This window comes from Pinus tabuliformis, chromosome 6 (assembly GCF_031772625.1).
Source record: "Pinus tabuliformis cultivar Carrire ecotype Pingquan chromosome 6, CPIR1, whole genome shotgun sequence".
Lineage (NCBI taxonomy): Eukaryota > Viridiplantae > Streptophyta > Pinopsida > Pinales > Pinaceae > Pinus > Pinus tabuliformis.
This window is the reverse complement of record NC_142292.1, coordinates 667,778,022-667,850,110: the sequence shown is the minus strand read 5'-3', so window position 1 is coordinate 667,850,110 and position 72,089 is coordinate 667,778,022. Positions and strand designations below refer to the sequence as shown.

The window sequence follows — 72,089 nt, the reverse complement described above, 5'->3', positions numbered from 1 at the left end:
AGCTAACAAGAGCTGAGAAAGCCAGCTGCTGAGCGATCTCCTTCAGTGGAGCCTTCGGAGGGGCCATCTGGAAAGAGAGGGGCACAAACCAGAGTTCTGATGGCGGCCAAGGAAGTGCGCTCACGCGCTAGGGTTCTCAGGAGCGCGAGATCAGTCCGATCGCCTTTAATTTATTATTATTATAGATTTAAAAGTATAATATTATTTTTATAAAAATATAATAATATTCTTATAAGAAAAGAAAATCTTATAAATATTAGATAATAAATATAATGATATAAAAGTATAATAATATTTTTAAAATAAGAGAATGGTTAGATGATGAATTTTTCCATTAGATATGGGTATGTGAGGAAATATGAATAGATGTGGTTAGGTTGTAAATAAACGTGAGTAAGTGTTTGATAGTGAGTCTATTTTAAATTAAGTGATTGTTTTAGTTAGTAGTAATAAAAATATGTATTTTTATAAATTACTAATTAACAATGAGATAGTGTGGTTTTTTTTATTATTAATAATAATTTAGCTTTTATTTTTATTAATGTAACGGTCAACATTTAAGTTATAATCAATCTTGTTATTTTCAATTAGATAGTGTGGTTTTTTTATTATTAATAATAATTTAGCTTTTATTTTTATTAATGTAACGGTCAACATTTAAGTTATAATCAATCTTGTTATTTTTAAAATGGAATATTTTTTTTAAATGTTGTATTTTAATGAAAAAATATTCATTCCAAAATACTAATTTTTTTTACAACATATAAAAAAGTTTATAATACTCAAAGTTATCATACTATTATTTTTTACAAAATATGAAAAAGTTTATAATACTCAAAGTTATCTTAATGTTTTATTTTGCAACTAGATTATATTTCACATATAAAACTTGGCCACTTAGATAATCAAATTGTGATTCGTAAGTAAATAAATTTCTAGTCATCATCTTGAATGGTCTTTAATATTTTTTTTAATAATACTAAAAGGATGAGCTCAAATTATACCTTAAACCCCAAAATTAATTTGATCACATTATTAATATTTATAAAAAAATCCCACATCATGATCACTTTAGAATACCTAGTAAATACTAAACATAAATTGTAATTGATAATCATTTAAAGATTTAATAATAAAACAAAAAAATTAAAGTCCATTCTCATGATATTTCATTAATAATTATTTAAAAACTTGTCAAAGGATCTTAGTTGTAATAGTTTGGTGAACAATTCATTTTTCTACATGTGTGGGTTCAAGCTTTGCTTTTGTGGCATTTATGAAATAGTTGTAGTTGGTGTAATACTAATTCTCCAAAAATTGTGATAAGCTTATTCTTCTAGATCTATCACATAAAACATGAGTAGTTTGAGCGTTGATCACAATTCAACTCACAAAGCCTCAATTCTCTGTAAATTCTTGTTCCAATTAAAAATATAATAACATTATTATTTTAAAAATTAATCATCAAATAAAAAAATTGAATAAATTTGATAATCTGGAAAAAAAAGTAGTAAAAAGTAAAAAAATCCATAAATTTAATGTTAGGCTCTTATAATACTAGTATATTCCCCTTATTGTTATTATTAGTGTAGCCGCTATTGTTATTGTTTTGCCCTTACATTATTATTGATATGTAGGCTCTGATTATATAGTGACACCTTAGACCCTTATATATACAAATGAGGTCTTATCATTTGTATCATCCAAGAATTATTCATTTATGTAATGTAAAGGAGGTTTCCCCCTCAAATAGGATAAATTTTAAGTCGTTGATCTAGCTTTTCCTCTATTTTATGAGTTGGTTGCATGACATTTGGTAACATAGTTTTGGATTCTAGGGTTTTGCTACTTCAAACAAGCCATCTTGACATTTTCGCAATAACATATTTTCTACAAAGCTGCAGAAGTTGAAATTGGAACCACGTGGAGTCGAAATCTTGATGAACTTCGTGCAAAAATTTTAGATCTTGGTTCGCTATATTTTTGGAGATATGGGCCGAAGAAGTTAGGGTTTATGCATGCTCCAGAATTCAATCCTAAACAAGTGACCAATAAAAACAATCATAACTTTCTCTTCAAACATCGAATTTGAATTTTGTAAAAAGTGATAGAAAGAGAGTGGAACGTAGTTTTTCTTGTATAAATTTTAGATTTGAAAGTCAAAACAATGACACTTGACACTTCATACAAGTTTGATCTACTGAGCCAGTCCATAATCAGGTCATCGTGGGATATTGGGCATAACTTTATCTTGAACAATCCAATTTTGATCTGACTTGTGGGATTGAAAAGAAGACTCAGAGGGATACCAAATGACAGAATATCAGACATTGAAGAGTCGAAATTACAGATTTACAATCGTTTCAAGATTGAACTACTAAAAACAAGAAAAATGTGTGTATTTTTTTTTTTAAATTACATAACTTTTGTTTGAAAAATCAATGTGAAGTAATTCAAAGGCCATATTGAAGTATATATATTAGTATTGGGTTCTAAAATTCCTCCAAAAGAAAAGAATTCTACACCCATTAAGCCCTTAGAAAGCTCTACTATGACTCATCAAGAGGAAGAATTGCGACATGATATATCAAAATTACGGAACCAAGTGCAACAAATTTCACTATCACAAAGAGAAATCTAAGATGAAATTAAAAGGGGAGATGGATGGTTTAAATGAAAAAATGAAAGGTGATATGAATGGTTTAAAAGCAGACATGGAAGGGTTGACAAAGTTGTTTCAAGAAAGGCTTCCAGGTGGTGACAAGGTAATCCATGAAAATCATGATGAGGATAAAAGGAATATGAACTATGATTTTAGAGACTCCAATGTGGGGTTTAAGAACCACCACATTCCAAAGATAGATATGTGGATCTGGTAACATGAATACTACAGATGGAGCAATATTTTGATCTATAAGATGTGTGACCCTTACAAAAGGTATGTATTGCATCTATATATTTAGAACCCAATCAATTTGTATGGTATATATGGCTTTGTTCTCATAAACCAATTATCACCTGGTCAACTTTTACGGAGGAAATGATAGCACATTATGGAGATACAAAGAGAAACACCTTCTTTAGCCAATTAATTAATCTCAAACAAAAGCGTTCAATGATGGAGCATATTGAAGACTTCCAATAATTGAATATTAGGGTAACCGGTATTCCAGAGGAGAATAGGATTGATGTCTTCATAGGGACTTTAAAAGATAACATACAACATGAGGTTCGCCTTTGGGAACCTGATTCATTGGAGAATGCATTCAGGGTGGCAAGAAAAGTTGAAAGAAAAATTATGGCAACAAGGAAGTCTACCACTCACAACTATAAAGATGGAAGTGTTGATGCTCCTAGTCTTCCACAACCTACAAGGTTTACACCACAACAATTGGAGGAAAAAGGAGAAAAAGGGATTTGTTACAATTGTGATAGCAAATACACTAAAGGTCATAGGTGTTCTTAGAAGAAATTATTCTACGTATAGAAGAGGAGGAAGAAAAGGAACAAGAAACATCAAAAGAGGAGGATGTAGACCAGGAACCAACCTTAGAGAAAGAAGAAATGAATTCAACCATATCTTGTAATTCATTGGAAGGAATTACCTCTCCTCAAACTCTTAAGATAGATGGATATATCAAGAAGAAAAATGTAACAATTTTGATTGATTCAGGTAGTACCCATAATTTTATTCACCGTAAGATAGTCAAGGAATTGAATTGCTTCCTATATCCAACACCAAAGTGTCAAGTCATGGTTGTAAATGGAGAAACTATAAAGTTCTATGGAAAGTGCCATAATATTAAGCTAGCCATGGGGGAATATGTATTGAATAGTCTAATGCTTTCCATTCCAATGGGTGGTGTTGATGTTGTACTAGGAGTCCAATGGTTACAATATTTGGGGATGATAGCTTTTAATTTTCAAGAACTTTTCTTGAATTTTTTTTTGGGAAGGAAAGGAAGTTGAATTAAGGGGTATCACAGGGAAACTTGGAAAGTTAATTAGATCTAATGACATAACAAAGATTTTGAAGAAATAACAACGGGGCGTCATTGCATAATTATGCTCACAAGAGATTCAAACATTAAAATCATTTATTTCTCTAGATCTCCAAAAAGCCTTGGACAATCATTCCAAGGTTTTTTAGACTCCTAAAGGCCTCCTACCTATTCGTGATCATGATCATGCTATTCATTTGATTCCAAGAAGTGTTCCTCCAAACATCAAACCTTACAGATATCCATATGCCCAAAAGAGTGAAATTGAACGTATGATTGCATAAATTATAGAGGCGTGTATAATTCAACCTAGTCAAATTTCTTTATCTACTCCAATAGTATTGGTGCACAAGAAAGGATGGATCATGGCGTATGTTTCTGGATTATAGGGAGCTCAACAAGCTCACTATTAAAGATAAATTTATCATTCCTGTCATTGATGAATTACATGGAGCAATTTACTTCACCAAGTTGGATCTTCATTCAGGATATCATCAAATTCGAATGAAGACTGAAGACATTCTAAAAACAACATTCAGAACTCATGAGGGTCATTATGAATTTTTGGTCATGCCTTTTGGCCTTACTAATGCACCTTCCACATTTCAAGGTTTGATGAATTCCATTTTCAAACCGTTCCTTAATTTTTTTTTTTAGTATTTGTTGATGATATAGTAAGCTATAGAAAATATTGGAAGGATCATGTTTAACATGTTGACAGGGTGCTCAAACTATTGGAGGAAAAAAAATTATAAGCAAAAACCTCCAAACGTTTCTTTGGGGTATAGGAGGTGGAATATTTTGTTCATACTATATCTCATGAGGGTGTTAAGTAGACCCTAACAAAATTAAATCCATCAAGGAATGGAAAAACACCACAACCATAAAGCATCTTCGAGGATTTCTTGTGTTGACAGGGTATTATCGCAAGTTTTTTAAGAATTATGGGAGAATATCAGCGCCTCTAACAACATTAATAAAGAAAGACACATTTTTTTGGATTCCAAAAGCAACTAAGGCCTTTGAACATCTTAAAGATGAAATATACCAAGCACCCGCCTTAGCTATGTAGACTTCACAAAAACCTTTACTATGGAATGTGATGCCTCAGGAAATAGAATTAGTGTTGTTTTAATGCAAGAAGGAAGACCCATTTCTTTTGAAAGTCGTCCAATCAAAGGAAAGTATTTACACAGACCTATTTATGAGAAGGAAATGTTGGCAATACTACATGCACTAAAGCAATGGATACCTTACCTAATGGGAAGACACTTCAAGGTAAAAACAAATCATAATAGTCTTAAATACTTTTTAGAACAAATATTATCTTCAGAGGAGCAACAAAAATGGGTCACAAAGATGTTGGGTTATGAATTTGAAATCATCTACAAAAAAGGGAAGCAAAATGTTGTTGCAGATGGACTCTCAAGAAAGGAAGAGGATGTGGAAGCATTGCTTTGTGCCATTTCTATTATCCATCTTGATTGGATAACCAAAGCAAGGGATGAATGGAAGAATGACGAACAGGCGTGGACACTCATTCAAAAGTTGCAGAAAAATCCTAGTACATATGATAAATTTAGCTGGAAAAAAGATTCATTATGGTACAAAGATTGCTTATATCTTTGTAAGAATTCTCAACTCAAGCAAAATATTCTTTTGGAATTCCACACCTCCCCCTCAGGAGTGCACTCCAAATTTTTAAAAACTTACCACATGGTAAGGAAGGATTTTTTTTGGATGGCCTTAAATATGATATTCAAAAGCTTGTGGCAAAATGTTTAGTTTTCCAACAAAATATGTTTGAGACAATTAAGACCCCAGGTCTGTTAGAATCGTTAGTCATTCCAAGTCATCGTTGGGAGGAGGCCTTAATGGATTTTATCATAGGTTTACCCAAGTCTGAAGTAAAGAGTGTCATCATCGTGGTAGTTGATAGACTTAGTAAGTATGCACACTATTTTGCATTATCTCATCCTTTTAAAGCTAGTATAATTGTTATTGCATTTATGGAAACAATTCAAAAGCTACATGGAAACCCAAAGATTATTGTAAGTGACAAATATCCCATTTTCGCTGTAAATTTTTGGACGGAATTATTTTCTTGTCTTGGTACTCAATTAGCTCATAGCTCATCTTATCATCCTCAATCTAATGGAAAAATTGAGATAGTGAACAAATGTTTGGAAGGATATTTTCATTGCTTTGTATCTGATAAAAGAACACAATGGGTCAAGTGGTTACCTCTAGTTGAATGGTGGTATAACACTAATTCCTTCCATACTGCAGTAAAAATGACCCCATTTATGGCACTTTATGGATACCAACCACCATCCATCACAACATCTTTAAAATAAAATTATAGGTTCAAGCAGTGAAACATCACATCAAGCATCCACAACAAGTTCTAAAACTCCTAAAGGATAACCTCACTCTGGCGCAGAAACGAATGAAACAACAAGGAAATCAACATCGCAGTGAAATAAGTTTTGATGTAGGTGACTGGGTATTTTTACGGCTACAACCATACAAACAATTTTTCCTCAAGCAAGCTAAGAAGGATGATAAATGATCACCCAAGTACTATGGTCCTTACAAGGTGGGGCAAAAGATTGGTACTATGGCATACACATTTGAGTTGTTTGAATCTTCCCGAGTACACCTAGTTTTCCATGTTTCATGCTAAAAGAAGGTTATCGGTGACAAGCTCCCATCTCAAACAGTTTTGCCAAAACCTGACGAAGAAGGAAAAATCATATTTGAGCCTGAAGCAGTCATGGAAACAAGAACCTGACAACTACGAAATCAATTAATTCAGAGTATCTCATTAATTAGAAGAATTTACCCGCTAAATATTCCACATGGGAGGATGAGAATTTTATATAGAAGCATTCATAACTACTCAAGCGTTGAGGACAACACTTTTTTTGGAGAGAGGCATGTTAGGTCCTTATAATACTCATATTGTTATTGTTGTGCCCATGTATCCCCGATGTTGTTATTGGTGTGCCCCATAGAAGCCCACTATTGTTATTGTTGTGCCCTTACATTATTATTGATATGTAGGCTTTGATTATATTGTGACCCCTTAGACCCCTATATATAAAAGGAGGAGTCTTATCATTTGTATCATCCAAGAATTATTCATTTATGTAATGTAAAGGAGGTTTCCCCCTTGAAGAGGATAATTTTTAAGTCGTTGATCTATCTTTTCTTCTATTTTGTGAGATGGTTGCATAACATTTAATGTGATATCACTCAATTTAAATTAATTCCACAGAATGCATTAAAAATATCTAAACTAATAATTGTTAAACATTAATTAATGGACAGGTCATGTGATAAAACCTCAAATTGAGAGTGGATGGTTTGACCCAAGCTCTAAGAGATGAGGTGAACCAATATTTTGTAGGGTCAAATGGCCTCATTCCTATGGCCACCCTCTTCCTTTTTTCCCTTCGGTCCCTCACACACTTTTGCATTTTCAATATGGTGCAGGACATGCTCACGTTTTCTGAGGACCTTCTCGAGGGCCTCAACATATGGAAGAGCCCATATCCAAACTTGCAAACACCATATCACCACATGAAGCCACAAATTTAGCCTGTCAAATTTGACATTGAAGGCAAACACATTGTATGAGGTTCAAAAGGTTGGGAAGGAGGTATAGTCACCGACAACCATCTCGCGTCTCTATATGATCACAAGAACTCTACTCAATGTGATACTCTCACCAGAGGTTAATATTTTTAACCATCCTCCCTTTCCTATTTCATCCTATTATATTTCTATGCCCTCTTCTCCCTACTCCCCGCTAGATATTTTTCTATTTGATCCTTAGATGGCGCATCATAGCTCACCTATGTCAAACCTACTCCTTTACCATCAAACATATAGCCTGCATTTAGGTTTCCTATGTAACCTACTCACCCCATAGATGCTTAGCGAAGGCAGTCAAAACCCTTGTTTCAATTTTCACTCATCTCCACATGTTGATGATCCACCAAAATAGAATTGGAATTGTTTTAAAAGAAAGGATGAAGAGCCCTCACTGGTACTTAGTAAGGAGGTGCAACCAAATGAGATTCATAGAATGGAGAAGGAAACATTAATAGGTCAATTTTACAGCAAACAAATGTCAATGAAAGTTCTTAGGAAGTGGACAAAGCAAAATTTTTAAGATTCTCTTGGTTATGCCCCAAAATCCCTGATATTGGTTAAAGGATGGATGGGCTAGTTGACAAACTCTGGAGAGGTTTTTCAAATATTTTTTTAACGATAGGTGATTTTAGGGTTCTAAATATTTATACCTAAAACCGTAGACAATATATTTCCACACCTGATTGAATAAGTAGGCTCATATGCTTATCTGTTGCCAACTCCTTGGTCTCAACCAGATATTCTAGTCAAAAGATGATTTTAAGGAAATTAAAAACACCCTAGGTATTTTTTATGAAGCAGACTACTCCTTCCAACAAATAAGATATGTGGGTATGACTATCATCCTTGTTGGCCTAAATTTCACTAAAAGGTTACGAGCGTCAATTTCTATTGGCTCAAGATCTCTGAAGCACCAACAAAGTTTAGGCTATGAGGGGGTCCCTTATAAGTGTGGAATATGCCACACCCATGGCCACTCAAGAAAGGAATATCCCATAGGGAAATCAAACAAGGGATGGATCAGGAAGGATTTGATGTATGTATTTTCCCATCCTTTCTTTCTTCTAAAGGATATTCAGGATGCTCCTACCCAAGTAAGTCCTCCAAACTCAACACAACTCAATAGGCCTTCATATCCACTAGATCTATCCTCGAAAAATGTACTCCCTCCTCCCAATGTTGGTTTTGGACAAGAACTCCACTTCCCATATTCAAAGGAGGGCTACCCTTCAAAGGTATGCCATCCAATTCATTAGTCCCTTTAACTACTATTTATGGATTGTTTTCAGATCCTTTTCCTACTTTGTACTTATCTTCCCCTCATGAAAACAATGTTTCCCTAACCTTTTTTCAAATCTCTCCCTCCCTATTTCCTCTCGCTTATTGTCCTCCTCCTACAATCCTCCCTTCATCCCCTCTTATATCCATATTTCCTCTATTTCTCTCCTCTCACCCACTGATTCCACACCCCTTCGATCCACACATTTGCTCCTCTATGTGTAATTTACTCTTTTCATCCCATCCCCCTAATCACCTCTCCTCGTATTTCTTCCCCTCTGAATTAGGAGGGATGGCTTTTCCCTTAGAGAAGTGGGTAAATTTTCAAGCAGGAGTTGAAAATCTTCCCTAACCATTACTTAGAACCAAACACACTTCAAAATTAATTCAGGTAAGAAGAAATCCATAACTCAGGCCCTTAGAGAATTTTACCCTTCATCTTCCTCCAAATGAAGCTTCTTTCCTTGAATTACATGGGATTAGCCATAACATACCCCCTACTATCCCTAGTCGCTACTAAGGGTAGGAGAAGGAAGTTTCTATGTTGACTCGATCTCCAATATCACGTTATGGAAATGTGGTCTAAATTTTCAACCTTTTCAAACTTTTTCAAAACTTAAAATGGACATCATCGTTGTGTTTGTCTTGACAAGACCTTTCTAATGATATAAAATTTACGTCAATCCAACTCTCGGATCAAAAGATATGACCGATTAAAGATTGGCCTATTAGATAGTGTCATTCCATCTTGCCTTACCATGTGGAAACTACGTGGTCACCACATGGTGCCCACATGGCTATCCAAGTCATCACCAAACCATTACAATGTGGTAGTTCTACACGACTGCTGACCTGCCCATTTTGTGTTACAATCTCCCACAACCATGTCTCATAATGCACACACACTAATATATATGTGTATGTATGTGTGTGTGTGTGTGTATGAATACGTATATGTATATGTATATGTATATGTATATGTATAATATATACATATACATATACATATATACACACACATCTTGCATGGCCCCTTCTGCCCCCACACCCAAAGATTAAAATCCCAGTAGAAATTGCACCCAACCTCAACATAAATCATTGGGGGTTAAATGTCGAGGCGATGTCACCCAACCTTACCTCCAAGGTGATGTCCCCTACCTGAGGCCACCACGTTGCCATAGAAGTGTTGAGCCTCAAACTTGCACTCATTTACCCATCCTCCCAATAGCCTTTTCCTACTCATTTCCTTCTTTTATCATCATTTCCTTCATCAACTTGTTCAATTCATTGCATTATAGGACTTTTTAACATGATTTTCTAATCGTGCTAATGATTGATTGTTGGTTTAGATTTTTGGTTTAAGTGCTACAATTTCGCAGCTTATACAGGGTTTCCGCAGCCGATCTCTGATTCCGCAGCCGATTCCAGATTCCGCAGCCATTTTCTTGTTTGCTATACTCCAGGTGTCCTCCAGAGGAAAGAGCCACATGGGCAAGTTTGTATGACTGTGTACATGGTGCGTGTGCTGTCAGCTCAGCCAAATCGGCCGTCTACACCCTTGGTCAACGCGGAGGTAACTCTGGTAAAACGGCAAGGTTGCAAATGGTGGCACGGCTCTGCGTGTTCAGTTGGAGCACAGAACTCACAGTTGGCCTCCTCTTTAGCCACGAAGACTGCAGGGGACAAGAATCCAACAACGGATTTATCATCCACGATGACCGTTTCCTAAATCCGTGCACGGTGCTGCTGAACGTGTCTTTTGCATAGCTCTTAGTTAGCTTAGTTTACGCACAGAACAGTTTATGTTCCTGCTATAAATAAAGCGTTTGCACACGCTGATTAGTTAGCTTGGAAGTTAGTCTTTTGCTGTTGTTATTCAGTTTGTAAAACTCTGTTTTAAATAGCGTTTACGCTCCCCACTGTATTTTGTTATGTGCTGATTTAATACCAAGAAGACAGTTCTGTTCCTACCTGCGTAGCTGATCTTTTTCATTGGTTGAGTGGATGGAGGGCCCCTGTCTGCTACAACCATTGTACAGTAGCTTTTAGATTTATTTTCCTGCATTTCTCTTTTCTGATTTACCATGTATATTAATGTACAGTTTGATTTCTGCAATTTCAATTCCTTTTGACATGTATATTAATGTACAGTTTGAATTATGCTGCTTTACGTTTCTGTACTTTTCATGGCTGATCAGTGTTTGTTTTTGCAGCTTTGTTAGGAGCCCGGGACAGTGTGCTTTTCCTTCTTTTTATCACTAGTGGCATTTGAAGTTGTCTTATCTAAACTGCTGACTTTTGCTTTGATTTTCATTAGTTTCCTTGCTTAGTTAGTTTCCTTGCTTAGTTACTTTACCAGGTTTTGTCAAGTTGCTAATCTCTTGATGGTTCTTCTTATCATAATTTCACTAACTTTTGTGGGACCAAAACATCATTTAATTGCAGCTTGGTTTATTTAGTTTTAGACTCATATTGCTAATTCACTCCTAACTCTTTTTCACATGATCAATTTAGCTAAGAGGCAGAATGTTAAGGGAGAATTCAGTAGTGTGATTTGTCACTTAATTTTTGCGTTTCTTTAGATTCAATAGAGGAGTTAGAGTAGTGTTCTTGCTTTCAATTGAGTTAATGTAGATGTCATTTTCATTCTTATCAGCAGTAGAGGTATTGGACTAGTGCCATTGGTCTTTTTGTTTGATGCTTTACTTTCATTTGAAGCTTTAATTTCATTTCAAGTTATTGTTCAAGTTTTCTCTTTAAATTTCAAGAAGCAATTAGAAATCGCCACATACACACACATTCACTCACTTGTTTATAACTTCATCACATCATATTAGGAAGATAAGCCACACATGAACTAAAAACGACAAAAAGAACTAGAAAAGGCCGCTTAAGTATATATTGTACACTTCACTTCATCAGCTTACAAGCCCCGGGTTGACAATTTATGATAGCAATTTAGACAACACTAAATTGACCAAACAAGAAGTAACCTTCACCTGGCTTACTAAGTGTTGCCACATTGCTCTTGGCCACGACTCTAGCCAGGCTAGCCATGGGCCCCACTGAACCATCCTCTCCTCAGTAAAATTAAATTTCTTAGTATAAATTAAACACAAGGCTCTTCACCTCTATATGCTAAGTGCCTAGCACAAGCTCTACTATGCCACTTTGTCCTGGCAGTAGGATCCCAGTGGGATTCATCTTGATCTCCCTTTTAAATCTATAGGGAAAAACCTTTAGGGTCCATTCGATGATGGAAATTCTTATGACATTAAACGCCACATATATCTAACTTGTGTGCCCCTGGTCCTATATCTATCCATATGGTTTATAGGGAGTTTGCCTCCTTCCTCCTTTGGCTAATGAAGTTTAGCCCCCGGTGGCATATGCAAATATGGTTTGGGCCTTTTTGTGTCCTCAACACTTGGTTACAGTGCTTGTACACATGGAATTATTCAAATCAAAGGCCAAGCCCTCAAAGTCTAAAGGTCCAATCCCTGCTCAACTCCATATGCGTACATACATATAGTTGTAAAGATCTTAGAGCTATTTGTACCGAACTTACAGGTTTTAAAACCAGGGCTGATAAGTTAATTCATTTCTAATTTACGTATTCATTTAATTAACAAAGAGGTTCCCTCTCTCCATGCACATGCCCTTAAGCCAAATTTCAAACCCAGAATGTACACAGGAATAAATAGACCCTTGGAAAGATGACCCATACACCTATAATACATTTCCATGCCAGATTCACAACCATGGACACTAACTTAAGAAAATTAACAGCTCCACACCAACATATAATAATCAATACATGAAAACATAGGTAAACATAGATATATCAATCTTCTAGGAATTAATCATTCCTATGCCATAACACAAAACTCAACATTACACAGGAATTCATATTCCTCAACATTTCACAAGCATAAAATTGATACATTGAACCAGTGTCAACACAAGCATTAAAACCAACACACTAAACATATGCATAGCATTCAAAGTGTAAGAGCTTGAGTAACACTTATCTTATAATAGAATTTTGGCAGCTTAGATCATTTTCAAGCTTAGAAGGAAAGATGAATAGTTTATTTCCTAAGGTAGAGTTTAGGGAACAAACATCTCACTTTCATACAATAGATAAGAAACTTATCAACACTGTGGCTAGTGTGGATAATATTCACCTCAGAGGCATATAAACAAGCATTATCATATAACCTCTATTAACAAGTATTAACATGGAAAGTTCCATTTCCAGTATTAACAAATCATTGTTGACCGGAAAATAAATACATATAAAACCCTTACAGATAATAAGGGGGATATTAAGCAAACTACCTAGCAGTATTCATTTATGGGATTCAAATCCAAGTTCAGGCTCATGAAAGGAATACCAAATCAACTCATGCTTCATATAAATACACAGAGAAAACAACAAGACCATGCTCTTACAGGAAATCCCCTTCCCATCATTAAAACATACAATAACTAGGCATAGTCAGGGCAATCAACCTCTTTTCATCATGAGAAAGAGAACACTTATCTAGAAATGAGAACTTGGAAATTGAGATTGGGACTCCAACTCTCCACCAAACCTTATACATTTTTTTTTCAAGCCTTTCTTGTAGTAGTCAACTCCCAAGCCATATTCTAGAGCTTGAGGAGGAGTGCTCAACTGGTATATTTCCCTACTCTTTGTTTCCTTCTAGCAATGTAGTGCTTCCTCTCATTAATATCCTGCACTTGGCTTCTTCCTCCTTATTTCTCTATCTTCGACTCTAACCTCCCCTTTTTTATTTGCAGAGGGTATTCTTTTATCAAACAATCAATCTCTTTGTTTTCTTTGTGGCCCTTTCCATCTTGGTCATGATGTTTCTATTTTCATGTTATTGTGGGAATGTTGTTGTGGCAATTCCCTTCACTACTTCTTAGCCTACTCTGTTAGTCTGTCGGTGTAGTCATACTTTTCATTTAATTTTTGTTCTCTTTCTTGTAATTTTCCCAAAGAGTAGTTATGGATCTTGTCCATTCCTTTCTTGGTTGTATATGCTATGAAACCAATTCATTTATAACACAGGTTCAATTCACTATATTGGCATTAATAGAAACCAAGCCTCCTTAAGAAAATCTCCAAACTCTGGAATATGCGTCCCAATAACTCATCCAGGTGCATCATGGTAGGTTCAGAATATGTTATAGCCAATGAAAAGATAGGTTGGTCTAGTTCCCTTGTTCAATGGAAGAAGCTATTAATTATGGGTATCTAGAATGGAAGCCTATTTTAGATCTCTTTGATATGATGTATGGGATTCAATCATTTCTAGAAACACATCTACAAATGAATCAATAAGGTACAATACAAAATAAATGTATGTCATTCTAATTTCTTTGCCAGGTTTTGTGAAAACCAAACTGGGTCAATTCTCATCAGCCAAACATCTTTAGGAGAAGCTTAAAAATATTTACTTAAAGAAGCATGTAGATGAAGATGAAGATGATGATAACGATTGTGATTCAAATAGAGTGCTCTTCATGGAGCCTAATGACAATGAAGAAGAAGGATAAGTGGACATGGAGGGAAAACTTATTAGTGCCTTAAGAACAAGGAAGAAAAACCATATACTCGAAGAAGAAGTTTCCCTCCTAAGACTTCAATTAGAGGAGGGAGAAAAGAGAGAAGAAATGTTGAAAAACTAGGTTTAATTATTCCTTGTGAAGGACTATATTATTCTTTCCTTTGGGCCTCATTCGTGTTTAACTCCTTCATAATAAATATGGTTAGAGCCTCTTTATAAAAAAATCTCATCATATTTGAAGTCCTTTTCTAAGTATTCAATGAGGGAATGAGGGAATAAATTCGAACAGATAATTAATCGAGGTCGTGGCTACTTCCCACACTTCAAAGATTGTATCAATTCTTTTATTAATATTATGATCAACATATTAGTGGATTCCTATTAGCAAAATTGATACCACCCTAGTCCTCAAATTACTTTTTGGGATGTCCTTTGTCACTTGGTTTGGATTGGCTGTAGATATAGGGTCAACAAATAATGGATTTAGTAGCAAATCAATCTGTGAAACATTTATTCTTTTTTTTAGTATTCCATTCTCTTATTCATATTTAGAAATTGAATATGCTAATACACTAGCTTCCTAATGGAATTCAAACAACTTGGAATGCTTTATTCCCTCAATGTCTATCTTTAAATTGGTCTTGTCAATAACTTGATCCTTTTTAACATTCATATTTTCAAATTGTAATTTCTTTGAGTTCTATTTTTTTTATAAATTGCATGGTGTGATTTCACCAACTCAATTTTAGAATCAATTCGCTCTTATTGAGCTCAGTAACTGATTGACTTTCCAATGCCTTCTTTTTGGCCCAATCTAGTATTTCTAGTGTTTCATCAATATCATCTATCTCCATAACTTGAATGTTAACATCTTTTGGTGTGTCACGGGTGTTACATGTTTTTCTCTTTGAACTAACTCCAACAATGTGATTCCTTTCCAAATTAAATTTCAAGTGATCTCCATCACCATGTTCTCCAACATAGTCACTAGCATTCTTAATTAACTCTTTCATGTGACATTGGCTCTTTGAAGTACATGTTATCTTTTGTGATTGTTTTAGAGTGGAACCATCACTTGTGGCAAAGTGTTTGTGTTGTATATGGGGCATGTTAGTTGTTTGTAGAGAACTAAGATATTCATTAAAATCTTGATGGGTATTATGAAAGACTTGATTATCTCCCCCAGCTTCGCTTGCTGGAAAAATAGAACCATATCCAATAGAATTGATATGGCTCTAAAACATAGTCTCAAGGTTGAAAATATTGACTGCTTTTAACTCACTTAACTTTAAATTATCCATGCATGTATCATATTCATCAATACCATAAATTTTCTTGACACTGAAATTTCAAAGTCTAATGGGGAGAGGTATATATTATTTTTTTCTATTCTCGAAGAAATGTGCCTAGTAGTTGTATAGCCAACACACTTATACTAAGAAGAACTTTTCATAACATAGATTAGAAGGATCAAATGCTTCCCTTCTAATCCAAAGAAGAAAATATATGAAAAATTCTTTGTGTTTGAAAAAATATCCTTCTTTCCAGGAGGAAAAGGACTTAAGAGCAAAACCTACTTGAGGAACAACCAACCAACATTTTTCTACATTTTGAAAGAACAAAGTTTTGAATCGAATAAAAATGGAGCTGAGCCTTATAACTCTAGAGGGAGGGGTACCATAATTGCATAGGGTGAACATCAAAGTTGGAGCAGCATGACCTCAAGAGGCCGTAAAAAACATTGTAGTAAACAAACGGAATACACCAGCTATGAAGTCATATTAAAACTTTTTGATTGAATAAAATTTCCGAACTTATGTGAAAATTTAACAGAGATTGTGTGAGCCCATTGAAAAACAATTCATTCATGCATAGAAAAGAGTAGAACATAAAGAAAGTACTTAGGAACAAAGTTAGTGGAATATTTCCCAAAAATTCATGAAAATAACTAGGAAAACTCCCTATAAGTATGTCTGCACATACCTCAATTTTTCTAGAGTTATGGACTCATTAATTAGATTCTTAAGTAATTTATTAAAAGGACTCTTCCCATCATTGTGGTTTGAAAGGAAGGTGTCAACCTATACTACTCTAAAAAATTAGTTGGCTTCTAGAATCCATATCATCTTTTTCATTACACCAGGGGTTAAAGGTATGGGGGTCTTAGTAGCTTCTTAAAGTTTTAGGTGTCTTTTCCTACTACCGAAGTTATTAGCACACCAGGGAACTAGTTCTAAAAAATAAAAGACTTCAAGCATGCACCTAAATTGCATAATGCCAAATTACAAGCTTTGTTATTATTATTCTCCTATGGGTTGAGACCAAAACACCATATCTAGGCCACAAACCACTAAAATTCATGATCTTGTCACTCGAGATTGTTGAGAATATCTCCACAAAATTCTTCTTATATTTTGTTTAACATTCTTGTTCACTACTTATCAGCAATTTTGGATGGACAAATGAACTAATAAGTGGCTAATTTGAAATATCTCATAGTATTAAGTATCTCATCACCCTTTATTGTGTAAATATGTGCAAGAAAGTGGTTAATAAATAGCAACTACTACATTAATTTAGAGAGATGGTCATATCTCAGCGAGAAATGTGCCTCATTTAATACCAAATAGGTCTTCAATTTTGTGAAGTATGTGTTGACCTTAATGCTTTAATATGCCTTGAAAAATGCATTGAGAAAGATGAATGTATAATGAAAAAAGCACATGGTAGGATGCAAATATGGAATGTTGTCAAAGGACATTGCCGAAATCCACTAGCAAAAGAAGGTAAGTGTAGAAATGATGAAGCATAGAGTTGTGTGAGAAGAATTGATTCAAGAAGACAAGGTAATGTGGGAGGAGGTCAACATACATGCACATGGAATGACTAAGTATAAGGATGTTGGAGATAGTCATGTGAGAGGAAAGGTGAAGAAAATGCCTCCAACAACCCACATTGAATAAAATGGCTAAGTAAAGAAAAAAGGTGTGATTTGTAAGCAGTGAAAATGCGGGTTCAAATTGCAAAATTCAAGATGCAAGATCACTTGAAGAAAAAGAGGGTTTGCAACCCACGTAGGAAAAAATGACTAAGTTTGGTGGATTTTCTGAGTTATGAGTAATGTAAGAAGGATAGGATCGAAAAGTGGTTAACAACCTGCAAATGTAAATTCCGATAAGTATCACAAAATAAGAGAGTTAAGAGTAGTATAGAAGATGAGGAGCTATGTACAAGTGATCAATGAACGTTGGTCAACAATGAGCTGAAAAGAAAACATAGTCAAGCATTGATTCTCATGTTACCAAAGTTGCAGAATCCCTTCAAAGTGGAGATCGATACAAGTAGGGATACCATGGGAGTGGTCTTGATGCAAGGAGGAAGGCCCATATGCTGTCATTATAAAGTATTTGATGGGGTAGTTCTCAACTATCATGGCTATGATAAGGAACATATGCGTAGTAAAAGCTTTCAAAAAGTGAAAACACTATTTGATGGGAAAGCAGATGATCATCCAAATAGATCACCAACCAACACAAAATCTATAGACTCATAGTAAGATAAAAGAAACTAAACACTACAAGTGGATGGGGTTCTTACAAGAATTTGATCTAGTAATCAAGTATAAGAAGGGTAGCACAAACAAGTTGGAAGACATGATTTCAAGGTCACCCAAATGAGAAATTATAGATTTGGGAAATGTGATGCACATGGATCTTTCACCCATGAGGCATACACAGAAGATGAGGACTTCAAGGAGGTGTTTCAGTAACTACAGTGCTAAAGTCATGTAGAACATGGTGACAACAAAGTTTATTATCATCTCCATAATGGGTTACTATATAGGCTATACAAGCTTTGTATTCCTAAAGGTGAGTAACTATAGCTTATTAAAGAGACTCACACCTCCAAGGTTGCAGGAAATTTTGGTGTTGGGAAGATAGTTTCCAACTTACAAAGGTATGTGTACTTGTCTAGAATGCAAAAGGATGTAGCACAATATGTTAAAGGATGTATACTTTTTTGTAATAGAAAGACTAATAATAAGAAGTAACGTCTATATAATCCCCTACCTATACCTACTTTTCCTTGGGAAAGAACTTCCATGGATTTTGTGGGAGGTTTACCAAAAACCAAGAAGGGACATGACTACTTGTTTGTGTTAGTTTGCAGGTTCAATAAGATGTGCATTCTCATGCCCTGTAAAAGGTCCACTAAATGGTAAGAAGCAAAAAACGTGTTCTTTGAATAGGTTTGGGCGAACTTCGGGATACCAAGGAGCATCATTTCAAATAGGGACACCATATTTCTTATTGAATTTTGGAATATGTTGTGGGAGAAGATGGAAACAAAGTCGAAGATGTCTACATCATTACATCCATAAACAAATGGGAAAGCATAAGTAGTTAATAGGATTTTGGTATAACTTTTGAGGGGTTATAATTAGAAGCATCCAAAGGCCCAGGATGAAAACATAATCTATATATAAAACTCTTAGAACATAGTAGCCCACACCACTACTGGTAAGTCTCCTTTTAAAACTTTCTTTGGATATTTTCCAACTTTACCCTTTGATGTTGTATATGGATAGAAAATGGGAGTGAGGAAAGATCTCACATGAGCTACATTAAGAGAAAAAAATGTTGAGAAGATTAAGTAGATCCATTTGCAAGAATAGGATATGCTAAATAATTCACAGGAAAAATGTAATGCTAGGCATGATCAACATATGATAGAGAAGTCATTCAGAGTAGGAGACAAAGTATGGTTATAATTGAACAAGAAAAGACTACTACAATATCATAATAAGAAGATTACGGCTTTGTAGTATGGTCCTTTTGAGATGTTAGAAATGGTGGAAAATAATACTTACAGACTCAGTCTAGCCCCATACATGTGCATTTAATTAGTAGTGAATATTAAGAATCTCAAATTCTATGAGCCTTCCATGCTAAATCAAAAGAAGGGGTAGGTAGTACCTTCTATAAAGGAATTGGCACCAAATGATCATGTAGAGTTGGTAGAGGACATCGTTTTTTAAAAGATGTCTAGAATTACAAGACAGAGGTATCATGACCTTTGGAAGATTGGGTTGAAAGGACAAATTCCAAGCAAAGAAAATTGGTACTCTAAGGATAAGGTAGAGTAAAATTTCCTCACCCCATTTAGTAGAGGTTTGGGGACTAAAATCCTTCATAAATGGGGAGGTATGAACCAAATTGGATCATTATATTATTTTCCAACTATCTCAATGCTTTCAGTGTGGGAAAAATTGGAGGAATCAACTTACAAGGTCATTTTAATGGTAGGTCCCAATTTGGAGAATTGGGGCCTGAAACCTTCTGGAGCCATTTTGAGGCATTAAATGATTCCTTTTGGGGTAAAAAATCTCTCACTAAAGCCAACCCCTCTAGTTTTTTTCTATGGTAATAAGCCTTACCAATAGTACAAAAATCACATCAAACAAAGTTGATATGCAAACATTATTCCTCCCACAAGTTAACCTATTATTTTGACGACGATGGTATAAGAGGATGCCATGTAAGCCTTATTTACTCATGCATATGGGACTATCCATGTGTAGACTTTCAAGAAAAATATAGAAGGTCTAAAATCATAACTCTAATTGAGGGTTGAGGGAGACAAATCTTTCCCCTAGTTAGCTATTGAGTTATGTTAAAAACTAGGCTACTAGGAAGAGTAGGGATTCCATTCGATGTTATTATATTTTGTACCATAGTTGAGCTGAGCCACTGGGAGTGGGAAGTTAGAGAGAAAAACATAAGGGGTTAAATTTATGTAGTAGCCTTATAGGTTATAAGTCTCAAGTAACTCTATAGAGAGTACATGTTCCATTGTACTTGTGTATTTCCATAGCAAAGAAAAGAGAGCAGATAAATCTCACCTCCTAGCTAGATTTATTCCCATAATGGTTTCACAAGGAAAAACTTGTTTCTATTGTGGATGGTTTACATATATATTTATATTATATATTTTTTGTATTTTAACTAAACTATTAATTTATGCATAAAAATAGTAAATAAAGGATTTGAGATCTAAAGGGAATTAACACTCATAGTAAAGGTTTCAATAATTATACTAGATGTATTGTGACAAACTATTCTAATGGAATATCAATGAAAATTTACATATCACTTACCCTAAATGAAAATTTCCCTTTGATAGAGTATACATTTTTCCTTTCAAATCAATATGTCTAGACATAAATGCACCTTTCCTTTCCAATGTTTGGTACCAAGAAGTCATATCGATTAACTTTGATAAAATATTGGATAAACTTGAGAAGCTTATGAAACCATCCATTCCTAAATATGTCAGTACCATCAATATCCTCATAACCTACATCATAAAAATCAAATATAGGCCTAAGAAGTAAAATGTTTCTCAATATAGTTTAGAGATTTCCAAATCAAGTCTACTTCATAAAGTATTTGAAATTTTCTTAACAAAATTTCCTTGACATTTTTCAATCTACCTAGAAAATCAGTGTTGGCTTTAGTATGTGAGTCTCCAACAAGGACATTGCTCCTTTCTACATCATTCTCAACTATTTCTAACTCATCATTCACATTCAAAGTTTGTTGTTTTCAATCAAAAGACTATAGTTGTCTAAATATATCAACACACATTAAACCAAAGATGTATTGTGTCTAGTTTGTATCGAGATTGGTAATAGGAATGCATTAGTATAAAAGTTCCTCTAATTTTCCCATAATTAACCAAGAATCAACATAATTTTATCCATTATATTTGTAGGTTTTAACCCCATACATAAATTACCTGCATACAAATTCTAAAAAACAGAAAATAAACAATGAAGAGAGAGTAAAACATAAAACAAATATACACAGATATTTTCCCCTGGATCCCAAAAATGGGACTACCAAATTGATTTTTCCTTATATTCCTTTCAATGTTACAATACATATATATACATGTTGAAGCATCCATAAACCCCAATCCATTAACCCTGGATTAGAACATAAATGTAATTCACTTGATCGGATCTACAAAATACAATGGATAGAAAACCATCATGCCCAAAACCATGTATGAAATTCATGCACAAAACCATAGGTAGGTCCACCGACCTAATATAGGGCCCAAAACAAAATTCTTGGGGCGCTGCCTAGGACCCCCTGCAGGGGGGATACTGCCTCCCTGCTTACCCCCCAACAAGGGGGGCATCCCCCCCCCAATGACCCCCCGACAGCACCCGACGCAACATACAGGGGGGGCTCCTGCCCCCCCTGTGACCCCCCCGCATGTGGGGTAGCCATGGAAATAATATAACACAACCCAACATTCTCCCACTTGTTGTTTTAGTTCCACAAGGTGCCAAAAGAGAACTTTGTCTTTGATTCAACCCTGCAACGCTCATTGTTTCTCTACACCAAGAGAACTTCTCAGTGCTCACAAACTTTGTCAATGCATCTGCAGTATTCTTCAAAGTGTCCACCTTTACTTGAAACACCTTTTTTTCCTCAACCACATCCCTCACAAAGTGATACTGAACATCAATGTGCTTTGTCTTTGAATGATAAGCAGGGTTCTTTTCCAAGAAAATTGCACTTTGGCTGTCACAGTCTATCCTTATAGCTCATTGTACTAACCTCATACTCGAACACAATCTCTGCAACCAAACTGCTTCCTTGCTTGCATGAGTGGTTTCCATGTATTCATCTTCTATAGTTGAAAGTGCCACTATAGACTGTCTCTTACTCATCCAACTGATTGCACCTCCAAATAGGTTAAACACATACCCACTTGTAGATCTTCTATGATCCATATCTCCACCCCAATCTACATCAACAAAGCCACGAATGTCCAAAAATTTGTCCAATCCTAGTCTTCCTTGGTAGCACAAACCATAATCACTAGTGCCACGCAAATACCTGAAAACCCGCTTCACTGCTGTCTAATGCTCCTTCCCTAGTTTTGACATAAACTTTCTCAATATTCCCACTATTTGTGCATTGTCTGGTCTAGTACAGACCATTGCATACATCAGGCTACTGACTGCACTTGCATATGGAATACGGGACATGTCCTCTTCCTCTTCTTGTGCCTTGGGACACTGTTCAACATATAACTTTACACCTACAGGAATAAGAACCTTCACCAATTTACTATCCTTCATATTAAACCTCTGCAGTATTTTCTTGACATACTTCCTCGGGTTTAACCAGAGCTTCCTCTTTGCCTGATCTTGCTTAATTTCCATGCCCAAAATATAGTTTGTAGCACCAAGATCTTTCATGTCGAATTTGGAGGACAATTGGGTCTTCAAATCCTGGATAATTTCTTTATCATTTCCAACCAGCAACATATCATCCACATAAAAGACTAGATAAATAACATTGTCACCAATTAATTTAAAATACACACAGTGATCTACTTTGCTTCTGGTAAAGTCAAGTCCCTGTATAAATGTATCAAATTTTTTACCCCAGATCCAGTTGGGTGATTGTTTTAACCCATACAGATACTTTTTTAACTGACATACTAGTTATTTCTTACCCTTCACCGCAAAGCCTTTAGTTTGCTTCATGTAGATCTCTTCTTCCAGATCCCCGTGAAGAAATGTTGTCTTCACATCCATCTGTTCTACCTCAAAATCAAAAGCAGCAGCAACAGATAAAAGTAATCTAATAGAAGCTACCTTGGCAACAAGATAAAAAATATCACCAAAATCAATTCCCGGTACCTGGGAATAACTTTTTGCTACCAACCAAGATTTGTATTTCTCCACCTTTCCTTCTGCATTCATCTTCTTCTTAAACACCTATTTGCTGCCAATGGGTTTCCTTCCAGCTGGGAACTTCACCAGATCCCAAGCCTCATTTTTGTGCAAATATGTCATTTCATTAACCATGGCCTCTTTCCAGAGTTTTCATCCTCTGAATCTATTATTTCTCTCACAGTTTTGGGATCGTCATCAGTAATAGATAGAAAATAATTTGAACAGAAAGCAGATGGACTATACCTTTTTGGCTGCCTTCTTTCTCGAACTGATCTTCTCACAACCAAAGTTTGTGGCTCTTCATCTTCTGATTCCTCTTCTTTTGTAAAGTCTGATTCTTCCTCCTTTATCTCAAACTCTATCTTCTCAGTTTCCTTTGGTAGGACTTCATGTTTAATAACATCTTTCACTTCTCTAAACACCACATCTCGGTTGTACACAACCTTCCTTGTTTCTGGATTCCAAAGCTTATAACCTTTTAAACCAACCTTATAGCCAATAAAGATGCATTTTCAGATTTACTATCCAACTTTGTTCTTTTCTCCTTTGGAACATGTACATATACATCACATCCAAATACCCTCAGATGTGAAAGAGAAGGTTTGTTACCAGTCCATACCTCTTGTTGAGTTTTATCCTCCAACGCCGATGAAGGTGATCTGTTGACCAGGTAACATGCAATCTCCACTGCCTCTGCGCAGAATTATTGTCCTAACTCAGCACCACTGAGCATGCTTCTTGTCCTTTCCATCAACATCTTGTTCATTCTTTATGTAACTCCATTTTTCTTAGGTGTGTATGGAGTAGTCTTCTGCCGTGCTATACCACACTTCTTACAAAACTCTTCAAATTCCTTCTTGCAAAACTCTCCACCGTTATCTGTCCTCAGCACCTTTATCTTATTCTTTGTCTGGTTTTCCGCCAGAGCCTTAAATTCTTTGAACCTGTCAAAGACTTCAAATTTTTTCCTGAGGAAATATATCCATGTATTCCTTGAGAAGTCATCTATAAATGATACATAGTACACATACTTACCCAATAATGGAACCGACACAGGTCCAAACACATCACTGTGCACACGCTCTAATATTTGTTTTCTTAGTACTAGAGGGGAAACTCACCCTAATCTGCTTCCCGTATACACAATTTTTACAGAAATCAAAATCCAAAGAGAAATTAGACACGCCTCCTATAATACCTTTACCATGAAGTATTCGAAGGCCCTTCTCTCCAATATGTCCAAGCCTTTGATGCCATAGCATGGCTTTTTCTCCAAAGACCACTAGAAGCTTGTACAGAGTTCCAATTTGAACTCCCTGTATCAATAAAAGTGCTCCTTGAACTATCTTCCAAGTATCTTTCTCGAATACTGTTTTTACACCTCCATCATCTAGCTTGCTTACAAAAATTAGATTTCTGGCCAATGTAGGAATATGCAGAACACTTGGAACTGTTCTAATCCTTCCACCTTGCAACTTCAACTTGAATTTTCGCGACTAACGATTCTAGCTTTCCTGTCATCCCCTAAGAAGACATCACCACCATCATATTTCTCATTCTCGCAGAACCACTCTCTATGGGGAGTGAAGTGAAAGGATGTACCTGAGTCAATCAACCATGCCTCATGATCTACATGTTTACTTCAAGAAGAATCCAAGTACACATCACCACCTTCATCTGAGGTGGTTTTCGCCTCTACAGAAGGAGCATCATCAGATCCCTTTCCTTTCTTAGGAGCTTTAGATTTACAGTCCCTTTTGAAGTTCCGTTTCTTTTCCCATTTCCAGCACACCTTTACAAGTTTTCTTGGAGATTTATTCTCCCTCTAGATTTAGATCTCCCACTCGAGGACCTATTTTTGCTTACGTTTTGGGATTGTCCTTGTACAGACAAGGCATCACCATTCTGGCCCTCCATATTTTTTTGTCTCATCTCCTCCGACAACAATGATGAGACTATTTCATCAAACTACAACACAGTTGCATTGCTACCTATTGCAACAACTAGACTATCCCATGAATCTGGTAGATAACACAAAATGATGTACTTATCTTCATCTGAAATTTTAATATCAATAGATAATAACTGGCTTACCAAAGTATTAAATGCATTCATATGCTCTGTCACTAAGTCTCCATATTTCATACTCAAGTTATACAACTTTTTCCCTAGGAATAGTTTAATAACCAAAGACTTAGATTGGTATAAAGTCCCTAACTTGTCCCACAAATCCTTCACCGAAGCTTCCCCTAATACATTCAACAATACTGGATCTGAGACACACAATCATATTGTGCTTTTTGCCTTCCAATCCAACTTCGCCTAGTCTTCAGCTGACATTGTTGTTGGTTTAGTACCCGGATCTACTGTGATCCACTGATCTTTATCCACCAGTAGATCCTCCATCTTGAGTTTCCACAACTCAAAACTCAGACCATTAAATTTCTCGATCTTTATCTTTCCACTGCTTGCCATCTTCTTTCACCACAAGAATCGATTCCACATATCTCCCACTAAATAGGGTCTACCACAGGCCTGAGCAAAAACCTCTCAACAACAAAGACATCCCCTTGATGCCAAATCAACTCTGATACCAAATGTAGGTTTTAACCCCGTAAAGAAATTACCTACATACAAATTCTCAAAAACAGAAAATAAACAATGGCGAGAGAATAAAACATAAAAGAGATATACACAGAGATTTTCCCCTAGATCCCAAAACCATGACTACCACATTGATTTTTCATTATATTCCTTTCAATGTTACAATACATCTATATATATATATATATATATATATATATATATATATATATATATCTACACACACACACACACACACACACATATATATATATATATATATACACACACACACACACACATGTTGAAGCATCCATAAACCCCAATCCATTAACCTTGGATTAGAACATAATTGTAGTTCCCTTGACCGGATCTACAAAATACCATGGACAGAAAACCATCATGCCCAAAACCATGTGCAAAATCCATGCACAAAACCATAGGTAGGTTCGCCCACCTAATATAGGGTCCCAAAAAAAATTCCCAGGGCGCTACCCTGGACCCTGTGCAGAGGGGGTAGCCCCCCCCCCCCCCCCCCTGAACGTGAGGTAGTCTTGGAAAGAATATAATAGAACCCAACAATATTAAGATAATTATCAATAAAAGATTTATAAGTTCTTCTTGCACAACTAGTTATATTTATTATATTTGATGATGGTCTTAGATTTCATTACAAAATCCTTTTGATCCATGTTCTATATTCAACTTGATAAATCTATAATCTTTTGAACATGTTAAGATCTTCCTCTTTTGGACATCAAGGAAACAAATTAGATTCCTTTAATCACTAATTCACCAGATTTCCTAGTTATGAGCCACTTTGGTCTTTAATAGTGATACAACCCAATTTCATATGGAATTAGAATATAGATGTAAAATTTACATTACATGCCCAAAAATTATAATATAAATTCAACCTAGATTCACAAGCAAACATCTTAAAAAACTTTATATTAATTAGAGTCAATACATTAATAGAATTTATAGATATTTATGAAAGAAAGATGAATATAGAAACAAGGTATACCTAGAAAAATACGAATATACAAATAATCCTTATGAAAATAAGAGAAACACTTATATTTTGTCATCAATGTGTCCACCAAACTAGTTATAAAGGAGTGATTCACCGCTTAATATTAGGGATTTGTAATATATTTCATCCTTAATTCAAACTATTACACTAGAAGGGTAAAGGATGGCCAATGGGTTTTGTTCCTCAAGCAATCCATCCCACAATATTGAAAATGTGGGTAGAATTTGATATATCTACTACCATATCCTTTAAGAAGACTCATGTAGGAACCTCACCCATCCTCCAATTAACCCTAGCCCTCTTCATCTTATCTAAACACAATATAAAAATCTATTCTTTTCATTTTTTGCTCAAGCTCAGTAATTTGTTAAGACATCCTTCCACTCCATTGCTCTAGTGAAAGCAATAGAATTTGATCTATTGATCCAAAATCTATGACTTGATATGTAGTTATTAAGTGTGGTTAGATTAATGAGTGAAATAAATATTGTACTTGAAAAATAAAGGTAGAAAAGAAATATACAAGAAGAAATCATGTTGTTAAAGAAGTTCACCTAGTTTGGGCTATGTCTTCAGGTCGACATCTAATGAGTGATTGTTTTATTAGGTGACACATAAGCAAAGTTAGAATCACCAAGTCTTCAACCTACCACAATTCTCATCCTTTATCCTACTACAGATATGGTGGTTTCAAGAAAACCACTCCTGATTCCTTCGATAGCCAAAACAAGGCTCCAAAACCACTATTCTTCAAAGTTACACAAAGTTTACACAACATAAAAATGACGCTATTCTAGAGTCTTTGCACATAAAACCTTATTGGCACAGTGGTGAAATTACTCTAGTTTTATATCATAGGTCATTGGTTTGACCGCAAATTTGATACATCTATCTGCGCTCTATTATAGAAAAGTTTAAATAATAGTAATTTGTCTTGTACCAAACAAATTTGGGCCATGGTGTGTTGGTTAAAGCATTGATTTGTAGTGAGGAAGTCGTGGGGTTTAAACCCACAGACTTTCCATGTCTGAAATTTTAGTTGCAGTAAAGTTTAAATATGTGATCTCTAACTCACCACATAAGACTGGTCGTTGGCGCAATGGTTACGTAGTTGTTGCAATAGCTTGGAGGTCATGGGGTCAAGTCCTCAGACCTCCACTTTTGGGAAAACAATCGCAACCATAAACATTATATAAAAGTCATCTCAAATAGGTGGTGATGGCACTGGTTGGTGTACTCGTTTCGTCGAGGTCATGGGTTCGAGCTTCCTCCCCAACTCGTTAACAATAATTTTGGAACCTTCTTAGCTGATTGGGGGTTGCCACATGGCGGATTTTGGTTGGCCCAAGTCATACATAGTCATCCTACCACATCATCCTTTTGAGTCAGCCTGCTACGTCAGCCCATGTCACCAATGCCATGTGTCCTACTCTAGTACTACCACATGTTGGTCGCGTTAGCAGATCTTGTCAAGTTTCACATTTTTATTGGTCCACATGTCAACAATTATACTACCACATAAGAATCTCTACTATTTTCTCTGCCACATGTCTTCTTATGGTGTTTTCACATGGCACATTCTAGCAACTTATTGTTTGTTTCTTGAAAACTTCAGAATACCATAACTTCTTCATTTGATGTTTGTTTGACTTCCTTCAAGTAATGCTGGAAAGCTCTCGATGAGCTCTTCGACGTAGCGACCTTTGCATCAACATTTGAATACTTTGATTTTTCATGAGATCCACCTAGATCATCTATTGATTATCATATGGCCAAGTTCAAATAGATCTCAATTCATATACAATCAAGAATCATCTCAAACTAATGAGAATTGGTTTTATATGGTTAAATATTTGGGTATTAAAATGTTAGGCCATGAATTTCTCTTTGAAACTTATTAAGCCTAAATGTATACCCACCGCCAAACCAATGGATCCATGCAAGCTTCTAAGAGGATTCATGCAAGCTTCCAAGGGCTCCTAATCCTATGGTTTATAAGAGTTTCTTTGAGTCATAATAAATGGTATCAAATATGGGAGAAGATGGCATTCTCTTACAACATCGTGAACTAAAGAAGGGGTCTCAATAAAAATCACATATTATAAATCTCATATGCATGAGGCATGTGTGCCTTCCTAAGAAGCATGGTGAATTATCATAAGGGTGGTGGACATGTGTTATATTATTTGAATGTTATTAAAGTGGAGGGATTCGAAGGGGATATGAACCCCCTAGCTATGAGGGTTTGTGAGGCTAGCAGGACCCTCCTAGGGGGTTTGGAAATAGTGTTACTAAAAGAAAATTTTAGGGTACTTTTTAAATTTGTTTTATGCTTTTTTAACCAACGATTTTTCACCCCATTTTATATTAATTTTGGTTAAGGATTAGGGTTGTAATCTAATTTGGGTTAATGGGTTAGGGTTTGGATGTTGCAAAATACCTATGCGTTGTATTATAAATGATGAAGTCAATACAAGGAGTAAGAGATAAGTGTGACTCTCAAGTTGGTTTTTTTTTTTTTTTTTTTTTTTTTCCGGATGAAGGGTTCCCAAGATAATTCTTTATGTATTATGTGAGTGTGTTATTATTATTCTTAAGTTTTAGATCATGTTAGCATTGTTTTTCTTACACAAATTTATTTAAATCTTCAAAAAGAACCAAGTTAACTATGGGTAAATAAGGATACATATGTGTCTTCTCAATAAGCATGATGATTTAGATCATCATGGAACCTTAAGTCAACAATCGGTGAAGAATATTTTAATATAACATGAAAAAAAAATGCAATCCGTTGAAGAATACATATAACCTTGTCTTCATCCATTTTTCTTCCTAATGACCACTTTATTCTTCCCTTTCCCTAGACCCATACCCCTTCTTATATCTTTACAATATTTATATTATATTTCATATTAAACTGTGTAATATAACACTCATCATAAGAACAATTCATGAGGCACAAAAATGATAGATAAATCAGTAAACCTATCCATGATATTTACCACTCTTCAATAGAACCTTGTCCATGGATTCAATAGTCAATATAATTAAAAACATAACTATACCATTATGGCTAACTATTTAACACCCTTCAATTAATCACTCAACCAACAAATGATGTAACATTATAATCTCACAAAAAAAATTATCTAAATTTAAATGAATATCTAGATTTAAATTTGACAAGTATTTGCCAGTGTTTCTTTATTTCATTTCAAATATTGACTATTTTAAAGTATGCACATTAATAATTATATTAATTTATATATTCCAAGTATGATTACAAAATATAAAAGAAACCCACCATCTAAACATAAAATGATCCTATAGTGTTGACATTCCAAGATAAGCTTAGACTCACCCATAGTGCATTTTTGGACTTGTTAGAAATGTTGTCTTTACCTCCACTCATATCATGCAAACCTGCATTTTTAAATTGTCTAATAGAAATAACAAAACTAATTTTTTTTATTTGTCTTGATTTTAAGAGATTTTGTGTAGTTTATTTAGTGTTAGTACACTAGTTATAAATTTAGATTTATATAAATAGGTCTATTTATTAGCTTGAAACCACTATGATGAATTAGATGCATTCATGTTTAAATTTGAATGCAACTAGGTTTAGGTCTTTCAAGTGTTAGGGTGTCAACAAGAGAGCTCCACCCTTCTTACTAGATAGATGATTATGAATTTCTCCAAAATACATGCCATGTATATTATTATTATTACTTCAAAGTTCCTATTTAAAAGTGAGTACAAACTTGTTTAATTATTTATAAGGTCATCCTTCCTTCCAAGTCATCATGTTGAAAGTTGAGATCGATGTTCCTCTTTAAAGTAAATTATAGATTATGGGTTTGGGGAAGCTACTTGAGAAAATAGCTAAGCATGGTTTGTGAATTCTTTGAAAACACATAGATAATGATTATCCATAATTGCACTAAGTACTGGCTAATTTGGCAATAGGAATGAACATGATTAAATTTTTGACTTCCCTCCTTTAGAGTTTGATTTTTTATTTTTTATTTTTTTTTTATTAATTTTTTTTTTTATCATTTTTTTTTAAATTAATTTAAATATTATTTCTAAAGCTGTTTAATATGGTGGTTACTTACTAATATTTGTTTTTGATAAATTAATAAACTAATAACATAGTTTACATATTATTTTTTTGAAAACTAGTAATATTTGGTTTTAATAAATTAATTTAAATATTATTTTTCAAAAAATAGTCGTTACCTATTAATATTTTTAATAAATTAATAAACTAATATCATTATTAAATATATTTTTTCAAAAACTAGTCATTTAATATAGTCATTACTTAATAATATTTGTTTTTAATATATTAATAAATTAATATCATAATTTAAATATTATTGTTCAAATATAGTTGTTACTTGAAATTATGTCTCTACATTGCTCTCTATTTAAGCCTTTGTCATGGTTTGCTTCGAACCACTACATTGCTCTCTATTTAAGCCTTTGCCATGGTCTGCCTCAAACCTTCGGAAGCGTAGGCCAAAAATTTCTCTTATGTGATTTCTACATAAAGACTTTGCTTAATTCATTATGGATCACAAAAGCTTGAATACAGAAAATAATTGAATATATTTAATCTTTTGGAGTATTACCAACATAGATCCATTTGAAGCACAGATCTAACATGAGCCGAGAGGGATCAAATTTCTTCATCAAGTGCAAACTTATTTGAGAGTGCAAAAAAACAATGTGTAATTTTTGAATGCTATGGACATAACAATTGTTTAAATTGTAATTTTAAATGTTATAGAAATTGCATTTTATTATTAATATATTTTTAAGTATACTTCAATATTAATTCATATTAAAATATTTTATTCATAACCCACATTGGATATTTTATTATATACAACATTAAAATATTTTCTTTTAATATATATATATATATATATATATATATATTTTATATAGATATATATGAAGTTTGAAATACCGATACCATGGGTTGTGAAACTTGGAACCCAAAAACTCCAATGGTAAAACTATATATATATATATATATATATATATATATATATATATATATATATATATATAATGTTAAAAGAAAATATTTTAAATATTTAAAACATTTTCGGAAGAAATCACATTGAAGATTTTGGTCGATGTGTTTTGAACCAACCAGTGTGGTTCATCTTTAGAACAAGATGAAGCAACAGATCTAGGCAGTGAATATCCAATATAAATTATGAATTAATAACGAAAAAAATCATTTAAATGTGAGTTGATATGTTGGTTATAGCTGACATTGCATCTGAATATTCTATTTGCATTTTAAGAAAGATGTGTCAACTCCAACGAACATAGTGTAGAATGAGCCTCTCGGCCCAATAAAAACATGTACACATGTGATATTATTTTTTTAAACCATGATATTGTTTGTTTTAACTATATTTATGGTTAAATCAAAACTAAAAAAAAATCATGATAAAAACACAAAATTTATATTAATAAAAAAATATTTTTTATATTTGCAACAAAAAATAAATTAAAGCGCAAAATTCATGATAAAAACACAAAATTTATATTAACAACAATAAAAATAAAAATATAGATATTAAAACCATTTTTTTTTAAAGAAAATATCTAATTGCAAATTCTATAATATTTTAAGAGTGTGTTTCCTCCTAAGAGGTCACACATTCAAAACCAGAGGGGGTAGAGTATGTATGCCTTCATAGTCAAATTGCTCAGCGGAAGTGGGTCCCTTGTCCCACAAACAAAGAAGTCTCATACACCAATTTGATGTATAGCTTAGTTGTGACCTTAAAATTAGATAATGATAATAATAATAACTTACATTTACTTATTAAATTTCTCTATATTCCAAAATTTATAATAAAAAATTACCTTCATATAACTAAATTTATTTTCATTTTTTTAAAATAAATTTTAAATTTTTAAACATGTTTTTCTGATGTGATTATCGTTGAAAAACATATTAAAAGCTTGATATAAATCACATAAACCTTAATTCAATAAATTTTAAAATTTCAAATTATTTATATAAATGTGAAATATTATGTCCACTTCCGGTTGTACTTTCCATAAAAATGTTAGATCAGAGCATACATAACGCACAATAGATTTATACTCAGAGACTTAGATGAAAATAGCAGAGAATATTTCACAGAGACAAACAAATGGAGAAACAACAATATTACTCAGTCAGAAACAATGGAATAGATAAAACAATCACTGGAGAACAAAAATCACTTTGCATTACATAACAGGGTTGGGCCTTGGCTTGCTTTTCTTGGCCAGAGAAATTACAAATTTATAGAGGCAAAAGAAGGATCTAGAATCCTGTATGTGATTTAGATGGAGATCTGGAATGATCTAGAAACTAATGGCGGTGTAGAAAGATCTAGAAAGATCTGATCTAGAAGGGTCTAGAATCCTGCGTGAATTTGGCTTCACACTTAACATTCTCACACTTGAAGCCAAATAAGAGTCATCAAGTCACACCGAGTCCTACCATGTCTCTACATAACTCATGTTTATTTCATGATAGAATCTTAGTGAGCATATCAGCAGGGTTCCTATCTGTATGGATCTTTTCCAAAGATAACTATTCTTCCTCCAACACATGCCGGATCCAATGGTACCTTAAGTCATTGTGCTTGGTTTTTGAATGAAATGTTGGGTTTTTCACCAAGTGAATGGCACTCTGACTATCATAATATAACACATACTTGTCCTGCTTTATTCCTATCTCTCCTAGGAGTCGCTGCATCCACAACATCTCTTTACAAGCTTCTGTTGCAGCTATGTCATCTTCTTCTGTTGTAGAGAGGGCTACTATTTTTTGTAGCCTTGACACCCAAGATACTGTTGCACCTGCAAATGTATACAAATAACATGTAGTGGAATTTCTGATATCCATATCTCCAGCCATATCCGCATCTATAAATCCTTCAAGCATAGTCTTATCATGACCAAAACATAAACAATAATGACTAGTACCCTTAAGATACCTCAAAATCCATTTTACTGCTTGTCAATGTTGTTTTCCTGGATTGGCAAGGAACCTACTCACTACTCCCACTGAATATGCAATGTCTGGTCATGTGCATACCATGGCATACATCAAACTGCCAACTGCTGAAGCATAAGGAATATTGCTCATCTCTTCTTTCTCCTTGTCATCACTAGAACATAATTTAGTACTCAGCTTGAAGTGGGCTGCAAGGGGTGTACCAATTGGCTTAGCATCCTTCATATTAAACCTGTCAAGCACCTTCTTGATATATTTTTCTTGTGACAGCCACAACCTTTTGTTTTTCCTATCACACATAATCCGCATGCCCAATATCTGTTGTGCTGGTCCCAAATTCTTCATTGCAAATTTTCTACCCAAATCTTTCTTCAACTTATTGATCTTATTCTTATCATGCCCAACAATCAACATGTCATCCACATATAACAATAATATGATATACTTTCCTTGATCATACCTCTTGATATAGACACAATGGTCAGATTCCAACCTCTGAAAACTATGTTCCAACATGAATGAATCAAATTTCTTGTACCATTGTCGAGTTGCCTGTTTCAACACATAGAGACTCTTCTTCAACCTACAAACAAGGCCTTCTTTACCTTTTTCTATGAAGCCTTCTAGCTGCTCTATATAAATTTCTTCCTTCAATTCACCATGAAGGAATGTAGTTTTTACATCTAATTGTTCACATTCTAGGTCTAAAGTAGCAACTAGACCAAGAATGACTCTAATGGATGACATTTTAACAACAAGTGAGAAAATTTTTGTGAAGTCAATACCTTCTTTTTGGGAAAAACCTTTCACCACCAACCTTGCTTTATACCTCTCCTTCTTTTCATCATCTTCATGCTTAATCCTATATACCCATTTGTTTTGTAGAGCCTTTCTACCTCTTGGTAGGTTTACCAACTCTCGAATTTTATTTTCTAGTAAAGAGTTCATTTCTTCTTCCATTGCTTTCTTCCATTCTTTACTGTGCTTGACTTTACAAGCTTCTTGAAAACAATTAGGTTCACCTTCATCAGTCAACAAAATATAGTTTGAAGGAGGATACCTTTGTGAAGGCTTATGAGGCCTAGAAGATCTGTGAACCAACTGTGGTGGTGCATTATCAGGTTGAATCTCCTGTAAAGGTTCCTGCAAGATTCCTTCTTCTTGTTGTTCATCATTTTCCACTTGTTGTTCTTCATGCTCTTGAATTTGCTGTTCATTTTCTTGTATTGGTGGTATGTTTTCCTGTTGCTCTTCAAACCTGTCAATAACCTTCTTGACCTCCAACTCACCTACAGTCCTCTTGAACATTTCTGACTCATTAAATATAACATCCCTGCTTCTAATAATTTTATGTTTGACTGGATCCCATAGACATAACCAAATTCTTCATCCGCATATCCCAAAAAAATGCATTTCATAGATTTATCATCTAGCTTAGTTCTATTTTCTTTGGGAATATGTACGAATGCTTCATATCCAAAGATTTTCAAGTGAGAATAATTCAAATTCTTACCAGTCCAAACTTCTTCAGGGATATCGCCATCCAAGGCTGTAGTTGGAGATCTATTTATGAGGTAGCAAGCGGTCATGACTGCTTCAGCCTAAAAATTCTTCTTCAAACCGGAGTTGGACAACATACTTCGCACCTTTTCCATAATGGTGCAATTCATCCTTTCTGCGACACCATTCTGTTGAGGAATACCAGGCACAATCTTCTCATGCTTTATGCCAAACCTGTTACAATATTCCTTAAATGCATTTGAGCAATATTCTCCACCATTATCTTTTCTTAAACACTTCAACAATTTGTTAGTCTCTCTTTCAACAACAACATGGAATTTTTGAAATATTCCAAACACTTCACTTTTATTTTTCATAGGATATGCCCAAACCTTCCTCGATGCATCATCTATAAATGTTACAAAATATGATGCTCCTCCTAATGATTTGATGTTAATAGGCCCAAACACATATGAGTGTACAAATTCTAACACATTTTTCTTTCTGTCATGGCCACCTATAAGGAATGAAACCCTTCTTTGTCTACCATATATACAATGCTCACAAAGATCAAGATTGTAGGATTTCAAACTTAACAATAAATTTTTACCAACAAGGATTTTTAAGCCCTTCTCGCTCATGTGACCCAAACGCTTATGCCACAGATTTGCTGAATTTCCTTCTTTTGTGACAACAGCCAAATCTGATTTTCCTATCAGTGTCTTCAATGTGTATAATGTTCCTATCTTGGGTCCTTTGGCCACGACCAATGCACCTTTGCTAATTTTCCAGCCTCCTTTTCCAAAGCTTGTCGAATAGCCTTCATCATCCAGTTGTTCCATAGAGATTAAACTCATGTGCATTTCTGGTACATGCCTGACCTGTTTCAACAATATATCTTGTCCATCTTTCATCTTGATCTGGACATCTCCCACTCCAACAATACTGCAAAAATGATTATTTCCCAAATGCACTCTACCATAATCACCAAGATTATATGAAACAAAACTATCTTTGCATGGGGTTACATGGTGAGATACCCCAGAATCAAGGATCCAATCAAAGCTACTACTAGATGTATATACACATGCATCCTCTACTGAAACAGTAAACAACACATCACCATCTGTGGCTACAGCAGTAGTCTCACCTTCATTTGTGTTGGATGACTTGTGATTTGTACTAGACGGTCTCTGATCCTTTTGTCATTTCTTCCAGAATCGACATTCTTTCTTCATGTGCCCGGGTTTGCCACAATGAAAGCAGATGATTTTGCCTCTCCTTGATTATGATCAGCCTCTCGATCTTGATCGCCCTTGCCGGCCTTGATCCATTCTCCTACCACGATCAGCTAGAGCTAGAGCCTCTCCTCCCTGGTTTTCCGCAATTGACTTGCGTCGCAGCTCCTCATTCATTAAACTAATGCTTACATCATCAAACTTCGGGGTCCTTGCAGTTGTTGAAGTGCTCATAGCTACAATTAAATTTTCCCAGCTGTTTGGCATAGAACACATTAGAAAAATAGCTCTAATTTCATCATCTACAATGATTTTAACAGAGGCAAGTTGATTAGTAATAATATTAAATGCATTCAAGTGCTTAGCAACTGAAGCACCCTCCTTCATTTTGAGATTATAAGGTTTCTTCATCAAGGACACTTTGTTTGATGCCGTGTTCTTCTCATATAGATCATGGAACTTCTTCCATAATCCTTCTGCCGTCTTTTCTCTAGACACATTGAAATAAACATTCTTTGCTAAATATTGGTGGATTGTTGCAATCGCCTTTCTATCTAGCTTATTCCACTCTTCATTTGTCATCGATGAGGGTTTCTTTGTTGTGCCATCAATTGGCAAATACTGATCCTTTAAAATCAGTATATCCTCCCTCTGTGATTTCCATAGGGAAAAATTAGCCCTGCTCAACTTCTCCATATCTGTAACTGTTGTCACCATTTTCAATCAAATTCACGCCCCAAAACACAAAAACTCCACTTAAAAATAAAACTTTAATTATTGCTCTTTAAAATCTAGTAATAATGACATTCCTCATTTTAAATTACCCTTTTCAAAATTCCTACTCCTTTTTAAAATATACTTTTCAAAATTCCAACATATAATTATATATGTTTCATATAAATATAAAAACATATATAATGTTTTAACCTTTTCACATTTCACACATACATTTGTTGGTTTGAGAAAAAACTTGACGCGTATGTGCAAGCTTGATATGAGAAAAAACTTACGAACACCACGTTTCAACTCCAAACTCCATGCATCTCCACATTTCAAACTCCAACAACATGTTTCAACATAGATCCACAACCTTGTTTTTCTTGCAGCAACTGTCTTTTAGTTCCAGCGTTCCTCAGCTATTTCCTGGACAGATCCTTCAATAGCGCTAGGGGTAACAATCAACATTTTAACCAACGTTGCCAGAGTAAGGCGATGGCACTAAGCAGCTTGCACAGTGGATATTCGACCCTAGCTCTAATACTAGTTGTTAGATCAGAGCATACATAACCCACAGTAGATTTATACTCAGAGACTTAGACATCAATAAAAGAGAATATTTCACAGAGACAAACAAATGGAGAAACAACAAGATTACTCAGTCAGAAACATCGAAATAGATAAAACAATCATTGGAGAACAGAAATCACTTTACATTACATCACAGGCTTGGGCCTTGGCTTGCTTTCCTTAGCCAGAAAAATTACAAATTTATAGAGGCAGAAGAAGGATCTAGAATTCTGTATGTGATTCAGAGGGAGATCTGGAATGATCTAGAAACTAATGGCAATGTAAAAAGATATAGAATCCTAGAAATCTATAAAGATCTAAAATCCTGCGTGAATAAAAATGTTTCAAGAATGAATATGACGATGCTTCCTCATATCGACAGTCTCTACCTTTTGACGATCCTTCCTCATATCGACAGACTCTACCTTCTGAGTAAACTTTTCCAGGTCAGCAGAAGTAACCCTCGCTGGGAGCACAGTGAGTATCTTCCTCGCACATGCACATTCCATCCAGTGCACACCTATCATCTGCTTTCTCCTCCGCCATTGAATTATCTCGACCCTGCAATAACATTTTATCCGACAAATCGCTGGAAAACAATCCATCCGGGTCAAATTTCTTCCTAACGCGTAAGAATTTGTTGAGGTTGGGATACTTGGCACCGACACCTAGAAAAGTGAGGTTTTTGTTCTTGGCCCAGTGAGGGATGACCCCGTGCTTGAAGAAAGCCATCTGCTCAACCTCCTCCCACACATCCTCATTCAGCCTCACCCTCAATCTGTTCTCCGCTCGATAGTTATTGAATTCGATGACCACTGAATCATCGACTTGCCCCAGGTATGCGCTCGAACCATTGAGGAAGCGCATTAAAAAGCCATTGTAAACGTCTACCCGGCAGAAACTCTGGGGTTCCATGTCCCGCAGCCTCTTCACGTCTGAGATTAACGCCTTGATTTTCGACAGCCTGAAAATAAACGTTGTCTCGTAGAAGAACAGACCTTTGAATCTGGGATCCCAAGAATAGGCGCTCAGAAAATCGGCGGACGACGATCTCTGGCACGATTCGGATGCCTGCATGCGGTTCTGAAACCCCACGACAGGGCATCCCGTGAACATGAATTCACTGTTCTTCAATCCATTGGCCAAAGTGAGCTTGGAAGCCACGATGCCTCTGGTCAGCATGCATTTTCCTTTCTCACTCCTTGTTTCTTCTAGAGTACTTTTTGTAAATCAGATAACATGTTGTGGTTACCGCTGAGCCGAGGATTGAGAAGCTAATGAAATTGAAGAGGGGAAAGCTCGAGATTACGACCTGTGGTTCTGATGCCAACAATAACGGCCATGGCAATAGATTGAAAGCCGATGAAATCGTTGATGCTGTTCCCTAGTGCGGTGACGGGGACCCGGTCGTCCATTCTGTAAACGACTTTTCGCTACGATGGGTACCAGGTCAGGTTTCCGAATTCGTGAGCTGCTTCGAAAGGCAAGATGTCATCCTCCAGATCAACATCGTCTTTCACCACATTGGTTACGTTGCGTTTGAATTGAGGTTCCAATGCCAATGTCACCTATGTGTATTTTGAACCCATTAATCGACCTTTATATGTGCATATATTAAAGTTCTGATCTTATTAGGATTGAAGATTTTGAGAATGTTTTGAAATATAAAGTCAAAACATGAGATTTCATTTTACCATTCAGATAAAGATTTCAATTGAGTGCTATGCAAGAAGATTGAGAGTTGATTCTAATTGAAATTGTTTCTCCTCTATTCTATAAATAGAGGATATTCACCACATATCAACAAATTCAACATATCTCTTTACGAGAACTCAATCAAGGTGAAGAAGAGAACAAATGCTACTCCCAAGTCTATTTTAAAACTGAAAATAACCTTCGATATGACTCCCAAGACTCCAAGAGAGACCTTGGCCCCATTGAGATCGGGATCCCCTTGTCTGAGGGTAATGACCTTCGCATACCCTTCCCCTTGAGAAGCCGAAACCACTAAACGCATCGATACCACATAGTCGTGCACGGCCTCCCCTACGCCAGAGAGAGCACCCATGTAAGGCCTTCGAGTTGCGGGTGCGACGGGCGTCGGCGAGTCTTCGTGCACGAGGGCGCGAGCGAGTGCGCGGGCGCGCAGATGGGCGTGCGGGCGTGCACGAAACGACGATGCGACGGGCTGCGGACATAATGCGACGATTGGTGCGACAAAAGGCGAGACACTTATGCGACTAAGTGTTGAGTGACATAATATATATATGCGATGGATTAAGACTTGAGGCCGACTTGTGTACAAGTCTTATGGGTGCATGATAGTGGTTTTGGGGGTTGGCCAAGGGGCTGCACACCCCATGTAAACCCATGCTAAGAAGACTATATATGTGTGAGCCTTGAGGCTCATTTCACCATCGAATTCTCATCACTCTCTACGCATAAGAGGAAGGGGTAAAGTGAGAACTGCCCAGGTTTAGATAGGAGTTGCGCATAGCTCATGTGCACTATCTAAGGTGTAGTTTTGGACTTGTCTTGTGTCGGTTGAGGTGTGGGCAAGGTGTGCCCGAGGTTCGTTATATGTGCAGATTTGTGCAGGACTTGGTGAAGAGGATTTAAGTGACTTGGGTGAGCACTACTCTTTGTGCAAGGGTGCACATGTATTGTAAAAGGCAGGGTTGCCTCTCTGTTGTAATATTTGGCTAAGTGTAGACTTGGTTTGGCAAGGCACACTTGTACATTGTAAAACTGATATTCTTAATATATTGTCGGGCAGACTCACATTACGGGGAGTTTCCCCTCCCCTTTATACTTGTTGCAATTGTTGTTGTTCTTGGTATAATTGCATGATGATAATGAATGAGTATGGGCTTCATTAAGTATAAAGGATAATTGCATTTTACTTGGTTGCGAAACACAAGCTAAGTAATGTTAATGTGAAAGTAGGCGTAGTCCACGAACGTTAGTATTGGTGAAAAGAAAGCGTTCGGTGGTGCCACACCTTGCTACAAGAGGTTGGAAGACTACCACAGGTGTAGGGGCATGACAGGTGGTATCAGAGCTCGAACAGGTTCGGGTGTTGGATGGTGGAGACTAGATCGCAAAGGAAGAAGAAGCTGTTAGAGATGGCAACCGGGTCTCATGTTGGGTTTAGCCATGAAGCCGAGACTTTATCACTTATGGAAAAGATGTTGTTGAGGATGGAAGCCATGGAGTCTTCCTGGGATACGAGGGAGGACTTGCTCACTAAGGAGCGAGAGGCCAGCTCGAAGCTAAGGGAAGAATTTGATGAGCTTCGAAGACAGTATGAGTACATTGATCTTATGTGTACACAACTCGAGATAAGGGTCAAAGAGGTCGAAGAAGCAAGGGATCAGGGTCTTGCAGAGATCGTGAACTTGAAGGGATCTCTTGACAGGGTAAACAATCTCTTGATGAAGCCAAGGATGAGATCGCGGTGTTGAAAAAGGCCGTGAGGCATAACTCAGGTGGAGGAGTGCCTCATGTGAAGGTCAAGGAATCAGAATCTTATGATGGCACAAGGAATGCAAAGACTCTTGGCAACTTTCTATGGGACATGGAGTAGTACTTGGAACGGTTGAGTCTACCTGATGGTGAGACACAAGTCAAGGTGGCTGCTCAGTTCTTGACAAAGGATGCTAAGATGTGGTGGTGAAGGAGGGTGGATCAAATTGTCAATGGCAGTGTTGATGACATCACTTCGTGGGATGACATGAAGAAGGCTTTGCAGACCCATTTCAGTCCTCAGGATGAAACGTGGGAAGCAAGGACGAAGATTAAGTACATCAAGCAAACCGGAAGCCTACAAGCATACCAGCGAGAGTTTGCAAGTGCAGCTCTGGAACTTCCCGACATGGCAGAGAGGGACAAGGTGTTCAACTTCATTATTGGGTTGAAGCCTTGGGCACGCAATGAGGTGAAGAGGCAGAAGATTAGGACACTCGAGGAGGCTTTTGCTGCGGTTGATAGGTTGGTGGATCATTGGTGGGCTCCAGTATTGTAGCAATAATGCTACAACTCCTGGAGCTTCCTTCTCTAATTTTATCAACCTGGTAGTTCGTAACAAACTTGGAAGCGACGGTGCTGTATGCACAAGTACTAGCTCTTGTCGCAGCTGTCACTTGGTCAGCTGGCACAAGTCCGCTAGGGTTCAAGCCAACTTCTATGAGTTCTCAGAAGAAGCTTTTTAACCGATGATCGAAAGCTATCTCAAAGGAAATTAACCTACTGTAGGAAGGAACTGAAAGCCAACAAGAAATGAAAACCCTAGCAAACCCTAATTCTACCAGCTAGTCCTACTGATGCAAAGGTGGGAATGAAAACTACTGAAAGAGGTGCCATTACTTCTAGGAAGGTGAGATGCATGTGTCTAGACTACTTTGATCTAAAGAAAGCATATTTTTGTATTTTTGTTCAAGTTGTTGGAATTATTATGTGTGTGCTTCTAACTGGGTCTTGACTGTGCAGGGATAGATCAAGGAGGGAAATGCTTGGAAAAGGTCAGGAAGGCTCAGAGAGGGTCTAAGGAATCCCTAACATCCTTTCAGAGAAGTTCACAAAGTTTAGATGCCTGGAAACCGTGTTTACAAGCTTCTACAGGAAGTCTGCAGGGGTTCTACAGGATGTTCAGAATTTCTACAGGAAGTTCAGTAATTCCTACAGGATGTTCTGCAATAGGATTTTTGGGTGATGGATGAGTGGAAGAGACTATATGGATGGACAGGGAGGTAGGAGGGGAGCTTGTGATGGCTTATGGACAGAGAGATGAGATGAAGAGGGGGTGTGCAAAGCTGGTTGGTCTAGAGGAGGTTAGAGGAAATGGAAGGCCGAAAATGTAGAGTCACGTGGGTGATAGAAGAGTTAGGAGGCAAGTGGTCTAACTGAGAGATGAGTGGATGGCCTAGGCACGGCTTGGAAGGATAATGGAGTGAGGGAGTAGTACTGCACAGTGTAAATGAAACAAATCATCCATGTCTTGCACATAACCGGAATTTCATCAACCTATTCTAACTGTTTTTATGAAACCACAGAACAACAACGTGATTTTGTAAGGAAACTCTTGCATGGTACTGAAGCAAAGATTCATTCCACAAGATCTGAACGCATGGACGCTGCTACGAACGAGAACATTGCATCAAAGCTTGCATGAACATGTAAAACAGTGTTTTTGGTGGGTGGCACGGTCTGCAATTCCAGTCTCTAAACAGAGGTGGAAGTGAGTGTGCAGTCAACCCTTTTTGGAACTCTGATTAACTCCAATCTCCTTACTCTAATCTAAACTACTGAAAGCAACTTTGTTCATAAAACTAACCTACTTAACCACACCAAGAAATTCAACTCAGCAAACTGTGTTTCCAAATGCATGTAAAGGAAAAGAAATACAATGCTGAAAGAAAGGTAACAATACAAAGGAAGGAGGCCTATTGCTCTCAGGTTGGGCCCAACCCCGAGAGCTATGGCTCCTATAAGAACTCAGAACTGAACTCAAATCTGCCTGCTTTTCATTAAAAGATAATAGTCATAAGTCAAATAACATGCCAAAAATGGCTTACAAAGAGCAAAACAGAGCCATCAGCTCGTAGTTCAGAATATGCAACAATGTTCAAAAAGTCCCCATCGAAGGCTACAGCCCCATCATTTATACATTACGAGGGCCAAGCTGGCCTCCTAAATTAGTGGGGTTTGGCTGACCAAACTAAGAGTAATCTGCTGCTTCCTCAAAATCCGTTTGGCTGCCTTCTAGCTCGGTGGTGGTGGCTGTTGGAGCTCAGAGTTGGGGGTGGAGATCACGAGGAAGGCCATTTAATGTTGTGGACAACCTTCCTACAAAATATCGATCCCATCTTGGCTGTCTCCTAGCCCTCATCTGCGTGGTTTTGCTCCATTAAATGTCAAAAAACCTGAAATAAACATGCGTTAGCCACCTAGGAATAGTGACTGCCCTCATTCGTACAAATGACATAAATATACTAAAAAATGATGCATAAGTTATGAAAAATGAAGGGTTGAGCAAGGGTAGTTAGGCCAAATGAGCCCAAAATGTTACCAAATTTGGGGCTCATCATCACCCCCCAGCTAAAATGATTGCTCATCCTTGAGCAACTAATCCAGCTCCTCATCCTTCATTGCCTTTACTGCCACCCTCACATCTCAAGCTTCTGCAGTAGTGTCCTCCTTACTGACATGGAACCCAGCCTTTCTTTCCACCTCTTCCCACTGTTCATGCTCATCTTTCTCTGTGCTGCCTTCCATCAATCCTAACAGCAGAGGTGGGCTTAGCTTGAGGCCAATCCAGCTGGCCTGGAGGTTTTGCATGGATTTCTTATAAAGGGGCACCCGTACTAGAGCTTCCCTCATTCGAGTTGGAGTATGATATTCTCTGATTTTTAGACTGTGGGCCAATGTATTCCATCGGCGGGTGAAAGCTTGAACACAGTTGTCCCCTAACAGTCTCTCCATATCCTCGAAATGTGCTATGGCCTGGGTCTGCTGATCCATATATTTCAATGAAGCTTGAGGGTCGGTGGATAAGTGTTGGTGTGCTGATATTAATGCAGTTGGATCCCCTGGTTCTGCTCTAATTAGTAATGGCTCATTCAGCTCTCGGTTCATGACCGCTTTGGCTTCTGCTGCTCTTTTGTCTTCATGGTTCAACCATGAGGCAAATGCCATTAACTGCATATCCCCTAAGACCGTGTTGGGATCCCATGAAGTCACATTAGGAAGGGCCAAATTATGGAGGTAGAACTCCGATAGTTTGGCCTTATCCTCTGATGAACTGGTATTGCATAATTCAGTGAACTGCTGCAGGTCTTGGAGCTGAGAGATACCCCTTTGCTCCAAGGTATTGATTTGAAATTGTAGCCATTGGTCTCTCAGGTACAGGCCATAGGATTTGGCCGGCTGTCTGCATTGTATAGCATCCATGGCCCAACTGGACATGTAGGCCAATTGTGCCTCTTTCTGCTGCAGCTGTTGTTTGAGAGCTTGCACCTCAATTTGTGCTTGTAGTTCTGTTTCCTGTAGATGCGTGGTTGGCTCCCCAAGACCGATTTGCAGTTCCTTTCTGCCTTGCTGTTCTGTTGTGATGTCCCCTGAGGATGTGCCTGTTCCTCTCCTCAGCTCCTGTAGCTGCAGTCTAAGTTTTTCGTTTTCTTCCTGTAGGAACACCTGCTGGCAATTTGCCACGTGTTTAGCCATAGCTAATTCCCTTCTTGCCTCCTTGAGTTGCTCCTCCAAGGGGCCTATGTCTGCCACACCTTTTGATTTGGCTATTTTCATCCACGTGTGTGTTCGTACTCTCTCTTCCTCCAATGCAAAGAACAGTGGCACAGTGAATTTCTGTGGTATAATTTGGCCAGCTTCTAAGAAGTTATAATATGAGCTCAGACTTGGCTGAGGGCTAGGCTCCGGAATATGCTCTTTCTCTTCCTCTCTTGGTGGCTCTACTTCGTCCTCCATTGGTGGTGATGATGGTGCTTCTCCTTCCATCCTCTCTGTTTCCTTAAGCCGGGCTAAGGTTTCCTGTAGAGCAGCCTCAGCATCCTGTAGCCGGGCTTTTGAAGCCAATTGGTCTAACCTTTCTTTCCAAGTAGTTGTTTTCGGGCTCCCCCTCTCATAGGTGACTGATATCTTTGAGGGGGACCTCTCCCTGGGCGAAGTAGGGGCATCCTCTATAGTGATTGGGCTGCTGGATGGAGGCTGTGGCTTGCCCGTTTTTATTCTCACACTTCTCCGAGCTTTAAAATATAGAGGGGCCTCCCTCTTTCTCTTTTCCTTTGGCTTAGGAGGTGTACTGAGGGCGGCCAGCACGGCTGCTGCCTCCCTTGCAAGAATGTCGACTTTCTTTTCCTTGGGTTTTCCTTTCTCAGGGCTTCCTGTAGAAGGCCCTTTTTCAGCTGATTTCTGGCTTCCTGTAGAAGCCGGTTTTGGTTTTCCTGTAGAAACAGGTGGCACCGCTTTAGTTTTCTTTGCTGAGGGTGTTTTTCTTTTTGACTTGGTCGAGGCTGTTGTCGAGGTGCCTTTGTTGACGTGGACCTGCTCAGTCTTGTCCACCCTGCTTTGTAATCTTTTCTCTCTGGGCGTTAATATGGGTGTGTCCTCCTTCTCTTTGGCACCCTTTTTCTCTTGTTTCTCCTTTTACTTTGTCTTCGGTGCTTTGGCCGTGGGTCTCTGGCCTTTTTCTTTCTTCCCTGCGGGTACTGACTCCTTCTCCTCGCTGCTGGAGGAACCAAGCTCTTCAGTCAACATTTTTATATCGCCATCCTTAGTCAAATTTCAGAAGGCTTCCCATGAGAGAGGGACTTTGTATGTGTGGAGTGCATCCTCCACGAGGAGCTTAATGAGCCCGTGATGAGCTACTTGGTCTGGTGTGCCTTCTCTCAACTTGGTGGCACATTCAGTCATAGACTGCAGTAGAAAGTAGGGAATACTTAATTTGTTCTCTGCAGGTAGGTCCATCTGATGCCTTAATTCTGTGAGTAGCCGAAAATGGTACCCATACACAATGCTAAACCGACCTTCTCAGGTGATGTATTTCATAATTTGGAGGCTGACTTCGCTCCAAAGTGGCAGTAAGCTAGTTCTGCGAACCCCGTTCTTATCTTCTGAGAACTGCTCCTCTGGTGGAAAGAATTCCTTCTTAGCCTTTTGGCCTAATTTCCTCTCTTCTTTGTCCCATGGTACCCCCATTGGGAGCTCGGTAACTCGGCTGATGAACTGTGGGGTGAGTCTGAGACTCAAACCCCTAAAATTGACATTGGCTAATGTCTTTGATTTTGGCTTCAGAGCCCGCAAGAACTCCTCTGCCACCTCATCATCATACCCTTGCAATTTGTCGCAGAACGACATCCATTGCGCGCGAGTGAACAGCTCTACCACCTCAGGGTTCTCTCTTAGTTTCTTTGAGTCGGTTGGTTCCTTTCTGATGAACCCACCCGGCATGGTGAAAAACTGCTACGTTAGCTGGAGGTGGCGGATGTGAAAAAACTAGCCTTTTGGGACAGAGCGTAGAATTACGCCTCTTCCACGCATACAATTTACGAAGACTATCTACAGATGAGCCTTAACAGGGCTTAATTACAAATCATATCCTGTAGGAAACCTTACATACATTTCGACGACAATTCATGCAAACGACAGACAACACTTGTAATTCTTTTATGAGCAGACTGTAGAACGTCGACTCTGCCACCCTCGAAACCAATTGCATGGGAGGCAAGGTTCAGGCTTACCTTTTTAATTCGCCACCTTTGACGTGAAGAGCCCAATTTTCCTCGTGGCAGTGAGCTTCCTGTAGCGGAGCTTTCCTGTAGAAGCAGCGCACGGGTTCTGGAGAACACTGCAGTGGTTCTGCGCCCTCTGTGCTGCTATCAGACGTTCGAACGGCCGAAGACTTGGAGTGTCGAGCTTCAGAGGAATTCGGATGCTCACTCGACTTCGAAACGGCTGATGATAAATGCGTGGGGTGGCGATCTAGCCGATAGATTTGAATCCGACGGAATCCGTGGCGCGGGGGTGAGCTGTCCCTGCCGGACCATTGGACGACGTCACTTAATCATTCTACTGCAAGTTCCGTGACTGCCGCATCATTCTCCGCAGATCCGCCGTCGTCATTTCTGTTAAAACGCGCTTCTCCCCGACTGGATGGTTCTCACGTGTCCACTACCCGTTCTTCTTGCCACGACCACCTTTTACACATCCGACTAGACCATCTGACTGGTCGACATGGCCAGTCGAATGGCCATACGACCGCTCAACCCATTCATTTCATACTTGCAAACATTTCAAAGTAGTATTCATGTAATTCGACGAAAGAAAGGGCGAGGCAATTACCTGTGCGGCCGCGACATGATTTTCCAGGCTTCAGGACGACGATGACTAGATATGCTTGCTGCTGCTATTTGCACAGGCCCGGAGGTTCCTCTTCGCAGGCTGCTGATGATGAAGCTTGTGACTCGGCTGCACGCGCCCGCTTTATTATTGCATGTTGCAGGTGATTGAATGGTGTACACTCTAGGTGGCTGAACTGCTACGGGATTCCTGTAGGATGTCCTGTAGCAGTTTTTCCTCCTCGGGTGCATGCTGAACGGTGAAGACAGTGGCATCATGATCACGCTCGCAGGGCCCTTGGATAGCTGTGATGAGTATTGCATGGCATCTCGGCATCTTTTGTCATTTAGTAATCGCTTCCTCTTGATAATCCAATGATCTGTTTTGATTGTGCAGGTACTTTTATTGCATGTCAACTGGGGTGGTAGAAGGAGGTGACAGCAGTGTGTGGTGGAGAAAATAGTAGCTTGCATGCCTCCATGTCGAACCTTGGTCGTTAGATCTCCCCACACAATTAGTTCTGGGCCGTCCAAAACTTCTACAGGAAGTTTCCTGTAGAAAGTTTGCAGCTTCCTGTAGAAGACTAAGCTATGATGAAATCGTGCCCATACCTTGGAGAAGATGAGTGTTTTCGGAGGAGGTGCTGGTGAGGTCACCTGGTAGCATGATAAGGACCCTTGACTTTGAGTTGAGAGACCTCCTCTCCTTCATAGAATACCTGCAACCTGCATGCATTGCCACATTGTGAACTTGCTGTCCCTGTTTTTTTGTTTATTGTTTTTTTTTTCTCTTTTTTTCTCTTTTTTTTTTTTTTTTTTTTTGAAAGACAGCAGGGGTGCCTCAATGAGGTTTTCACCCTTGCCATCTGCCTTAAGCACCTCAGAGAGGTTTTCACTCAAGGGTCTTTTTCAAATCTCTTTTTTTTTTTTTTTTGAAAGACAGCAGGGGTGCCTCAATGAGGTTTTCACCCCTACCATCTGCCTTGGGAGCCTCATAAAGGTTTTCACCCAAGGATCTTTATTTTTTTTATTTTTTTTAAGATCTTTCAGGGTATGCCCAAAACAAAGGCAGAACCCTTCTCTATGACCAACACTGATTTCTCCACAGTTTTGATGAACTCTTGTCTTGAGAGAGGTTTCCTGTAGATCTTCAGTCGATGCCCATTGACAAGCATGGGGATGGCCTCCTCATCAATGGTCCGAATAAGAACAGATCCATTGTCATGACATTTTTCCACTGCATATGGTCCCAGCCATATGGTTCTCAGCTTCCCCTTGAAATCTTTATGCCTGGAATCATACAACAACGCCCAATCTCCTGGTTGAAATTGCTTGTTATTGAGGTGTTGGTCATGCCACACCTTTCTCTGAAGTTGAACCACTTCTGAGTGAAGGAGGGCCTGCATTCGGTGCTCATCCAATCCATTCAGCTGCAATAACCTTTCTTGTTGGGCATGGCTGAGATCTAGGTCCAGCTGAGCTGCCATCCTCAAAGTGTTGTATTCAAATTCAATTGACAGCAAAGCTCTCTTTCCATAGACCAGCTCATAAGGTGTGAAGCCGGTTGTGGTCTTCCAAGTGGTGTTGTAAGCCCATGTGGCCTCAACCAGGCAATCTGCCCAATCTTTCCTACTGCTGCTCACCACCTTAGTCAAAATCCCTTCCAATGCTCTATTGGTGACTTCCACTTTCCCATTTGCCTGAGGATGATAGGGGGTGGAAGTCCTATGCTTGATTTTGTGATGAGCTAGTAGGTCTTCAATTAAGTTGGATGTGAACTGGCTTCCTTGATCGGTGACTAGCTCTCTTGGGTAGCCAAATTTTTAGAAGATGTTTTCTCTTAAGAACTCAGCCACCTTTTCTTCTGTTGCTGCTTTGATTGCCTTAGTTTCTGCCCACTTTGTCAGGTAGTCTGTGCACACAATGATGTAAGACCTTTGCCTCGAAGGCGGGTTGATTGGACCCACAAAATCCATACCCCACTTCTCAAATGGCTCAAGAGTCACTTGAGGTTGGAGAGGCATCTCATCCCTTTGAGTCGGTTTCCCCATCCTTTGGCATCAGTCACATTGGCTGATATACCTCCTGACATCCTGATGAAGTGTGGGCCAATAGTAGCCTGCCTGCAGGATTTTGAAGGCAGTCCTCTTTGCTGCAAAGTGTCCTCCACAAGGCCCATCATGACAGGTGAGGAGGCTATCAAAGACTTCCTCCTCCCTTACACAACGCCTTAAGATCTGATCAGGGCCAAGCTTGAACAGGTTGCCCCCGATCCAAGTGAATGAGGCACTTTTTCTGACGATTCTGCTCTTCTCTCTTGAGGATAGGTGCGGAGGGAACTGTGCTGAAACAAGGTAGTTTGCTATATCAACAAACCATGGAGAGAGTACTGAAATAGAAAACAGATGTTCATCGGGCATCTGGTCATCCACTGTTCCATCCTCATCTGCAGATAAATCCAATCTAGACAAAAAGTCAGCAACAACATTTTCTTTACCTGGTTTGTCAACGATAGTCAAATCAAACTGCTGCAACAAAAGTAACCATCTAATAATACGAGCATTCACATCTGGTTTATTCATTAAACATCTAATTGCAGCATGATCAGTATGTACAAATGTTTGATAGCCAGTGATATAATGTCGGAACTTGTTCAGTGCATGGACCACAGCCAAGAATTCTTTCTCAGTTACAGTGTAATTCAGTTCTGCTTTGGATAAGTTTTTGCTAACGAAGTAAATGGCATACGAAAGTTTTTGTTCAACTTGTCCTAAGGCTGCCCCTATGGCTTTGTTCGAGGCATCAGTGTGGATGTGGAAAGGTAGGGCCCATTTTGGACCTCTCAAGATTGGGGCAGACACCAACTTGTCTTTAATTCATTCAGAGCCCTTTGACAATCGTCAGTCCATTTAAACTCCACATCTTTTGCCAAGAGGCCAAACAATGGCGAGGCTAGCTTGATGAAGTCTTTAATGAATCTCCTATAATATCCTGCTAATCCTAAGAAACTCCGAACATCCCTTACCTTTTGAGGAGGTGGAACCTTCTTGATGAGAGCAATTTTGTTAGGACCCACCTGTAACCCTTGGCAATAAATGGTATGGCCTAGCACGGTCCCTTCAGTCATCAAGAATTCACATTTTTCAGGACTAAGGGACAGGTTCATCTTAATGCATTTGGTTAGGACTTTTCCCAGATTGGACAATGCTTCCTAGAAGTTGGACCCATAAGGAGTGAAGTCATCCATATAGATTTCCACCGCATCATGGACCAGCTCAAAAAAGATGCTCAAGACGGCTCTCTGGAAGGTAGCAGGAGCATTGCATAGCCCAAAGGGAAGAACTCGGTAGGCAAAGGTACCCCAAGGACAAGTGAAGGTGGTCTTATCTTGGTCTTTCGGCTGATTTGGATTTGGTTGTACCCGCTAAACCCATCTAGGAAAGAGAGAAACTTCTTTCCTGCCAGTCCATCCAACACTTGATCTATGAAAGGTAGAGGAAAATGGTCTTTCTTGGTAGCTTTGTTCAGTTCTCGGTAGTCCACACAGATTCTCCACTTCCCATTTTTCTTGGGAACCAACACCAGAGGGGACACCCATTCGCTATCTGAGATGGGGTAAATGAATCCGGCATCCAACAGTTTTTGCAATTCTTCCTTGACGATGTCCTTAAGGGCTGGATTCATTCTCCTCTGGGGTTGCCTAACTGGTTTACAATCCTCTTTGATGTAGATGTGATGGGTACAGACCGAAGGATGGACTCCTTTCATCTCCTTATAGCTCCAAGCAAAAGCATCTAGATGACTGGCCAACAGACTACACAGCTCCTTTCCCTGGGAAGGAGATAGGGAGGAGCTGATCTTCAACGTTCTCTTAGGGCCGAACTCCACATTTTTTACTCTGGGAGTGACAGGGTTGGTCGCACAAAGGTCCACTAAGGTGCTGGATTGGGCATCCTCCACCAATTCCTCTAAGGACAGTGCACTGGGAGGTGGATTCTGGATCAAGGTCTCAATCAAATCATCCTCGGTTGGGGGGTCTCCCCTAGTGGTGTCTAGGGTGCACAAAGGTGCTGAGTACACCTCATCCTCTTCTCCTTCCTCCAACCAAAGTGGTAAGTCATGCTCTAATGAGGGTTGGACAGGAGGGTATAGGACTAGTTTCTTGGACATAGGACCATTTTTGATGGTCATGTTTCCTACACGGCAGCTTATGTAAGCATCTGCAGTGGCTAACCAAGGCCTTCCCAAAATAAGAGGATATCCAGTAAGCTTTGCCTTTGGTTGCAGAACCAAGAAATCTGCGGGGTATTCCCAAGAGTCAACAGAGACCAAGACATCCTCCACAATCCCTTCAGGAGTCACAGTGGAGCGATCTGCTAGTTGTAGGACTGTCGAGGTCTTCCTCAAGGAACCCTGAAGGTTGAGTTTGAGCATGGTATCTCTGGTCATCACATTAATGGCAGCCCCCAGATCAATCAAGGTGTGAGGTATGATGGTGCCATTGATGTGGACATCTACTACAGGACTCCCAGGATCTAGATACTTTGGGCAGATGACTTGTCCCAACATAAGGTCAGACAGTTGTCCTATGACATTGATGGTTGAAGCATCTCTCTTCCGCCTGCCTGGGTGTCTGAAACACCTTTCCTTAACTAGTTTGTTGTATATTGGTACATCTTTGATGGCTTCGAGAAGTGGTATTTTCACACACAATTGTTTGAGCTCTCCCAGAAGCTCATCCTCCTCTGGGTTGGGTTGTGTGGTGGCCGTTAGTCTCTCAGGAAAGGGTGGAATAGCCTTTGGTTCACTTTCCTGTTTGTCTTCCTCGTCCTTTAGGGGAGGAGGTTGGCGATCCGGAAGAGTCTTTCCAGACCGCAGATTGATCTCCTGGATCTCCACAGCATAGGTAGGGCATGATGTTTCCCCAGGATATACCTGTTGGGCCTGTCTGTTGTTGGGGTTTGGGTTCGGTTGAGCAGGCATTTGAGGTTGCCTTGGAGGAGAAGGAGGTAATGGTTGTGGTTGAACTGGTGGTGGAGACAAAATGGCGGGAGGAGTGTTGTAATGGGGCCTCCACCCCGATTGAGGTGCATTCCACTGAGGCTGTGGCTGGGCATGTGAGTGATACGAATGAGTAGTGGGTTGAGTATGGTACTGAGGTGGGTAAGACCATGGAGGAGGCATAGACCAGGAAGGATGAGCAGGGGGACCCCAGGAAGGCATAGGAGTAGATTGGTTGGGGCTGTAATAAGCTTGGGGTGCCCCTTGCATCCCCTGCTGGTAAGGTCTAGGTCCTTGTGGCCTCCTTTGGTTGAGGAAATAGAGAGGTTCGGTGGGGGCTTCTGTCCCTTGATACATGGCTTTAAGCCCAGGTAAGGTTGGACATTGGTTTGTGGGGTGGTCCTCCTCACAAACAAAACATACTTCAACCGAATGTAATGGGCATTCGTTCTTAGGGTGTTTCCTTGTACACCTAGGGCAGAAGATAGCTAAGGCCCTCTCAGCTTCTTCCTTCTTCTGCTGGATCCTGAATGTATCAAGTTGCATGGCAATGGTCTGTCTCACCTCACTCTTGAGATCCTCTAATTGATTTGCAAACTCATGTTTGGAGAAAGGAATACCAGCTGAGAGGAGGTTTCCTCTACCTCGTTTCCGGGCTGCCCTAGAGTGGTTTCTAAACACAGTCTTTATGTCCTCATAAGGCAGTTGGTAAATATCTCCTCCAGCTAACATGTGAAGGGTGTCTAAGAGGTCTTCAGGGACTCCTCGGAGCAGGACCAACTTGAGGGATTCAGGGTCGAGTGTGCACCTGGCCCTTTTATAGCTAAGTTGGAACCTTTCCTCGTAATCCTCTAAGGACTCATCATTTCCCATGGTCATCCGAAAGATTTCTCCCTTGGTTTCCTTGGACCTACTGTAGTCCCGGTACTTGGTATTGAAAGCTTGCTGCATCTGAGCCCAAGTGGTGATACTGTTCCCAGGTAAGCCCATGAACCAGCGTAATGCTGCATCCTTAAGGGTTGAGGGGAAGAGTTTCAGCTTCTGCTCATCTTCCGTATAGTCATAGGTTCGACAAAGGACAACAAACTCAAACAGGAAGGTATCAGGATCTTCAGTAGTCAGTCCATGGAAGTGAGGTAAAGCAGAAGGGCTTATGTTCTTCATTTTCATGTCTCCATTGGTCTCTCGGATGGGGAAGGCACCTTCTATTCTCTCATCTTCTCCCCTATTGTCAGCCATAGCTTCAGATGGAATGGTCTCTAACTCTTCTTCTGCTATAGGATCTTCGTATATCTCAGGAGGTTCACCTATAGGTTCTTCTGGATCACTGTCACCAAAGAAGAGAGAAGGGTGACCCAGTGATGTGGTGGGGGTGTTGGGTAAGAATTTTTCTGTTTTATCTCGATTCCTACGAGGCATGAAATGGAAAGACTTTTGATTGCTTTTGTTTTTTTTTCTCTGGTACCTGCAAAAACTGAAACAGATTGATCTACAACTAACTATCTTGCTGAAATGAAAATGCAGAATTGAAATGAAAGCAGGAAAGAACTAATCTACTTTGCTCAAATGAAATTGCAGGAATGGAAATGCTAGTCTACGCTTGCAGAATTGAAATGCTAATCTACGCTTGCAAAAATGAAATTGCGGAATTGAAATGTTAATCTATGAAAGCAGGAAATGTCTATGCTACTTTTGCAGAATGGAAATGAAATAAACTACTTAGCAGAAGGTGAGAGTAGGAAAATAGAAGAAAAGCAACAATTACTAATACTCTGACGCTTCCCCGGAAACGGTGCCAAAAAGATGGTGGGCTCCAGTATTGTAGCAATAATGCTACAACTCCTGGAGCTTCCTTCTCTAATTTTATCAACCCGGTAGTTCGTAACAAACTTGGAAGCGACGGTGCTGTATGCACAAGTACTAGCTCTTGTCGCAGCTGTCACTTGGTCAGCTAGCACAAGTCCTCTAGGGCTCAAGCCAACTTCTATGAGTTCTCAGAAGAAGCTTTTTAACCGATGATCGAAAGCTATCTCAAAGGAAATTAAACTACTGTAGGAAGGAACTGAAAGCCAACAAGAAATGAAAACCCTAGCAAACCCTAATTCTACCAGCTAGTCCTACTGATGCAAAGGTGGGAATGCAAACTACTGAAAGAGGTGTCATTACTTCTAGGAAGGTGAGATGCATGTGTCTAGACTACTTTGATCTAAAGAAAGCATAATTTTGTATTTTTGTTCAAGTTGGAATTATTATGTGTGTGCTTCTAACTGGGTCTTGACTGTGCAGGGATAGATCAAGGAGGGAAATGCTTGGAAAAGGTCAGGAAGGCTCAGAGAGGGTCTAAGGAATCCCTAACATCCTTTCAGAGAAGTTCACAAAGTTTAGATGCCTGGAAACCGTGTTTACAAGCTTCTACAGGAAGTCTGCAGGGGTTCTACAGGATGTTCAGAATTTCTACAGCAAGTTCAGTAATTCCTACAGGATGTTCTGCAATAGGATTTTTGGGTGATGGATGAGTGGAAGAGGTTATATGGATGGACAGGGAGGTAGGAGGGGAGCTTGTGATGGCTTATGGACAGAGAGATGAGATGAAGAGGGGGTGTGCAAAGCTGGTTGGTCTAGAGGAGGTTAGAGGAAATGGAAGGCCGAAAAGGTAGAGTCACGTGGGTGATAGAAGAGTTAGGAGGCAAGTGGTCTAACTGAGAGATGAGTGGATGGCCTAGGCACAGCTTAGAAGGATAAGGGAGTGAGGGAGTAGTACTGCACAGTGTAAATGAAACAAATCATCCATGTCTTGCACATAACCGAAATTTCATCAACCTATTCTAACTGTTTTTATGAAACCACAGAACAACAACGTGATTTTGTAAGGAAACTCTTGCATGGTACTGAAGCAAAGATTCATTCCACAAGATCTGAACACATGGACGCTGCTACGAACGAGAACATTGCATCAAAGCTTGCATGAACATGTAAAACAATGTTTTTGGTGGGTGGCACGGTCTGCAATTCCAGTCTCTAAACAGAGGTGGAATTGAGTGTGCAATCAACCCTTTTTGGAACTCTGATTAACTCCAATCTCCTTACTCTAATCTAAACTACTGAAAGCAACTTTGTTCATAAAACTAACCTACTTAACCACACCAAGAAATTCAACTCAGCAAACTGTGTTTCCAAATGCATGTAAAGGAAAAGAAATACAATGCTGAAAGAAAGGTAACAATACAAAGGAAGGAGGCCTATTGCTCTCAGGTTGGGCCCAACCCCGAGAGCTATGGCTCCTCTAAGAACTCAGAACTGAACTCAAATCTGCCTGCTTTTCATTAAAAGATAATAGTCATAAGTCAAATAACATGCCAAAAATGGCTTACAAAGAGAAAAACAGAGCCATCAGCTCGTAGTTCAGAATATGCATCAAGGTTTCAAAAAGTCCCCATCGAAGGCTGCAGCCTCATCATTTATACATTACGAGGGCCAAGCTGGCCTCCTAAATTAGTGGGGTTTGGCTGACCAAACTAAGAGTAATCTGCTGCTTCCTCAAAATCCGTTTGGCTGCCTTCTAGCTCGGTGGTGGTGGCTGTTGGAGCTCGGAGTTGGGGGTGAAGATCACGAGGAAGGCCATTTAATGCTGTGGACAACCTTCCTACAAAATCTCGATCCCATCTTGGCTGTCTCCTAGCCCTCATCTGCGTGGTTTTGCTCCATTAAATGTCAAAAAACCTGAAATAAACATGTGTTAGCCACCTAGGAATAGTGACTGCCGTCATTCGTACAAATGACATAAATATACTAAAAAATGATGCATAAGTTATGAAAAATGAAGGGTTGAGCAAGGGTAGTTAGGCCAAATGAGCCCAAAATGTTACCAAATTTGGGGCTTATCAATCATTGTGATGAACCTTCTGATGAGAAAAAGAAGTCCGACAAGCCAAAAGAAAAGAAGAAGGATGATGCTTCGAAATCGGATGATGGTTTGAAGACGAAGAAACCTTTGAAGTGTTGGATATGTGCAGGACCACACATGGTGAAGAATTGTCCCTCTAAACCGAAGGTGGCCGCTATTGCACAGTCTGATGGAAAGAATGAAGATGCTTCTGTGGGGATGATGCAGATACTTGGTGCTTCTGCTACTACGGAAGTAGCCTCTAGGAGGGATCCTGAAAGGAACAAGTTGGAGTATGTTCGAATGAAGGTTAGAGGTGCTGATGTGCTCACTATGGTGGATAGTGGGGCTTCCCACAACTTCATGTGCGAAGATACTGCGAGAAGAATTGGGCTGAAATTTGTACCGGCAAAGGCACAAATGAAGACAGTGAATTCTCCTCCTATTGAGATTCTTGGTATAGTTGAAAGGGTGGGCACTACACTTGGTGAATGGACCGGGAAGGTGGACTTCACTATAGTGCGGATTGATGATTATGAAGCTGTATTGGGGATGGAGTTCATGAAACAATTTGATGCTATGATTGTTCCACATTTGAAGAAGCTCTACATTTATGATGGAAGGGAAGATGTACCCATTGGTGTGACAAGGCCTGATTGTAAATTGGGAGTGATGCAAATGGAGGATAAGGAGAAGGTGAACAAGCGGTTGTCTAGTGTTGAGACAAAGCTTGTGGAGAAGTCATTGGTCATCAAGACACTTTCAGATAGCATCTTGGATTTGACAAGAAGGCTAGAGTTGGTGGAGGATGATGATGATGAGGAGGAGGTATATGTGAGACCGGATGTCCAGAGGGAAGGTCGGGTTGCTTATCTACAAAGGATGGAGATTGAGGATCCTGATAGGTGGATCGAATTGATTAGTGAGGGAGAGCCTTCAGGCTCTACTCCCTCTACATCTTCTTAGATGGATGAAGAAGATGGGGCTCATTGTTAGCTGCTCATGGCAGTGAGTCCTTAAACATGTTTGAGCAGGTATGATTGATGGTGCAGGGATGGCTTGGCATCAAGCATCATGACATGTTGCAGATGAGATGGATGGAGTTTCCATGGACCTGAGCATGGATTATGGAGATGGATTCTTGAGGAGTCAAGGATGTGGCAGATGTTTGAGGAACAACTGATGATGGCATGAGGATGTTCACTCTCATGGATTGAGCGTGATGGTTGGATTAGCTACCCAACTAGTTCAGACATGGGGATGCGTAGTGTACAGAGAGATGTTGGCATTGTGCTGGAGTATCATGGCAAAGGTTCACATGGAGACACATGATGAGGTCGACACAAGATGTTGCAGTGGAGATTGTGGCAGAGCGGTCAATGATCATGGATCGAGATGATATCTGATGGAGAGCATACCGTTGAGGTACATACCTTGGTATGGTGAGCTTGGTGGCAGCTGGTCACTAAGTCGAGATATGATGGAGATGAGACTCTACATATGTTGCAGGGATGTTTGCCTTGTGTGGAAAGGTCGACATCGTGGATGATGATGATCTTGGTGGATGGCTACCGGGATGGTATGTTGTTGAGGACGACAATGATTTCAGGTGGAGGAGGATGTAAGGCCTTCGAGTTGCGGGTGCGACGGGCTGCGGACATAATGTGACGATTGGTGCGACAAAAGGTGAGACACTTATGTGACTAAGTGTTGAGCGACATATATATATATATATATATATATATATATATATATATATATATATATGCGATGGATTAAGACTTGAGGCCGACTTGTGTACAAGTCTTATGGGCGCATGATAGTGGTTTTGGGGGTCGGCCAAGGGGCTGCACACCCCATGTAAACCCATGCTAAGAAGACTATATATGTGTGAGCCTTGAGGCTCATTTCACCATCGAATTCTCATCACTCTCTACGCATAAGAGGAAGGGGTAAAGTGAGAACTGCGCAGATTTAGATAGGAGCTGCGCATAGCTCATGCGCACTATCTAAGGTGCAGTTTTGGACTTGTCTTGTGTCGGTTGAGGTGTGGGCAAGGTGTGCCCGAGGTTCGGTATATGTGCAGATTTGTGCAGGACTTGGTGAAGAGGATTTAAGTGGCTCGGGTGAGCACTACTCTTTGTGCAAGGGTGCACATGTATTGTAAAAGGCAGGGTTGCCTCTCTGTTGTAATATTTGGCTAAGTGTAGACATGGTTTGGCAAGGCACACTTGTACATTGTAAAACTGATATTCTTAATATATTGTCAGGCAGACTCACATTACGGGGAGTTTCCCCTCCCCTTTATACTTGTTGCAATTGTTGTTGTTCTTGGTATAATTGCATGATGATAATGAATGAGTATGGGCTTCATTAAGTATAAAGGATAATTGCATTTTACTTGGTTGCGAAACACAAGCTAAGTAATGTTAATGTGAAAGTAGGCGTAGTCCACGAATGTTAGTATTGGTGAAAAGAAAGCATTCGGTGGTGCCGCACCTTGCTACAAGCGGTTGGAAGACTACCGCAGGTGTAGGGGCGTGACAACCCGCGTGAACCCATGCTCAAAAGCTCGCCCAAGCTGAGGCCGTCCCAATAGGGCACTGCAACCAAAGCCAAACCCGACGTAGCCACCGCGTCGAGGAGGTCTCTCAGCCCGACATCGCTGTCTGCAGTGACAGTCATGGCGGCCTTATCCACCGTGATCTCATTCTTGTAATTTTGTGTATTGATCAGAATCCCAGCGCCATCTTCCGAACCGGGGCAGGCTAACTTGGGAATTGTGTGCGAAAAGAGGGTGACGACCTTCATCTTCAGTTTCTTCCTGGCACCGTCGGCCACCGCATGTAAATTCTCCTCTTCTGTAGAAGATAGACAACCATGGAGGCTTTGCAGGGGACTCTGTCTGGCCAGGTACCATAGGAATTCCAAATCGTGCAAGAATTGTCAAAATTGTTGCAGGTAACCGACGGCCGTGGTGGAATGCAGGCGCACAGAGCAATAAAATGTAGCGAGAAACAGAGACGAATGACAATCGATTTTCCTGGTAATGGTAGCACGGACATGTCAAATAGCAAAATTAGCGATCTCACCTGTGTTGGGTTTGGAAGATGAGTGACCCTGTAAGCTTTCAAGGCATGCAAAAATAAATGTTAAGCAAGAACAAGCATGAATTGGACTCTGCAAACTTCGAAAGGCACTGCCAAAATGGGTGTTCTTAAAATATCATCGAGTGGACAACACGACAATGGCATGCCTGTCCTGGCTAACTGAATGGGGAACAAGTGGTTTTCTGTGAATTTTTAATTAATAAAGGAAAGAAGAGTAGTTTAAGTGGAAAATAATAGAAATTTTGGCATATTTTTTTTCCTCATAAAAGTTTTGGTAAATTTGAGTTGTAGTTGTCTAATTTATAAAAGTTTTGGTGTCCGGGATATTTTAGATAATGTTGAATTCATTTCCATTGTCAATAAAATAAATAATATTTTCCGCAAAACTAAAAATAATATATAAAACCAACAAACTCAAAATAAATAAATAAAAAATTAAACATCAAACCTCCCCATACTTATTTTTTCATTTACATAGCATATTTCTTCCCAAAAAAGGTGATCAACGAAATATAACTTTCCACGCTAATGTGGTGTGGGTAGACAATGCTTAAATCATTTGATTTAATAATATATATTTAATAATAATAAAAATATTTATATAAAATTTATTATTATTAATTAACCATATTATATTATATATATCCATCCTGTTAATTGGTTTATCATATCCTTAAAACGGTTTAAACGTGTGTAGAATGTGAGTTTACATGGGATAACGATTTAAAGTGTGTACCATGTGAGTTTCCATGGGTTATACTTCGATTTTCTTCCTAATGTCATTTTTTATTAGTCTCTGCCTTCAACAGGATTATAGCGATCGGTAGCTATGGTAGCTATGGTAGATTGTTGACTTAGCATTAATTGTTGAGCAATGTTTTTTTAATGTTATCAAGGTTTATCCAAAGTTTTACGGTGCCCATTGTTATTCATCTAAAATTCGAGCAAAGTTTTTGGAAAAAAGGACTTCTTATTGCAAGCCTCACTTATTAGTCCCTGCGCTCTGGCAATGGCCAGGGACTATAGTAATCGGTTTGCGATGTTATTACATTAATTTACCTGTTTGTTATTAGTCGCTGCCACTTATAAACCAAAGTTTTCAGAGGCATATAGTTTTACTATTTTATATAAACCAAAGTTTCCAGAGGCATATAGTTTTGCCATCTTATTTGGCCTCTTCCCGAGGCGGAGAGGCAAAAACCATATGTTATGTGTACTTATTTCGGAAATTTGAAACTAATGAAAACTAATGCTAGCATTAGTTTCATAGTTTAATAGATATTAAATGCTATAGTGGTAACCAAGTTCCCATGTTCTAATTGCTCTTGTGCATTGAACTTGCCATGTGGTGCAACAGCTGTCAGCTTTGACAATTCGACAACAAGACCGGTGATGCATGAAGGGAAATTGGATAATTCAATAACAAGATCGCTTCCCACATGCTGGAAGTTGATGGCTGGCCTCTTCCGCCCTGCCTAGAAGTGGAAGTTGATTTTCTGTCTATTTTCCTTTCGTTGCATCCACCATGCCTGGAATTCGATTTTCTGTTGCGGGCTTCAACTCCGCTATCTTTATTGGGGCTGGAAGTTGATTTTCTATTGCAGGCTTCAGCTCCCCTATCTTTGTTGGGGCTTTTTGTTGCAGAGGCATTCTTTTCTGAACTGGAACTATTACTTCTTTCTGAAATCCTGAAGTAACTTGTTTCTGAAATCCTAAAGGAGCGTCCCGTTCAGAACTATTGAACTGGAACTATTTATTGTTTGTGAAATCCTTAAGGAGTGTCCCGTTCATAACTATTGAACTGGAACTATTTCTTGTTACTGTAGATCTGCCATACGCTGACAGGGACGACAGGCATAACAATCTTTTTGTTCATTTTGTTGGCTCGGTGATTGATCTGTTCTCTCAGTGAACACACCTGCATCATAATATAGATATACAACAAATTTGAATCCTTAGATATACAACAAAATTAAATCAACATAAACATATATCATATTCAGACGAGGTAAGTGAACATTTGAGGAAGTTGATTGTTTTCTTAAATTTGCAATCATCCTCTAGTTCGAAACTAGTTCGGAACTATTTTATAACTATTTCTTGTTGTTGTATGTCCAACTATTTCAGAAGAGATAAGCAGGTAACTCTCTGGATATACAATTATTTCCAAAAAAGATAGAAAATTCTTACCCTGCTCGAGCAGATATGAGATAATAGGGGCGCTGAACGGATGCTTCAGGTTTACATTAAAACTTGCAAACAAAATTTAACGGTGAGAACAAATTTCTTTGAAGTTACATAAAGGTCATTAGATGCTCGCGTTGTAAATCGTTTTGCAACAATTACTAGCCAAAGAATAAAGACGTCTGGACAATAATATTGGAAAGAATATAATATGTCGAAGGCTATTATATGTTATAATATCATCCGCACAGCCTGTAGCCCTCTTGTGTGTGTGTATATTTCTGTAGCAATAATTTCGAATTTTAATCCGAGATGAACAAGTAGAACAAATAAATTTATCAAACAGGCATATAATATTCCCTAACAGTAAGGACAGTTAGCATGTGCTAAGTTTATGAGAGAGAACATGGATGCCCTCTGTAGTTGACAATGTTGTGTCTTTTATGTTAAAGATGCAAAGTCTTCTAACATTTCTAGATAAATATGGATTAAAAAATTAACAGTAGGCAATACACAGTCTGAGCAACATTTTCTGGAAAAGATGTATCAATAAACTATAAGGCCTGACCTCGCAGATTGATCCAGAATATTTCAAAACAAAAGTAGTAGTTTAAAGACAAATTTTGCGAAGTTATAATTTCAAGGAAAAATAAAGCAATAACTGAACCTTGCAGAGGAATAATTAGGAGTCACGCTTCGTGGGTTTGTTTGCCTGCAAATTGCTTATGCTTCAGCGCAAATGAGTGAAAATATACGCGAAAAGTTGAACAAAAATAAAAGTTCATAGAATAATGCAGGAACTCACCATTATTTTCCATCGGAATTCAGCCGAGCTTGCCCCCTCAGTGTAATCGTCCTGAAAATCCCTCAAAATTGGGCAATTATGGCTCGAAAATCGCCAAATTATGGGCTACAACAGGATTAAAATTGCATAGAAATCTACCAAAATGTTAAAGAAGCTTCGGAGCGCTGAAACTCTGGGAAGTTACTGAAATATATAGAACCAAATGTGTTCACTTGTAAATCCCTATTCTCTGTTAGAATTTGGGTGATCAATCTATTTAGTCTATAATTCCCAAAACCCTTGCTGGCGTAGCAGTGTAACAATTACGCTGACTACCGGCGATTACTGGTCAGCCTTATCCTGAGGAGTAGGGGGAATGACACCACTGAGGGGCGCAAACAATGCCACAAGCCACACAACCAACATTGTGTACCTGATAATTTCCCATCCTTGACATGCACAGTAGAAGAACTCTATATACTCCACAACTGCACTAGTTGAGGTTATCATGTTTTACTTCTAAATGACTTGCAGCAAGAAGACGACCGACTTCCAGGGGACTTTTTGGCAAATGATAGCGTGCGTCTAAAAAATTTTCAAAATTCTTGAGAGTGAAGACTAATTTGGCATAATTTGACATTTTTAGAATTCTTGAGAGTATGAAAACCTCAGAATATTGAGTCGTTAGAAGCTTTTGAATTCCATCGATGCAAGGCTTTTGATGAATTCCTGGTTAGGAAAAGAGGGGATGCAATGGAAGTTTCGTTTAATAATTAGAAAAACAGCACAATCACTGCTGCATCGTCTGGACACGTGAAATGCATGCACTGGTACTGACACGTGAAATGCATGCAAACTCCTACTAACAAGTGCTTTTCTTCCTTCGCTTCGTATAATAATATGTATTATTCATTACTTCCAAGGTGCCATGTCATATGACATGCTTCAATTACAAAAGTTTAAAGAATTTTATTTTATCTTTTTATTTCATAGATTTAAAAATAATAACTGAAGTCAAATCATTGTTGAATTTAGCTCAATATTCCCGAAACGACCTACCATTGGGTTGGGTTCCACGTTAAACTAGCCCTTCTATATTTAGCAATGGCGGTAAATACATTTCTGATTTCTATTTTCATCATGTTCAAAATAATGTCAAATACCAGTACTGCACTGGTATACAATATAAAAGAGTCAATGCCTGTCTTTAATATTTTTATTGTCATCCTCTCTTCCCTTATTGACACTTCGCTGCACATTCATGCACAATTGTATCACTTTTATTTAGCTTATTGACACTTCATTGTGAATTCATTCACAGTTGTATCACTTCTATTTAGATATAGTTACTGATATTGGCTTTAGATTCGAACCCTCATGGGGTTAAAAATTTAATTTAACATCTTGTACACGTTGGCATTGCATTATCTAGATCGTGAGTCATTTTTTAAATTTGCACATGATTTTCCAGCGCTAGGGAACCCTGAGGCATTAATTTCTGAAACTCATTTCAGTACTACACTTTGCATCTTGACCGATACTCATATTTTGAATAATATGAAATAAATTAATGATGTTCTGTTTGCATTTGGCTCTAGGGAAGCGTTAGGCATTAATTTCTGAAACTCATCCACCCCTTTTTTGGGATGTCTTAGAATAGGAAAACAGGTGACAATGGTGTTTTGGCTTGAAGGTTTATTCATCGGAGGCTTCTACTAAGATTTCCTTCCTTGCAGGGAGAGAGAACATTCAATAAATTAATGACGATCTCTGAATCTGCAAGGACTGTGACGTGTTTTTCCCTTGCTTTAATTATAAGTATCAAACCCTAAGACAATGCTAGAGTCTCAGCCTAGTTATAGTTATTTGTCTTGGATCCTAATTCCCACGGAAAGGATAGTTCCTGCTTCCCTTTGGGATCTAATAAGAGGGATCTAATAAGCACCCGCAGCCCCTAGTTTTCCTTTAGCTTCTCCATCGAAAAATAGAATGTCTCTTCTTCTCTTTAATCCATAATTGTAATTCCTCTTCAATATTCCTTTGCAATCTTTGGATAGGAACCAAATTAATCCTCGTTATATCGCATTTAAGATGTCCTATTGTCTCCTGTAACCAACGTTTTTCTGCCTGGTTTCACATTGTATACTTTAACACCTCTAGCACTTATAGATTTATAAACTCAAACAGGGGTTGTCCAAAGAATTTATTTGAACTAATGTTTGTGGTCTGTGTGTAATTTATGGAGATCTGTTTGCTTACCTCTACTGTATGGTGATTCTTGGATTGTTGTGGGTCAATTTTGATGTAATGTTGGTTGGTGTATGGATGTCTGGATGGAATGAGGTCTAGATGGGCTGGGCAGAACTTTGGCTAGGCTAAGCTTTGGTGTGTCTCTACATCACCTATTGGAACTCTGGAAGGGTTGATTCACTGAGGTTTGGAGTATTTTTGCATAATGTACGGAGGTGCAAAGCCACTAATGGGTAACGAATGAAATGCATTTTCTATAGTCTTGTTGTATTGATGAAGAAACCTTCTATTTGGCTATGCAAGGCTTTGACTACGCAACATACAGGCTTCATAGTCTCTGCTCCCGTGTTTTCTCTTCACTCAATGACAGGGACTTGCTGCTTCGCAGCGGTTCTTGTTTATTTATTTGAAGTTACTAAAACAAGCCTCACTTATTTATTTATTTAAAGTTATTGTTTAATGTTTGTACCTATTACTTATTTATCCAAAGTCATTGTTTAATGTTGTGCCTAAACTATTTAGGCAAAGTCTTTTTTTAATGTTGTGCGTCAATGCATCCATGCCACCACAATCCTCTCTTCGATGCCACGAAAATCCTCTGCCTCCGCGTGTAGTGATGGACATGTGAATTCTTCATAGTCCTTTGATTGTAAACTTACGCACTATGAGTGTAAACTTACTTTTTTCGTTTTAATGGAATGGATGGGCAGGGTACGCGACCTGCTAGTAGACAGAAGCATGCACAGGAGGAGAAGGCGCGTCGCCCACGCCCATGCTGTAGCCCACACCGATGCTGGTAGATAGAGTGTCGTGTGCGTCAATGCATTGATGCCGCCACAATCTTCTTTTCGATGCCACGAAAATCCTCTGCCTCCACATGTAGTGATGGACAAGTGGCTTTTTCACAGTCCTCTTAGTGTAAACTTATTTTTTTGGTTTTAATGGGATGGATGGGCAAGGTACGCGACCCGCTGGTAGACAAAAGCATGTACAGGAGGAGGAGGCGCGTCACCCACACCCATGTTATAGCCCATGCTGATGCTGGTAGACAGAACGTCGATGCTGGTAGACAGAAGTAGGTACGCGACTTGCTGGTACATAAAAGCAAGTACAGGAGGACGAGGAGCGTCGCCCACGCCCATGCCCATGTTAGTAAACAGAAGCAGGGACGTGACCTGCTGTAGACCTAAGCAGGATCAGGAGGAGGAGGAGCGTAGCTTATGCCCAAGCCCAAAGGTCATGAAAAGGTCAGGTTTGTTTCAAAACATCCAGAGCGTCACTCATGCCCACGCCCATGCCCATGTTGGTAGACAGAAGCAAGTACGCGACCTGCGGTAGACATAAGCAGGTACAGGAGGAGGACGAGCATAGCTCACGCCCAGGCCCAGGCCCAAAGGTCGTGCAAAGGTCAGGTTTGTTTCAAAATATCCAAATATAGCGAGAAAACTCTGAACTGTACTAATATTTATTTGTTCTTTTGTACTAGTATTTATTTTTTCCTTTGAGTTACGTGTGAGAAACAGGATAATATAAGGCAACGAAACCCTATAGTTCAACCGGATAATATAAGGCAACGAAACCCTATAGTTCAACCGACCGGTTAAATTGGATGTCAGGTGTATGCCTAGAACCATAGCTCCCGGTGTTACCTTCATTCGGTTCAAATCCTGATTGCATGGCCTCTCGTTCTTCTAAAGCTAGAAACATTTGACCAAAATATGACACCTTTTGTACGACCATTTTTTTCCTCGAACCCCAATTTGTGTTGGAAGCACATAACTTCAGATATTTTCGTCTACCAAGACAGCTGCTGGGTGGTAACAAGGGTTTTTAGTCCGCCGCTCAGAAGTGCCATGAAATTAGACCATAAATTTAGTTTTGGTTGGACTTCATGTTTAATAACATCTTTCACCTCTTTGAACACCACATCTCGGCTGTACACAACCTTCCTTGTTGTTGGGTTCCAAAGCTTATAACCCTTTAAACCATCCTTATACCCAATAAAGATGCACTTTTCAGATTTACTATCCAACTTGGTTCGTTTCTCCTTTGGAACATGTACATATGCATCACATCCAAATACCCTCATATGTGAAAGAGAGGGTTTCTTACCAGTCCATACCTCCTGTGGAGTCTTATCCTCCAATGCTGATGAAGGTGATCTATTGACCAGGTAACATGCTGTCTCCACGGCCTCTGCCCAGAATTCCTGTCCTAACTCGGCACCACTGAGCATGATTCTTGCCGTTTCCATCAATGTCTTGTTCATTCTTTCTACAACTCCATTTTGCTAAGGTGTATATGGAGTATTCTTCTACCATGCTATACCACACTTCTTACAGAATTCTTCAAATTCCTTACTGCAAAACTCTCCACCGTTATCTGTCCCCAACACCTTTATCTTCTTCTCTATCTGGTTTTCCACCAAAGCCTTAAATTCTTTAAACCTATCAAAGACTTCAGATTTCTTCTTAAGGAAATCTATCCATGTATTCCTTGAGAAGTCGTCTATAAATGATACATAGTACACAGACTTACCCAGTGATGGAACCTTCACAGGTCCAAACACATCACTGTGCACAAGCTCTAATATCTATTTCTCCCTCTTACCACCAGAGGGGAAACTCACACGATTATGCTTCCCGTATACACAATTTTCACAAAAATCAAAATCCAGAGAGCTATTACTCATACTTTCTACCATACCTTTACCATGAAGTATTCGAAGGCCCTTGTCTCCAATATGTCCAAGCCTTTGATGCCACATCATGGTCTTCTCTCCAGAGACCACTAGATTTTCAGCTCCACTTTCAGGAACCACAGAACTGTTGCACCCATCAACAACAGTGCTACCTTGCATCTTGTGCAGAGTTCCAATCCGAACTCCCCACATCAATACCAGTGCTCCCCGAACCATCTTGCAGGTATCTTTCTTGAACACTATCTTTACACCTGCATCATCTAGCTTACTTACAAAAATCAGATTTCTAGCCAATGCAGGAATATGTAGAACACCTGGAAGTGTTCTAACCCTTCCACCTTGCAACTTCAACTTTACTTTTCCGCGACCAACGATTCTAGCCTTCCTATCATCCCCAAGAAGACATCACCACCATCGTATTTCTCATACTCGCAGAACCACTCTCTATGGGGAGTGAAGTGAAAGGATGCACCTGAGTCAATCAACCATGCCTCATGATCTACATGTGTACTTGAAGAAGCCAAGTACACATCCCCACCTTCATCTGAGGTGGTTTTCACCTCTGCAGAAGGAGCATCATCAGATCCCTTTCCTTTACCAGGAGCTTTAGATTTACAGTCCCTTTTGTAGTGCCCTTCCTTTCTGCATTTCCAACACATCACCTTTACAGGTTTTCCTGGAGATTTACACCTCCCTCTAGATTTAGATCTCCCACTCGATGACTTATTTTTGTTTCTGTTTTGGGACCGTCCTCATACAAACAAGGCATCACCATTCTGGCTCTCCATATTTTTCTGTCTCATCTCCTCCGTCAGGAAGGATGAGACTATTTCATCAAACTGCAAGGTAGTTGCATTGCTACCTATTGCAATAACCAAACTATCCCACGAATCTAGTAGAGAACACAATAAACTCATGCACTTATCTTCATCTGAAATTTTAATATCAACAGATGTTAACTGACTTACCACAGTATTAAATGCGTTCAGATGCTCTGTCACCGATTCTCCATCTTTCATCCTCAGGTTATACAGCTTTTTCCACAGGAATAATTTATTCACCATAGACTTAGACTGGTACAAAGTCCCTAACTTGTCCCACAAAGCCTTCGCCGTAGCTTCCCTTGATACATTCAACAATACTGAATTTGAGACACACAATCGTATTGTGATCTTTGCCTTCCGATCCAACTTCTTCCATTCTTCATCAGACACTCCCGTTGGTTTAGTACCCAGATCTACAGCGATCCACTGATCTTTATCCACCAACAGATCCTCCATCTTGAGTTCCCATAACTCAAAACTCTGACCATAAAATTTCTCGATCTGTATCTTTCCACTGCTCGCCATCTTCTTTTGCCACCAGAATCGATCTCGCAAATCTCCCACTGAACAGGGTCTACCACAGGCCTGAGCAAAAAGCCCTCAGCAACAAAGGCGTCCCCTTGAAGCCAAAACAGCTCTGATACCAAATGTAGGTTTTAACCCCGTACAGAAATTACCTACATACGAATTCTAAAACACATAAAATAAACAATGCAAGAGCATAACACATAAAACACATATACACAAAGATTTTCCCCTGGATCCCAAAACTGGGACTACCAGCTTGATTTTTCATTATGTTCCTTTCAATGTTATAATACATATTTATACATGCCAAAGCATCCAATACCATGGACCGAAAACCATCGCATCCAAAACCATGGACCGAAAAACCATAGGTAGGTTTGCCCAACCTAATATACTGTAAAAAAAAAAAAAATTCCCGGGGCGCTGCCCCGGACCCCGTAAAGGGGGGCTACCTACCCCCGTCAAACCCCCCTGTGACCCTCTCGCTACACAATCAGCGCAATGAAGGGGGGGCTCCGCCCCCCCGATTCACTACGTAAGTTAGTCGTGGAAAGAATATAACACAACCCAACAGATTCACATCCTTATAAAAGGTGGGATATCTCGCATTGCTTAACGACATCCTCAATGGTTGTTAATCTAATGATTCTTGCTTATGTTCGACATCGACACCATTTATTCACATATGCAAGATTGCACACGGGTGTGTAGCGGTTGAAGACTATATGGTTTTGAGATCTCAACACAGGTTTGTAGCAGTTTGGATTTTTGTATCAACATTCCCATTGTCATTTGCAGCAGCAGTCACCTTTCCTCAGTTGTTTGGGGACATACAACTCCTCAGGCATGGGGGATAAGGGAGGCCTTCATTTCATCCTACATCCTTTAGCCTTCTTCAACAGACAGATCAGCAGTCACATCAGCTCCATCCATTCCATCCTCCACTTCATCTTGCAACATTGGGCACATCAACGACAAAGGTAAAACTTGAGGTAAATTTGGCTTATGATTCTCTAATTCATTAGAAGGTTAAAGAAGCTTAATGATTCACCACTTCTCATTCCACACATTTCATCTTTCATAAACCATTATCCTTCTATTTCCTTCCATTCATTACGCATATACTTTGATTACAAGACCATGTAAAAGCAAAATCCTTATGGTGCATTAATAAAGGCAGTCTCTATAGTGTCTTCTCCAAGCATTCTATTCACAGGATGAAGTCATTACTACCATGAAATGATAAAGGAAACCACCTATAGACATTGGTCTTACGAAGACAGAGTATGCAAGCACCCATTCACCATCTCCATCACCACCTCATTTCATCCATCATCTCTCCCTCATCCATTCATTTCTTGTCCTCAATTTGTATTGCTCTGAAATTAGTATGATATGTTAATATGAAGAGTGCTGCTCCACAAGAAGCAACACCTCCAAATATTCAATCCATGTTCTCCCACAAGAAACAACATCTACAAAACAATGTTAAGAATCTGTCAATGAGCAAGAGATTTGTTTGCATGAGGAAATGCAAACCCTTAGGCATGAGGGGATGTTGGGCCTCTAATATGCTCATTTTTCCATTATACAAAACCATTATTCATAACCCAAATTCCGACACTTTTACACTCATTTCACACCATAATTCCATCAATTATCGCCAATTCATATCCTACACTTCGTGGTTGATTATCATTAGTTTTATTAGATTTTCTATGATTAGAGTGATTTATTCATGATCTATGATCTATATTTACGCAGGAACGCAATAAGGTATAGAAATAACCATAAATACAGAGATATAATAGAAATAATACTTCATTTCATTAATGTAAAATATTGAAATATGCTTACAAACAGAAATGAAAATAAACTAGCTCGGGCGATGGTAGCTTATTGTTGAGGAGATATGTGGTGGCTACATGCCTATGAACTACGTTAGAATGAGGCTCAAGGGAATTTTATTATTGAACAATAAGAGAAAACACTAATCAACCAAAACCCTAACCCGAGGAGATGTAACACCAAGAGTTTATGGGCCCCGTTGGGGTTAGTTGGGCAACCAACTTCCCGGGGTCGGGACTCAGTCATATTATTTCCATTTGACGTGTATGATATCATGTTGGAAAGATCTCTCTGAGGACTACAACCAAAAAAACAACATACAAAGATTCGCTAGAGGTAGATTTCCAAAAAAGACATTGTTTAAGGCCTCAAAACCGCTCTGGAAGCTTAGGACCCGAAAAACTGCTAAAAATAGTAAACTGTGCTACATTTAAGGAAACTGAAAAATTGAACGAAACACTGGTGGGGGTCCAAGTGAAATTGGCGGGTGGCCATCAATGTCCACCTGGATCATTCCTCCCCCCTTAGGAAGCAATGGTCCCCATTGTGTTGAGTGCCTCCATGAGATGGGGGAACTTCTGTTGAACTTGGTCCCTGGTGAGCTATTTTGCAATCTTTGATGTGTCCAGTAATGGTGGGAAGCATGGTCGAGGGCGATCCACATTGAACACTCGGTACAAGCAAAGGAATGGGGTAATGTTGTGCTCCAAATCATTGTTTCCCACATCTTTGTTAATGGTGTAAGGACCATATCGGAGTGGTCTGAGCTTCCGATGGGCTCTGGTAAGGCACTACTTCTGCAAATGCAACCAAACTTTGTTGCCCACCTGAAACTTGTGTGACACATGATGTTGATCATGTCGTTGCTTGTACTTGGCATTTTCGAGAATGGAACGACAATATATCGGCCCGTTGGGTAGAGGTGCTTCGGGAGTCAGATCGAACGAATGCTTGACTTGACAGTGTATCGATACCCTTGTCGGTGAGGAGAAGATGTACCTATATCCTTTCATGATCGTATCCACCTGCTTCTGTTGCATGGAGGAACCCTTCCCGAGGGCCATGGATGTGGCTATGATCTTCCCCTTACTTTGAGAGTGAACCAGAAAGAAAATAAATTTCCTATTCTGGGAGATGATCTTACTGCCTTTCTTAGCAGAGAT

At 38.8% G+C, this 72,089-nt stretch overlaps 1 protein-coding gene and 1 pseudogene across 1 annotated transcript in view; both read right to left on the bottom strand.

The window, feature by feature from the left end:
• Nucleotides 1-67, bottom strand: part of LOC149260391 (uncharacterized) — a 2,857-nt gene extending 2,790 nt beyond the window's left edge. The window contains exon 1 of the mRNA XM_089458657.1: nucleotides 1-67. This exon is cut by the window's left edge and continues 629 nt beyond it. Coding sequence (XP_089314783.1) covers nucleotides 1-67 — 67 coding nt within the window.
• Nucleotides 68-38,232: 38,165 nt separating this feature from the next.
• Nucleotides 38,233-59,762, bottom strand: LOC149260390 (L-gulonolactone oxidase 3-like; annotated as a pseudogene).
• Between the last annotated feature and the right edge of the window lie 12,327 nt (nucleotides 59,763-72,089).